The sequence below is a fragment of the Camellia sinensis genome, chromosome 1 (genome assembly GCF_055761805.1).
Source record: "Camellia sinensis isolate YWXY chromosome 1, ASM5576180v1, whole genome shotgun sequence".
NCBI classification, from domain to species: Eukaryota; Viridiplantae; Streptophyta; class Magnoliopsida; order Ericales; family Theaceae; genus Camellia; species Camellia sinensis.
The window spans coordinates 83,070,855-83,142,943 of NC_138961.1; the positions used below are offsets into that span (position 1 = coordinate 83,070,855).

Consider the following 72,089-nt stretch of genomic DNA (forward strand, 5'->3'; position numbering starts at 1 on the left):
GTCCAGCCATGACCTATCGGAAGTGGCTCATATGCATATATGGATCGGTTTTTCCATCGTAGAGCGTGAACTTTGGTTGGTGGAAGCCCGTCGGAAGTGGTGTTGTTTCTATCTCCAGGGAGAAAAGAGTGGCGCTCAGCCTCGCCAAGTTTGTGTCTAGAGGGAAAGGCGCAGCAAGACGAGGTGGAGGCATTCCGACCTCTTTACTGGCGTAAACCCCGTAGGATAACCGCTGGAACGCCGGCACCCTCTGTGCCTCCCTCCGGCGAACCCGTTCCTTCAAGACTACCCGCAAATCCTCTGAACGGGTGGAATAAGAGTACCTCGACGTCGTCGCCGGACGTAACGGTTGATAGGTGCTGTCTTGCGCGCTGGACTTTTCTACGTGCGCGTCGGAATTTCCAACCTTGTAACTTCTGGTGATTGAGATGGACAGAGTACGCCGCTGGCTCTGACTGCCTGAACGACGGGGTTGGGTGCGCTCACTGTGGTCTCCCACTCCAGCTACACCCTTCCCTTTAACATGTCGCTTAAGCTCCTCCATCTCCGCCGCCATTCTCCAAATGACGGCGTCTTGGTCCCTTAGCTTGTGTTCCAGTCGTCTGGCGTGCGATTCTCTCCGCCGCCGGTGTCCGTCTAGACTCTGAGAATGACCAAAGCTTCTTCTGAGCTTATCCCGCGCGTCTCTGGAATGTCCTCTTGAAGGAATATCTAAGTCCGCCATGTTTAAAACGGCGGGGAGTCCTTCTTTCCGTCTGGCAAACTCCGAGGTGGCACCATCGATGGCGGACAACGGAATCTCATCGTTGTTCGCCATGAACGGCGATCAGATGGACTTGGAAGACAAGGTTTTGTTCAAATGTTTTCCCACAGACAGCGCCAATTATACGGGGAGCAAATATTTAGGCAAGCCCGCACTCCTTTCTTCCAAGCTCCTGTCTGTCCGATTGACCTGCGAGCACAACGGTGATGATCTACTCGGCGGTGTGTGGCTGGAAAACCCCTCCGACAATCAAGTTAGAACACACACAAGGATAGAGAGAGAGGAGAGAGTTGAGTGTTTAGTGTATCTCACCAAATGTTCATCTGTCTCAGCATGCGGGGCGCAGACTCGCTTATATACCTTCTGCGCCCCAAATCTACTCCCATTAGTCTCTCGACACGTGATGCTGCTATCCCATCTGTCAGCACAAATCTTGCTGAACATCACCTAACCAAACTGCCAGCCCACTCTACTGGGAATTCGGCAGCCAGGCTACAACTTCTTGGCTATCAACGGCCGTGCTATGCAACTAGCCTGAGCGCCCACTCACCGTGCTCAATAACGACCGAGCTCGGTTGCATCCCGGCATAGTCGAACTCGAGCAGCTCGTGCTGGTTTGTCGTCGGCCTTTCTGCCGAGCTAACTCATGAACCGTGGAATAAACACGCCTTACCTAGCTCCGGACATCTCGGCTAAAATAGACCGGTCCATCCATGCCTCCCTAAACCGAGCAAAACCTGTCAGGACAGGCAATGCTTCCACAGCCCAATCTTGTTCGGCCCAAATCTGCCCAGACACTTCCACAGCCCAATTCGGATCATAAATCTCCCTCTCAATATATATATAAATGTATTAAATTTTTGTATTTTTTTGTATTTAGTGAATTTTTTAAATATTTTTCACAAATTTAATACCTTTTAAATGCATCTAAATTAAATGGAATATAAAAAATTTTAAAGATTCAACAACAAAAAGTACAAATTGAAAACTCAAAAATTATTTTTGAAATCTCCAAAATCAAACAGAGTAGAGTTGGAAAAAATGAAACAAATTACGAAGGATTGGTTCTTTGAACATTGTTCCATATTATTTATTACTTGATATTTGTTAAGTTGTCTTCTACAAATTTAATAAAAAGTATGGAATATGATTGTTTTGGTCAATAAATATATCTATCTATTTATTTATATTATTATTAAGTGAATGTTAGACTTGGAGTCTAAACCTTCACGTCATGCCACATGGCATTTTTTTAAAGCCTAAAATAAAAATTTATTGATAGAGAATAGAGAAGGTTTGAACCCAACATCTCAAATTTCATTAAGAACACTTTTTCTACCTAGGCAACATACATATAATAATACTACTTTTTTTTTATTATTTGTTTATATTCTTACTTGAATTGGACACGCATACATGGTGTCACCCGCTAGTACTATTATTAAGGAAAAGTTGGACTTGGTGTTTAAGTCATCACGTCATGCCACATGACAATTTTATCTAACTTTAAAAAAAATTTAAAAATTTAAAAAAACAAACGTGAGTAAGATTTGAATCAAAAATCTTGGATTTCATTAAAAACAGTCTTACCACTTAAACAACATGCATATTATGATATTAAATTTTTTATTATTTATTTTCATTTTTACTTATCTGAATTGCACACTCATTACATGCACCACCAACTAATATCAAGTTAAGATATCACATAAATATATTTTAAAACCACCAAATAATTTTCCACAAACTCTAATTAGAATATCCACAAATAATTTTACCTCATCTTTTTATCTTTTTTGGGTCACATCAATCAACATATCCTCTCTACTTTTTCTACACATAATACAAAAAAAGTCAAAAAGTGCACTTATTTAGTCTTCCCAAACTTGGCCTCAAGTTAAAAGGTACCCACATAATGGCTCTTATCTAATTAAGGCATCGTTTAGAAATAAGCTATTTTTTGATTTTTTTGTTAAAATATGAGGTAAAAAAATTAGTATATTTAGAATGAATTTTTGATTTTTTACAAAAAAAAAAAAATGTGCAAAAAGTAGAGAGAAAAGAGAATCTTTGACTTTTTTATATAAATTGTTGATTTTTTTAGTTTTTTTAGTGACTTTTTGACTTTTAAATTAAAACAGTGAATTGCCAAACAAGGCCTTATCCTCAAAATCTGCTACGCCAAACGAGTGTAATGTTTCTCGTTTGAGCACTTGACCATTTTAGTTGACTTTTTAAAAAAATGTAGCTTGGTTAAAGAGCGTTTTGTTTAGGATGAGAGTTGACTTTTTTGTAGTTAACTTGATGATAGTGAGATAAAAAAATAAAATGATTATAGTTTGAATGTGATATTTTGTCTAATTGACTATTTTAATCTATTTTTTTATTAACTATTTTAACTAAAAAATCCACAAACCTAACTTTTCAATAATTTTCAAATAAATTTAAAACGAAACAATTGTCTTCGTTTGGGATGTGGGTTGACTTTTTAATTTTTTCATTATTTTAGCCTGGAGCTAAAAAGCCTCATTTGGAATGATTTTTTTTTTTTTTTACTTTTGTGAGAGAAAAAAATAAAATGATTATGATTTGAATAGGATATTTTATCTTATTAACTTTTAACCTATTTTAGCTTTCTATGACTAAAATAACTCCAAAACAACATGCCAAACATAGCCATTATTTACAAGGAAAAAAAGATGTAAACAAGCCATAAAAAGGATAATTAAAGACTAAAACACAAGTCAAGGTCCCATTACAATAACTCACTCAAGAGTCAAGAAGACAATTATGGTGGCGGGGAGTATTTATTTATTTATTTATTTGAGCCAATGGTAGCCTAGGGATTCTATGAAGCGTGATCCAGACGCATTAGGAAGATGATAACCATTTCCTCTAATGTGTATTTCACTTCATGGGAAATTCTACGCTACAATCTATCATATGCATTCTTTATTTTTATGTTTATGCTTATGATTTATTATATTATTAATTATGACACATTATAATATTAGTTATAAAATTATTTTCTTTATGATTCAAGAGTTATTTGGTTACAGTTCATGTGATATTTGATTATAACTCAATTGTTTTTTTAATTAGTTATGACTCCTATAATATTGAGTTTTGCCATTTGTGATAATAAAATTGACAATCAAAAAAAATGTACCATAACATAACCCCTTCATATATATATATATCAAGAATTAAAAATATTAACTGCAAATTAAATAGTCAAAAAAATTAAAAAGCGAAAAAACTATCACATTCCAAACGATGCCATAGAATGTAAAGTTGTGGTACATGATCATGGTTTCATCCATGAGAAGGGCAACAATAGGAGTTTGGTTTTTAGGTAAATTAACAATCAAATTAGTCATTATTATATTCATTAAATTTATAAATCAAACTGACAAAATGTTATATTAAATTTATAATTACTTTATTTTTTCTTTTATAATTGTCATATCAATTTAAAAAAAAATCAATTTTCCAACCATAATTATTTTAGTTAGACTAAAATAATAAAAAAGTCGAATAGCTAACTAAAATAATCAACTTCCCAAACAAGGCCAAAATATCATATTTAAATTATAATCATTTTATTTTTTTTCTTACAACTATCAAATCAACTACAAAAAAAAGTTAAAAATTTATCTCATAAAAACTCTTTTAGTCCAGTTAAAATAGTAAAAAAGTCAGGCAAAAAAAGTTTATCCCAAATGAGGCATCAATACTATGTGAATTATAGCTAAAACAAAAAAATTGAGTAATAACTAAATATTACATGAGGTGTAACCAAATAATTTTTAAATTATTACTAAAATAATGTCATAAATAATATCACAGTATATCATAATTAACAAAACAATAAATCATAACTAAAGAAATAAAAATCATAACCAAAAGTGCATAGTACACTGTACCATAGAATTTCCCATGAAGTGAAATGCACATTAGAGCACCAACATCAATCTCTTTAAATTTTCGGTTAAATTATAACTTAAAAAGTTATTTTTCTATTGTAGCTAATCACCCCACTGCATCAAACTCTCTATTCTAATTCAATTCTATTAAAATATTTGTCTTTTTTTTTTAATTAAATTGATGAGCTGCCAGCCAAACAATTCTTATATTCCTTTGTAAATGTAAAATTGGAAGAAATGTTAATAAAATAATAAAATAATGTCGTTGACCGATAGGTTGACTGGCCGGACATCCAGTAACACACTAGTAGCAATGAACAATACCTCGCTTGTTGTAACGAGTTACTATGGCAATCATAAATTTTGACGAGCTACAAACGGATTTGATGGACTTAATTCTTTGAAGTTTGTTAGCTAAAAAACGATTAAAGCTAGTTTGATGAGGATGCTCTTAGAAGAAATGGCTATCTTCTTCTTAATGCGTCTAGATCACGCTTCGTGTACTCCCTCCCGTAATTGTCTTCTTGAAATACACATTAAAAAAAATGGCTATCTTCTTTCTAATGCGTCTAGATTGGATCACGTTTCGTGTACTCCCTCCCATCATAATTGTCTTCTTGACTTTTGACTGAGCAATTGTAGTGGGATCTTGACACATGTTTCAGTCTTAAGTGTTGTTTGGGATGAACTATATAAGTATATTTTTTAACTTTTTGGCTAAAAACGTAACGGAAAAAAATATATATGTTTGGGATAACTTTTAACTTTTTATAAAAAAATGTGTAATAAAAAATTACCGAATTGCCCCTACTAACACATGCAACAGACTGTCCATGCATTTCAATTTATGTTTTCTACGGGAATGTGTGGCTTACATTGAGCCATGTATTGCATGTGGAGGAATTGTACTGCAACATTGAACTGCACTATTATTTTATTTTATTTTATTTGAACCCACAAACGTCCTGCCAAACAGTATAAACTTTTTTGCTTTTTTAGTAATTTTTTAACTTTTTGTCTTTTGTGGGTGATGCCAAACGAGCCCTTAATTATCTTTGTTATGGCCCTTTTTACATCTTTTTTTTCTTATAAATAAAATTGAAATTATGCTTCACTTTGTTTGGAATTTATTTTTTTTTAAAAATGGTACATTATCTATGGCTTTGTTTGGGATGTAGATTGATTTTTTCACTTTTTAACTTTTTGCTTATTTTAGCTTGGGGCTAAAAATAGCCTCGTTTGGGATGAACTTTTGACTTTTTTAATTTTTGTAAGAGAAAAAAATGTAATAATTATGATTTGGATGTGACAACTTTTAGCTTAGAATTAAAAAATCTATTTTACCTTTTTGTGACTAAAATAGCCGCAATCTCACCCAAATCCACATGCCAAACGAGCACTATATAACATTGTTTATGTAGAAAAATCAAGCATTACAAATCACATCTCTGAATTAAAGGGCAAAATTAAAAATTGTCTAGAGATGCCGATCAAGGTATGTACCAAAAAAGTTGAAGTAATTTTTCTACATTACTAATTAAATAAAATTTCTCATATAAGCAGTTTTGAAAGAAGTATTTCATGAACAAAAAATATATATAAATACATTTGAAAAAAAATTTCTTTATTTTTTTTTAAATTTTGAAATTGAAATATAATTAGATATCAATATAAAATCAATTAGATTACCTTTAAGTTATTTTATCAATTGACATAATCTAATAAATTACATCATTAGCCCCTATATTTATATAAAATTTATGACTAAACAATTTCCTTAAAAGAGACTTTCTATTAATTTTCTTTATTTTTAAATGTATACTCACGAAAATTTTCTTTATTTTTATTCCCCTTGCATTGACACAGCCCAAGTCAAGTCAATTTGGATTGTTGCAAAAAAAGTCGCTTAAAATATCTCATAGGATCAGAAATGCAAAATGCATTTTCATCCATTGGGAATTGCCATTTTAAATATTTTTTTTAATTTTTTATAAAAATTGTGGGGGGAAAAAAGTAGAAATAATAAGTTGACCTTAATATTGATTTTTTGATTTTTTAAATTAAAATTCTAAATTCCCAGACATAGATTGTACAGTTGTGGTCATGATCATTGTTTCATCCATAAGTAAGGGCAACAATATGGGTGGTTAGATAAAATTAGTTTGATTTTGAGGTAAATTAACAATCAAATTAGTTGTTATTATCCTCTGAATTTATGGATTGAACTGAATTTTGAAACTTTAAAAATGAATCAAAATTGAAACCACCAAAAACTATTCAGTTTCTGTTAAACTTCACGACTCTAAATTTAGAACGTCATCACTATATTTAGAATATGTAATTTAATAAATATTAACTCCTATACAAGCATTCCAAAAATTTCATAAACATACTTAAAATTTTCGAATATTAGGTACTTGTCCTTAATAATTACTTAATTAATCCCTAGTATCTATTTATTTATTTATTTGAACCAATGGTAGCCTAGGAATTCTATGAAGCGTGATCCAGGCGCATTAGGAAGATGCTAACCATTTCCTTTAACGTGTATTTCAATTCATGGGAAATTTTACGCTACAGTCTATCATATGCATTCTTTATTTTTATGTTTATGCTTATGATTTATTGTATTATTATTTATGACACATTATAATATTAGTTATAAAATTATTTTATTTATGATTCAAAAGTTATTTGGTTATATTTCATGTGATATTTGATTATAACTCAATTGTTTTTTTAACTAGTTATGACTCCTATAATATTGAGTTTTGCCATTTGTGATAATCAAATTGACAATCAAAAAAAATGTACCATAACATAACTGTTAGAAATTGGGCGCCCATGTGGCATGACTCTTAGAACCTTTTGAATCTGAACATTTTGAACCTTATCTATGTAAGTTTGAATTTGAATTCAAAACTTATTTGGATAACCATTCAGGATATCTATATCTATCATATCAATAGATATAGATAGATGGATAGATAGATATTGGTTATATATCAGATTATATGGTTAATCTAAAGATATACGTATATCAGATATACGTTATGTGGTTTTTACCCATAACCCTTTTTTCCTAGACTCTCTCTCTGACTCTCTCCCAGAAAACAACGATCAAGCCATTTTGCACTGTGACTTGTGTGGGTGATACTTATTTTGTGGTATCACTCCACTGCTGGGTTCGTTGACTGATCAGATTTTGGAAGCACGTGATTTACGCACGAGGTTGTGTCATTAAGGTATGATACGAATTATTTTTATCCGCTGCGTTAATTTATAATGCTTTATGATTTACATTGGTATCAGAGCCTATATGGATTTTTTCGTGCTTCTTTTTTATGCATTAAAATATGTGTATTTTTTTTATAAAAATATATACACATTATATGCATGAAAATTAATGGAGGAGGAAGATGAAGTGTACGGTTTTTTTGTACTTCAACTCTCATTGATTGAGAATGTGATACACTTTATTTTTATGTTCATTAAATGTTATTTTTAATGCCATAAATGTTCTTATTGTGAAAAATGGAGTCCGGCAGTACAAAAATCGAACCAGAAAACACCCTGGAAGGCGGAGCGTGGGCCTCATGCGCCACCTGACGCCGTGGGAGGCTTCCACCTGCCTCCACGCGCTACCACACGCTTTCACGCGCCTTCGTGCGCTCTCACGCGCCTCCACGTGCACGCTGTTCCGCGCTCGCTGTTCCGCGCTTTCCACGCGCGCCCTCAGCGCCACACACGCGTGCTGCGTGCTGAGCCGCGCGCCGAGCCGTGCGCTGAGCCACAAGCCGAACCGCGTGCTGAGCCGCGCTGTTTTTCCTCCATCGGCTTGGCTACTGATGTAAGGGTCTGTTTGTTTTGTTTTTAAATTTAGAATTACGTTAAATGATCATAATTAATTCATTATAGCTTTGTTTTAAGTGTGATTAGTACCATTAGACTCAGAATTATATTTTCTATCTTTTGTAAAAATTTTAAAATTTTATGAAAATAAAAAGTATTTTTCCTATGATTATAATTCATTATTTATACTTTAAAATGCTTCTGGTATTGCATAAATTATTTTCTGGGGTTGAATTTTTTATTGTAGACTTCTGAAATGTTTTACTATTTACTGGAATAATTTTTTCAGTTTATCAGATTCTGAAATTTTTTATTTCTAATTTAATGTGTGTTTATTAGTTATTTAGAATTCTAGAAAATTTTAGAAAAATTTCAGAAAATTTCAGAAGTGATACAGTTTCTGTTATGGCATAATTTGAATATTAAATACAGCATATTATTTTTTTTAGGGTTTGTAATATGTTGTGATTAGAATAGCATGATTAATTATTTTTTATTTTAATTCCGTTATTAAATGTAACATAGCATGTATTGGTTGTGAATCTACATTATGATGCTATTGTATGAAATTAGAATTTTTTATCATGCTTTTAGACATGCCATAGTCAGTGGGAGGTTATTCGGTTGAGAGAAATCTTTGTAGATTAACTCCCGAAAACCAATATTTTGCGCATAAATTAAATTAAATTTTGGATAATTGTCACCTGTGGTGCAAGAGATGATTACGAGCATAGCGGATTTTCGATCTTGTGACTTGTGTAATATTGTCACTATTTAATTTAGATTTTTGTGACAAAATTATATTATGCTAATCAAATTAATCTCAATGTGAATTTCTCTCTAAATTGACTTGGCTTATGGAAATTAATTGGTTGACCTAGACTTAGTAAAGATGTTCAAATGTGAACAATGTAATCCCATTTTTTAGATGAGCAAAAGTCTTGGAGACTTTAGGTCAAGTCTTAATTGAGCCAAAGAAAGGAAACATGACTCAAAGTCGCCGTGATTTTGTTGCCTTGTTTGGCATAATAAAACTAATGTGTGCGCTATGGTTAGCGGCACGCTACGTAGTTTTGGTTGGCAAGTTTTAGAGTTATGAAATTAGTAAGCCCTCAGTAGATCTGTATATGATCTTGACTATTGAGCTGCGCGGATTGACTTTATAATTTGACTTGTAAATAATGTTACATCATTGGATGAAGTAACATTCAACGGTCACGTCATCCAAGAAATGCGAGCTTAAATAAATTAGTCATTAAGTGTAAGACGAGTAGCCAGTTTGAGCAGTGTTTTGCTCTCTACCCAATTATTGGGAGTGGATGGAGTAAAATTTCATGCACTATAATAGTGTACATTGAAATATCACGTGAAGTGAAAAGATTAGCGCTTAGTGGCTGCAAAATCTATTAACACTAAGTGAAAAGATTAGTGCTTAGAAGCTGCAAAATCTATTAACATTATGTGAAAAGATTAGCACTTAGAAGCTGTAAAATCTATTAACACTAAGTGAAAAGATTAGCGCTTAGTGGCTGCAAAATCTATTAGCATTGCCAACTTGTCTAAGTCTAGACACTTACTGTTTCCACACTTGAGTGTGCGACATGAGGAGGGGCTTCTTTGTATGATTTCTTAGCTAGCTAACGTTTTTGAATGACGTTTACCACTAAGCGCAAATGTTGCAGCATAATAATGAAAAGGTTAAGGTTGACAAGGTTGTTATGACTCTAAGAATTTGATGCATGGCTCGTGAGAGTATTGTGTTGAATTAGACTCTTTAGCCTAATTCACACTTAAGTTACTTCAGGAGCTGTCATAGTTGATAGCTTATTCTCTCCTTCTTGTGGATAGTAGAATTAATTGCAAGTAACTATGAAGCGAGAAATAGATATGGCAAGAGGAGTATCGTCATCTTTCAACTAGATGTAGTAAAGTGTATAGAGAATAAAATTGACTTGAAGGTGCAGGGGATTAGCACTTACTGGTTAAATTTGCGACTTAGGCGCACTTGATATCTCCATGACATCCTTTTATGATCTAGTGAATATGAATTAGTCGTGAGTCATTACCTAGTTGGACCTAAACCTTTAAAATTTGTCTTCGAGAACTCACACATTAAGATGATTGGAATTAGTTTATGACATTGATCATGAACCAGTGGCTTATTATACTTAATCACATTAATGAGATGATGACACGATGGTTTGAGTAGGCCTTCTCGGGCCCACTCGCTTATGACATCCTGCTCTCATGTGAATGTGTAACTTTGTTCGCAATGGGTGCGCACAAGTAAGTAGGAAAGCCGTAGAAGGTCATTTGTTTTGGCGCATTTAGTCCACTATGATATTTGTGACTAGATATGTGTAAGGGTATGATAGCTAAGCCTCAATCTCGACACATTTATAGATTACGATACGCATCTGAGTCAAGACTATTTGATCTCCCATAAGTCAAAAGTTTTGCGATGATTTTTGACATAGCACATATGAGGTTGAGATCAATGAAATAATAGCTTTCGTGCCTTTAGTTTTGACCAAGGTGGCGAGTATCTATTTGAGTTATTTTAGAAAACTCTGTGAAGAGAGATAGATGCTTAAAAAATTGATTATTCCTAGTACTCAACAACACAATGGTGTAGTAAAGATAAGGAATTAAATATTGTTAATGTTAGGTGGATAATGGCGCAAAATGTTTCCCAATTGGGAATTGCACTAGTTTGTTGCCTATATCCCTAAGTGCCCTCCATATCAGATTTTACACTCCATTTGAGTAATAGGTTAGCGGAGAGCCATCTATGGGCGATCTGTAACCGTTAAGCAGCTTATCTTTATTTTACTTCTCATAAGATTGCGAAGTTAAGACCTAGGGTTCTATAACGCATTATTGTATGCTGTCTTGTAAACACAAAGGGTCGTGTGGCGCATTATTGTATGCGATCATGTAAACCCTCCGGGTCATGTGCATATAGGTAAGCAGCTTTGTAGTAGTGTAACTAAGTCACATAAAGTTTTATTAGTAAAGGTGACGTGAATAGAGTTTTTGGAACTCTATAAGATAGAGAATTCTAAGCATAGCGCTCTATGTAGCCTAGTTGAGAATGGAAAGAAATTTTCAATATCCTAGGGACAGTGGGAGCGATGTGCCTACTAATGGATTACTCCATTAGAGAAGAATACTCTACATTCTTAGTTGCATGGTAGCGAATGTGAAAATTTTCCACGTCATCACTGGGTGATTGAGAGGGAAACATTCATGATTGCTTCGTAAGATGATAAAGAGCCTAGGATAATGCCTAAGGCTCTAGTCCCCTATTTTTAGAAAGTGGATCAATGTTGTGCAGTTTAAGACAAAGTCTTTGAGGATTAACCATTTTTATAATTTGGCTGACTTTCCATTATGACGCAAAACTGTTGTAAAGTTATGCATAATTTGGATAGTCATCGTTGAGGCATAAGGCTCGCTAGATACCGAAAAGTCGCACCATTGAGGAAAGTGTAAACCATGAGAAGACTTCCTCCTGGGGAGTGAGGTTATTTTGACTTAGGGTATGATTGACATAAGTTCGGAACATTGATTTGTGGACATTGTGACCCAACTTTCTCGTTAGAGAATTGGATAAGTAGATCCGTAGGGATTTACCTTCTGCTTTTATGGTGAAAAGTTAGGAGCGCAAAAAGGTTGCTAGTTCCAATAAATCTTTTACAGCCTAAAACAGTTATCCAAATAGTGGTTCATAGATTTCGTCAAGCCATGATAGGCCAACGATGATCAATGAAGACCACTGAGGCATGATCAATGGTCCAAAAGAAGTTTTTCCTTACTTAGTCATTATGAGCCAGGAATTTATAAGGTTGTCGCCACCTAGGGTGGGCAGTCCTCTATTTTAGATATGATGGACATGGGTGATGTAATTTATATGCTCGGATGTACGATCCTTAAGGATTGCTTTGAAAAAATTCATGTTTTGTCTTCGATGACTTACATAAGGAATATCCTAGAACGATTCTAGATGCAAAATTGCGAACCCATTGACTTACCTATCGATAAAAGCCAGAGCCTTAGTTATTGAGTGAATTCTCAGATTGTCTTTCGGAGAAACACATGACCTATATTCCTTGATCTTTTCTTTGTTATGGGAGCCTAAAGTACGCTATGTGGGCGTATTCGGCATGATAAGTGTTGTCTTTGGTAAATGGTCAACTGAGTTGTTTAGACATTGACCTTGCTCATTAGACTGTGGATAAAATGCTTTACTACTAGTATATTAATTTGCTCCTTGTAAGATTCAATGCGCTAGTTGGGTGCATATGCGCTAGTTGGGCGCATCAAGAATGAACGCAAATTGGTCACCAAAATATCTTTAGAAAGGTTATTGCGCAAGAGGTAGTGATCTTAAATCACTTCATGTGAGGCGCACATGGTGGATTCCGTTGTATATACTTATCGCAAGAGGTGCTGATAAGGTCTATGTTTGGAATCTAGAATTGTGATCTTGAATCACTTCATGTGAGGCGCACATAGAGGATTCCGTTGTATATACTTATCGCAAGAGGTGCTGATAAGGCTTATATTTGGAATCTAGAATTGCGCAAGTTGTGGTCAAATTTTTTTTTAATCGATCACTTATTTTGAGATGATGGGATGTTGACACTATTATGGTTTGTGTCATAATGATTAGCAGATGATGATTTCAGCAGGCAAGATTGGCTCACTCACACGAGCAATCGCCCTTGGCGCTTGGGAGCAAGCAAGGATGAAACTAGTGGTTTATTTTTATTTGGAGCCAAGAGAGGCTTAAATAATCTACTATATATGTCGCCTTGGTTACAACCAAGATGAGGTCGTGTTAAGGATCAAACATGGATATTAGTACCCACTTTCCATGTTGTGCCTGTTATGATTAGCCAGATGCGAGATCTCATTTGGCACCTAAAAGGCGAGCAAATAGAGAATTCAGGTTAGGCGCTAGAAAACGACTAGACTTATATCTGTACGATGTATCGAGGATGACGTCACTCTTTTGGAAGAGTTACTCCACCGTAACATGTATTCATACTATATGTGCTTGGCGACTGAGTAATGAAGTGAGAGAATGGATCCCTGTTTCCTCACCGTGTAAGTCTTACGTGTCATTATTGATATGACTTTCATTTATGTACCCTTTTGTGACTTTTGACTATGTCATAAGGTAAGGGGTTGATGTTCTGCTACTTTGGTATGTTGCTTGCGGTCATGTATGATTCGGCCTTAAGGGACATCACTGGGAAAGCGGTCAATCCTAAACTAAATGGCATGAGGGCAAAAGGAAGATCGTCTAGTATTACACCACTGTTGTATATTCACTACCAGCAACTCACATCGCTCTGTATGAAAAGCGAATTGAGTGTGAATATATTGCAAGAATTGAGAGGGTCAAACATGCTCTTTTGAGGGATTAGAGATGTTTTTTGGACCGGTGTAATTAGATGGGTCTGGGGTATATGAGACACTATTTCTGTTCTTTTTGGGTTGATGTCTCTATGCTGGTGTAGACACCCCATTTTTGACTGTCCTCAAGACTTGGACGTCACTGTTTGAACACTCGGTGATTATCCATGTTTGTGTTCGTTTGGAGTTCCCGGAGGTCTCGGCTCGCGCGCCTTGCCTCAGGATCTCCGAACTCGACTGTTTAGTGTCTGGTTTTGCACCAAACACTTGTGTTTTGCCTTGGAGGGGCAGGGAATGCCTTGTGAGGCATCCCCACACACCACCGGCAGTGGCTAGAGGTCACCAGCTGGTTTTCGCTACCATCGGCACTATTTGTTGCCGGTCGGCACTGTTTGTTGCCGGTCTGCACTCAATTTTGTCAAAATGACATTTTTGGCCGGCCGACTACTGTGCATCTGCTTTTGCAGATATTTTAAGACAGCTGTCTTGCTTTTGGCTCCCCTCCATACACGTGTATGGAGGGATCTCTCTCTTGGAAGCTTGTCTTGTAAGCTTTACAAGACAAGAGCCTCTATAAAGAGAAGCCTTGTCTCTTGGCTTTAGGGTTGGAGAGACTTTAGACATTTTTAGAGATAAAAAGACAGAGGAGAGCTCTGGTTTTAGGGTTAGGGTTTGATACATATCCTATCTCTCTTTCCCTCTCTTTAGTGCTCTAGGTGTTTTAGTTCATACTATTGCACACAAACACCTAGTGTTTCACCTTCCTTTGGTTACTAAGGTTCTAAGGGACTGGTTTTAGTGTTTTGGTGTTGGATTCAAGCCAAGGAGGGCCATTGGAGCACCATTGTTGAAGAGGTCTTCAAGGGTAAGAATCTTACCCCTTTTTATCCCATTTTTGCATCTTGTTTTTACCTATCTTTGAACTGTTTTTGTGCTTAGTGTATAATATAAAAAAGTTCTGTTTTTTAGCCCTCTTGATTGTTTATTAAGAGTGTTTTGTGGTTTGAGGGTGTTTGACCCCTCTTAGGCCTTGAAAGGCCTCATTTTGTGCTATTTTGTGCTAGTTTCGAGACTTTGGTGTTTGGGCCTCTTCACCACTGAAATCTTGAGGGATTTCAGTGGTGCAGATGGTACCTTGAAGTCTCCAAAAGGAGAGGGCCATCCCCTCTCCTTGTTGTCCTTGAAATGGACCATTTTTGGCCTCTTGAGGGAGCACCTAGCTAAGCTTCATGTTGACCATGCCTTGGCTGTTTTTTGTGCCTATTATGTCATATTATACCTCTGTTTTTTGTTGGTTTTGGTACACCATGCATGCTTAGCATACCTACCATGTAATGCCATGTTATTGCCTCAATGTGCCTTAGGTTGTTAGCCCTTGTTAGAGCATGTTTTAGGTTTAGTCTTGTGAAGATTTTGTGCATATTTTGCCATGTTTTAGGTCTGTCCTAGGTTGTTTGGGTCGGATTTGGCATGCTTAGTATAGCCCCTTTGCATTCCGGCTTGTTGGCCTTAAGTATGCGAATGTATAGCATGACATTTTTGCATTGATTTGGTGATTCGGAACCATCCACCATGTCATTTCAGTCCCATTTGCATGCCTATATGTTCACCTTGGACGCATCTTTAATGCTTTGGAAGCTTGTGTAGTATGCTCCATGTTTTGGCCATTGCATATGCTTTTGATTTTGAGTCACTTAGATGCCATCTAGGGGGTCCCCTTTACATGGTCTAGGTCTGCCTTGAACCTATTCTAAGCCCCCTTAGCCTTGTGAGGCTTGGTTGGCTTGGTCATGGTTCAAGCCCCTTTGACTTGCTTCAAGTACTTGGACCATTTGCATGCTAATGTTTAGCCTATCTTGTTTCTTGGTTTGACACCATCCTAACATGATTTACAATGCTTACTTTGCATGCCATTAGTCCACATTATGCCTCTTTCAATTGTGTTTGAGAGTTGCCCCATTTGTGCTTAAGTGTTGGCTCTCAATTATGTGCATGTGTGTATGTATTTGGTCCCTCATATTATAGCACCTTGGCCCTTGTTTTAGGCCTAATTAGAGCTGCCTAAATCATGTATAAGTCCATCTTTGCATCGGTTTGTATTGCCACATGTATGCTTGTATGCTTGCATAAGTACCTTGCCATGCCATGTTGCATCCTTAGCTTGCATGCTTAGGTTGCCTTGCATCTTGCATGCATGCCTTGTTCCTTGACTTGGTGATAGGAATTGGGCCTTGGTTTGTTTGTATGGTTTGCATTTCATTTGACATGAAAGTTGCATACTTGATTCTTTGGGCCATCATGCATGGAAATGCGTGATTGGTGGTCCGAGAATCGAGACACATGCCCTTTTGAGTCACAAATATGATAAGGGACATGATTGGTGCATATATGCCTTGAATTGTATTGCCATGCTCTGCCTTGCCCTCTGTTGCTGTCAATTGCAGATTCTGCAGGAACATTCTGCCGACCGGCAGTGTCAAGTGCCGACCGGCAATCCTTTCTCTGCCGATAGCTTCACCAATGGCCGGTGGCCACATCCCACTGCCGGTGGCAATTCCATTCAGCCGGTGGTGTTCCCCGATGTCCAAGGAAGCAGTCCTGAGGTTTTGACAGCCTCCAGAGGAGTGAATGAAGGAAAACGGAGGCAGCCTATGCATGGCGGTGCACTTCCGAGCAAGACCCGAGCACGCGCTGCATCTGGCCCTCCTCCCGAGGCGGTTTATTGCCTTTCCTAATTTAATTAGTTTATTAATTAATTAGGCAATTTGTAATATTTAATTAGCTTGCGTAGTTAATTAATTTGTATTATTTATTTGGTCCCTCTGAGTGAGGGCAAATTTGTAATAAGTGTGGGTGAGTGTGTGAATGTCTTCCAACCCCCACTTCTTTCTTCCCTTTTATTTACCTGCTTATGATGGTAGATTAGGGCATGTTTAAATTAGCATACCTTATGCTATGCATGCGTGCATCCATACATTTGTCTCGCATGCACCGGGCTCGGTACATCACGCTAACTGCATCTGTATTTCAAATTCCAAACTGAATACATGTTAGTTGTGCATTTTCATATGTCATTCATAGATTAGCCGAGCCTACTCTAGTGACATTTTGTATGCGATGCATTAGGCATTTAACATGGACTTGGATCATGCATCGATTGATAACATGTTCCTGTTTTTAGCTCGGAGTACTATGTAAGTATTTATGCTTTAGAATCTCGCATGCGTGTGAATGTTGTCATGACAGTATGTTTGCCATGCGGCTAAATGCTTACGTGATATTACTGTTTGAATGCCCATGGGTGAAGGTTGGATTGTTTGAGTTGGAAAAACTCGTTGAAATCCGTGTTTTAGCCTACTTGCGTGTAGCAAATTTCCAAAGCGCTTTTCAAAACAAACGGATATGCAATGCTTGTTTCCAAATTAGGCAATCTAGTCTATACTTGTTTGCTGCGCGCATAACATAGTAATTCTAGGCTAATAAATGGAATAAGAACACATAACGTTTTCAAAATCGGATATCATGGTTAGTAGAGGCCGGTCTTCGGACCGAGCGAAAGGGGGTGCTCATAGCTGACCTTCCCCGATCGTACCCAAGCTCCCGAGCCGAGACAACTCCGGTGATGACGGACATGTGGCCTTCGGCACCAAGTCAGAGTTTCCTAAATTCCCCCATTAAAAAATATTTAGGTGGCGACTCTATATCTGGCAAAGCAGTCCATGTTTGGCACTTCTTTTCAAAAAATCTGTTTCTCAAAACGATTTGCCAGATTTGGACTCTTTGGTTTAAGATTAAGAACCGTGACACAAAATCGAGTCCGAACTGTAGCGAAGGCCCCTCGCGGGGCACGTCTACAGTTTCTGGCGACTCTGCTGGGGATTTTAGAGAGCTTGACTCGAACTCGTGATATCCTGTTTTGATTACACTTATGTGTCTCTTTGCATTGCATGTGCATTGGTGCGCCTAGGACACAGTGTTTGCCATCTGCCATTCCTGAACGATTTGCCGGAGGCTTGTCTTGTCAAGGCATGACCATAAGGCTGACCGGTTATGGGCTCTGACAGCATGGGAACACAAACCCTGGTTTTACCGGGGCACCCTTTTGACCATTCGACCTAGTGCATATTCGGAATCCATAGTGACCATTCCAAACTAGGACAGGTTGCTTACCCGATGCTAAGTTGTTTGAAACCGCCATGTGCGTAGTGAAACCCTAGCTCCTGACAAAATAGGACAGGGAAACCCTACCCCAACATAGGGGTGTTTTGGCTCTCTTTACTTGCTATGTGCTTTTAGAACGTATCTCTACAGGGCAAGTACATATCAGTTTGCAAGTTTAAGTATCTGATCTGAGGACACCAGTATCAGTGTCAGTTATAAGAATCAGTTATCTGCGGGTATCAGGTTCAGTTTTTGGGGACAGTGATTTCTAGGAACAGTGATCAGTGGTAGAGTACAGTTGTTCAGCTACACCCGTGTTTGATCTGTTTGGGCTGAAATGCTGTTTGTTTCTCCTTTCAGTTCAGAGTATCTAGAGCCGGTACAGAATAGTCAGTGTCCCCCTTGCCGCGGCAGGGCTTATGATGACGCAGAATTCAGAAGAGATCGTGGTTATGACAACTGCATTAGAGCAGGGGATCACCCTGCAAGGTGAGGCCAGCATTGATATGTCACATCCACCCAGGTCGCCTGTTGTGCACCCAGGTTGGGCTCCCCAGTTATACCAGGCTCGCAAGCCTACTACATTTGACCTGATGGGGATGATAGGTGATCTCCAAAGGTCTGTGGCGGATCTCGCCTACGGAATGTCAGCTTCACCTCCAGCCGCACCGTATGCCGGGAGTTTTGTACCCCAGGAGCCCCCGCTGTTGGGGCGAATTGTGATTGAACTTAGCCAATCGGAAATGGCCTCCAACTATGGCAATGACGTATCAACATCAACTCAAATCCCCGATCAGGCTGAGGCCAGAGGAAAAGACAAAATGAAGGCAGATGCCGATCCTATTGAACAACTGCTGTGGGCAGTCGAGGCTTTGAAAGCCGGGGGGATGAACAAGCAACAGATATCCGCAGTTGTGGCAAAAACTGTGGAGGATGCTTTCCCCACTCCACCTGAGGGTAGTTGGAGTCAGTCAGAAAATCGGGATAGGCCCCGTTATGCCAAGACAGTTCCTCCTATTCCCGCCTCTGCACCCGGGAAAGATCAGAAAGCTAAAGTGGCGCCTGCCGACCCTTTCGCTTGTGCAGCTAGTAAGAGCGCTCAGACCCCAAAGTACCTGCCCTAGGGGCGCAGGACCTTTCATGCTCTCTATATGCCTTTGTCCAAGGCACTTCAGATCCTTGCCGAGAGGGGACACCTTAAACCCTTGGAGCCTCGGCCTCTCCCGAAGAATCTCCCTGCCACGCATGATGCTGCTCAGTACTGCGCGTACCACCAGCAGACGGGCCATGCGACCGACAATTGCTTCCGCCTCCGTCATGAGGTCCAAGATTTGATTGACAACGAGGTTATCCTCCCGCCCACCTCAGCCAAGTCCGTTACCACCCAGCTATTGGACTTTGAGGACACAGATACTGCAAGTATGTAATCAGAAGGTGAACCACCTGCGGGCGGCATCTGGATGTATTTTGAATGAAGCGTCTGGCACGTATTTTTGAGTAGCTATGAACGCTAGCTTTGTAAATCCTGGCTTGGGTATCGAGTCAGTCTTTTGTTTTGAGTCTGTCTCTTTGTCTTGAGTCAGTCCCCTTTGTATAGAATACTAGGTGATTCTGGGGTTGTTGTCCTGAACACCGTTTTGTCTTGTAATTACCTATTTTGTTTTTGAGTCTGTTTCTGCCAAGGGGCCAGTTACACCAACAAATCCGAATAAAACAGCTGTTGCTATCTCACTTTCATGCTTGCTTTCAGTTTAAGTGCCAGAGAATTTGATTGGGCTGACAGTACATCTCGCCTGCTCTCCTGCGCGCCAAACTCGTTGCATTAACCTAAGTTTTTCAAAAACCTCTTTTGAGCACTGCGGTGATAAAAACAAAGAGGAAGGAATTCCTCGGGACTTGCAAAATTTTGATCATTTTGAGAGAAAGAGAGGCGTGCTAAGCCTTTTAATGAATAAAACCATGCTTGTCGGCATGAGTACTGAGAAGGATCCTGGCTTGATCCAGATTGGTTCCACACTATCTTCAGCGCGAGCGATTTGTCGCTTTCTTAAAAACTTTCAAAAACAAATGTTTTACGCGGCCCTGTGAAGACTTGTGTGGAATCGCTCTTGAGATTGCACAGCCTAGGATCGCTCTCAGCCTCAAGATTCAACCCGTTCAAACTTTGAACCCGTTCAGAACGTTCAGAAAGTTCAACGGTCAAACGTCATGCAAGGTCTGTATGGCCAGATCAGGGGCAGTCCACAAGCAAGAGGCACCAAAGCCGAATCTGCATCAAATGAGTAGATCTCACTAGAAGGAGCTCGTGGAGCAGCCATGATAGATTCTCCTACAAATCATTGCAACAGCCGTTCTCCTAGACACAGAGAGGCTTCAACTTCAAAAACCATTTGGCATGGACTTGTTACACTTTTACCCTTTGAGAGACTCGCTGGGCCGAAAACCCGGAAGGGCGACCCAGGCAAAAGTTAGAGTAAGAGAAAAATACAAAAAAGCAAAAAATGCAAAAGAAAAGAAAGAAAAAATGTGAAAAAGAAAAGAAAAAAGAGATGAACAAAAAAAAATCGAAAAGAAGCTTGCAAGGTCGAAAACCCGCATCGGGCGCCTTGGCAAAAGTTAGAGCCTGAAAAGTGAAGGTTAAAATACCCGAGTGTACCTTAACCGGAACTACGTGAGGCTTGATTCCCATGTTTGGGATACGTAGGCAACTTCATCATGAAGTCCAGCCCCCAACGCTTTCATAGCGTCTCAGTCCATGCAATGGTTTCAATTTCATCCCAAAGTCTAATCGCCAACACTCCCAAGGCGACTGTGTCCATATATTTGTTGTGACCGTCTTCGTCATCGCTGTGTCCAAGAGCTCGACCACCGCCAATGAAGACTGTTTGCGGATTGCTGCGGCATCATCCAAACAAGGGGCAACTTTCCGTTGCCACGAGCCGTCGTGAGCCGCCATTCAAACCAGGGAAAACTTTCCGTTGCTATCCACCCCCTTCAAACCAGGGGCAATTTTCCATTGCCTCCGATCCGAGGTTGCGCATCTCAAAGAGTAAGTTCCGTGCCCGTTGAGCATTGACTGTTTGAAAAATAGTTTTTGAAAATTTTTACCGAGGTTGACTATTTTCTCGAAAACTATTTCATTTTCCAAAACTGCACCATTGTCTTGGACCCAAAAAGAAAAATTTTCAGTGCTTACAGCCTGACTTGCATGCTTTTCAAATCAAAAATCGAACAAGCACGTTAATCCGACTCTCATTTTGATCAAACTTATTTTAGTAGAAAACCAAAACGAAAAGAATGGTTAAAATGATGAACTAGGGGCACAGTTGAGTCAGGCGTTCTGTCTTTCCCCCGTCATCGACGTATTTGCCAGAAGAGCACTCTACCCGCCAGAAGAAATAGCCGTGAGCTAACGGCATTGGGCATGAACCCACACCTTTCTATTTATCCATCAATCACCCCGGGGAGGGACGAAAAATGAGAGAATCAAGAATAGAGAGGTGTGAGTTGAGAGAAAAGCGAGGAAAAGGGTTTTGAGAGAAAATCCGAGCTTGAGTGCCAGAGTGATGTGAGAATCACAAAGGAGAAGGGGGTGGGAAGCAATACCCAGATCGAACTGGCTCCTCGTGATCCGAGGTCCCCCGTCTTCGCTAACGCGTCTGTATGTCGTGTCTTTTGTTTTGTTTATCTCAACCTTTGTTTTAGGTCTTTTTCGAGCGTGTCTCGTTGTGTTTAGGTCGTGTACCTTTTTGTTCGAGTCCTCCCCGCTGTGTTCAGTTGTAGGCTCGATACCCCAGTTTGAAAAACCCTCATTCGATTTCAAAAATCATTTACACTCAGAATGCTGTGCCATTCTCTATATTTGAGCGTGTTTCAACTCCAACCGGTTCCATCTTTGAGCTCCGTCTTGTCAGATTGGCCCGTTCACTCAAGTTTGCTGTGTGCAGAATGAACCGAATGCTGTGCTATGGACTGTATGCAGATTAATCCCCAGTAGAGCAAGGGTTGTGTATCCAGAATCAGGCAGTGGGTTGCTTGGGTTATTTTTCTGTTGGCTGTTTAGTTATCTGATTATTACAGTGCAATGTTCAATTTTCAGACAACCAATCAATTTCATTTACATTGAGGTGTAACATGATGGATTGCGATGCAATACATGAGATATGTAAATGTAACACTTTTTAAGTAAAAATCTGTTCATTTCATAATCTTTTTCAAGTACAAAGTTTTGAGGAAAACAAAATCTGCCTGCGGCAGTACAAAGTATCCTGACTATCAAAAACGAAAAGTACAAGAAAGAAAGACAAACAACAAAAACCAATGACAAGCGACTCCAAGGGCCATCAGTCTGTCCTGGTCCTCTTCCTGGACGAAGGTCCAGGAGCATCATCAGCGTCGTCGTTAGAGCCCGAGCTAGAACCGCCTCCGGTCTCCTCCTCCGATGACTCGGACTCCGCCTCTGACTCCTCGTCATCATCATCATCCGGGACTGGAGCTCGCGAGCTACTCCCGACGTAAGTGCGCCCCGCCTTGGTGCGGGGGAATACTCTGCCCCCCTCGTCTCTCCCTCAGACAGGGACGGAAGGTCCAGCTGGAGCACCTCCTGCCATAGGAATCTGAAAAGGAGGCTGAAAAAGTACACAAAAGGCAAATGCATCAGTATGCCGTGAACAGTTTATCAGTGCAGAATGCAGTGTATGAGAACAGTGTGTGAATGCCGTAAGCAGTTTATCAGTGCAGAATGCAGTGTATGAGAACAGTGTGTGAATGTTGTGAGCAGTTTATCAGTGCAAAATGCAGTGTATGAGTACAGTGTGTAAATGTCGTGACTATAAATGCCGTGAGCAGTTTATCAGTGCAGAGTACAGTGCAGAATGCAGTGTATGCAGTGGGTCAGATGCTGTGAGATCAGTGTATCAGGTGTTGTGCCATGCATCAGATTATGTGAAGCAGTGTATGAATGGTTTGAGGCCAGTGTCAGAAGAACATACCGGAATGCTGTAGAGGGCCAGGAGATCAAAGGTCCGCTGGAGCATCCCCATCATGGAGGCATTCATCTCCAATGATTGTCGGGTGTACGCAGAAGGAGCCTACAAAAATATCAGATGCATCAATATTCTGTGGAATATCAAATAAACTGAAATGAAATGACTGTACAAAAAACAAAACGCAGTAATACATACCGGAGGCAAGTCGGGGACACCGACAAACTCGTGATCAGCTGGCGGAGGGGCGAAGGGGATCTGATAGGTCGCCCCACCCTGCCCCTGGAAAGTTAGTACAGCAGGCAGGGCGGGCCAGCCAGCCCCCCGTCCTCCCTGAGCTCTGCCCCTGCCACGGACTCGGGCCCTCCTCGAAGCTCCCGCTCCAGCTCCTGCTCCTGCCCCAGCCGCTGGCGCCGCGGGCCTAGCTCCCTCCGCTCGACGGCCGCCGCTCAGAGGTCGCATAAGGTACGTCTGCATGTACTCTCGATAGTCGCCGGTGCCTCTGAAGCGGGCCTCCTCCCAGCCGATGGTGTAATCGTCCATCTGCTCGGTGGTGAGCCTCTCGGTCTCCCTCATGTCCGCAGGAGGGTGAACCGGGACTATCTGCTCAGGTAACCCTAGGGTCTGGCGTAGGAAACGCTCACCTAGGTACCAAGCCCGACAGACCGGGCCCTCCAACAAGATCCGAAAACGTGAGGTCTCATCGGCACCGGCAAACCGATCCCGCGTCACGGCTGGCAAAGGAGCCCAAGGCTGCCAGGTGATCTGAAAATGCAATACAGTTTGTTATCTACTGTCTTTGAAATATGCAGTGGAAAGGCAAAGTTTAAATAAACTGTAAGTAAAACATACCTCGGCAGGAGTAATGGTGTCGAAGTATCAGCGGAAAAAGCCGAATGTCTCTCGTGGCCGCCGGGTGCATCTCCCGTCAAAGCGTCATGAGAAGGGGACGACCAGAGGAGTCTCTGTGACTGGTACGGGAGCGAGCCTAGGAAAGTAGGCGTAAACCCACAACTGCAAGGTAAATACCAGTGCATTTATCAGATAAAGCAGAATACAGAATAAAACAGAAATGGCGGAGCCATGTGTTGTGCAGTGTATTGTGTACAGTGTGCAGTGTGAACAGTGTACAGTCAGTGTAAAGCAGAATGTATGTGTGTGCCGTGTGTACAGTGTACAGAGTACAGAAAAGATAGAAAAGCAGAAATGAAAAGCGGAGAAGAAATGTACCTCCCAAGCCCGCCAGTAGCCTCCGAGCAACTGTCCGCTGCCGCGGGAAGCCGAGCTCATGTACCCATAGAGGGTGGCCAGAGCGGCGCCACCCCAATCATAATGCAGGATGTCTCGGACGTCCACCAGTGCGCTGAGAAGGCAGAGAGGCACGGTGTTCGCCCGGTCGGCGAAGATGGTCGCCCCGAATAAGAACATGAGGAAGCCGCGAGCGTACCTCTCCACGGCCTCCGGGGTCATCGGATCTGCATCAACGAGAGTGGGCTGGACCCTAAACTGCACCTCAAACCAGGAATACCGGACAAAGCCTGGACGAGCAAGAGGTGGCGCCTCACCCAGCAGATGGACCTGTGCGGCAGTCCACTCATCCATGTCGATATCAAAGGGGATCGGATCACCCCCTACCTAGATGCCTGTGAGCATCGAGAAATCGTAAGGGGTCATCGTCATGTCCCCTGTTGTGGAGAAGTGAAATGAATCGGTGGTGTCCCACCACCTCTCTGCTAAAGCGGCGAGGAGAGGCTTGCATGTGGTAAGCCTGGAGAGCCCTCGGCAGAAGGCGCCGAAGCCCGCCCGGTCCACTATACGACGGACCGCGTCAAGGAGCTCGTCGTACCACTCCCGAGCGCCAGTGTTCCCATACCCGCGGATGGTATGGGAATCCTCCTGTAAACAGAAAATAACAATGGCAAAACAACACTCAAAATGCAGTTTTAAGAAGCATACAGATGTAGCATGCGTGCAAGTTTAACAAATTTAAATAGATACCGGGTGTCGGTGTGCTTACAGTAAACTACGGCGTGTGATGTGTCAGCGTGTTTTGGTGATTCAATACAGATGTAGCATGCGTGCAAGTTTAACAGATCTAAAAAAAATACCGGGTGCCGGTGTGCTTACAGTGAAATACGTGTGATGCGTCAGCGTGTTTTGGGTGGTTCAGTACATTATAGCATGTGTGCATAGTTTGACAGATTCAAGCAAATGCTGGGTACCAGTATGTATACAGTGAAATACAGTGCGTTTGGGTGATTCAGGGCCAGTGCAGTGTGTGTGCATGTGTCAGTTTCAAGCAAATATCAGTTGTGTGTATGTTTACAGTCAACTACGGTATACGGCATATCAGCTAAAGCAGTTAAAGAGCATAAATAAGCTACGACAGTTTTTGTGCCTTACATTGCAGAAAGTAAAGTAGAGGAAAGAGAGTTACCTCGGAGACGCCGAAGGACAGGTGGGAGGTAGGCTCGCGCAGCAATAGCTCGGGTGGCACGTGCCTCTCGAAGCTCCGAAACTGGCGGAGTCTGTCGGGGGGTAGAACATGAATCGCCGGCCGGTAGGTCACCGGGTCGAACGGGCGCTCGCTCAAAGGTAGGAGCTCGACCCCAGGATCCATCTCGTGATCCGGGGGAGTCCCGCCGCGTGGAATGTCATCCGCCATATCAAGAAGGATGAGAAAATAGCCGGAGGAAGGAAAACCGGACTAGGATACGAAGAGTCAACCAAAAGGTCAACTCCCAAGAAGGTCGAAAATGGCCGGAAAGGCCGGGATGTGAAAGGGCACGGAAATCAAGAGAAAAGCAAGGGGAACAAACTCCAAAAAGGCGGGAACGCCAAACGAGACACCGAAACAAAGATGTGTTCGGTTGAAAATGTCCGAAACGCGAAGAAAATCGCGAATCCGACGACGAAACGGGCGTAGAACGCGATGAAACGGGCGAAAGAGGAGAGGAAAACGCTCTAGAGAGAGAGAGTAAGAGTTTTCGGCGCAAGGGAAAGTGAGAAAATAGGGTTTGAAACCCTATTTTAAAACACCCGAAATGAAATGTCGAATCTGCCCCGACTCAACAACTTTTTGCCGGTCGGCAATGCTTTGTGCCGGCCGGCAGTATATTGTGCCGATGGAGTTATTTTTCAGCCGGTGGACAGCCGGTGGCCTCCCCTCCCGGCCGGTGGTGTTCCCACAACCTTGTTTAGGCCATATGAGAAGTTTCTGGTCTTCATAGCTCAAGAAAGTGCAAGAAAGTGCATCTCCGACACTCAACCGGCCTCCGTTGTGACCTCGGGTCGTGTCTTCTGCGCGTGGCGCTCGAATTCGTGCAAGGTGTATCCTTTTAAATTCAAAAGTTGCCCCATGTGCGTTACACGTGTTCATCGCACTATTTCGGTGCATTACATCGCGCTGTCATGCGCCTCACAGTTGCATTGTTATGCACATACTACATGCATCGTAACACGCACCCCTTGCATTATCATGCACATCTCTCATGCATTGTCATTGCATTTTTATTTCATGCATTGTCATGCATTCCGAAACATGTGCGTTGTTACGCATTTAAGTCCATTTACATTCCGTGTGGCACGCGTGTCACACTTGGCATCATTTTACATTTCGTGTGGCATGCGTGTCACACTTAGCATCGTTTTACATTCCGTGTGGCATACGTGTCGCACTGAGCATCATTTTGCATCTTGTGAGGCATGCGTGTCTCATTTATATCATTTGGCATCCTATGGGGCATGCGTGTTTCATTTTGTGTCATTTTCATCGGCCTGTGCGCCTCGTTTGCATAGAACATGCATTCACTCGCACTATCTTGTGCATTTACACTTTGTATCTCAATCGCACTGTTTTGTGCATTCCAAAAATCACTCGCGCTGTTTAGCGCATCGCACTGTTTTGTGCATTTCAAAATCAATCGCACTGTCTTGTGCACTCGCGTTGTCTAACGTATCGCGCTATTTTATGCACCTCAGTCGCACTGTTTTGTGCATTTTTAAATCACTCGCGCTGTTTAGCGCATCGCACTGTTTTGTGCATTTCAAAATCAATCGCGCTGTTTAGCGCATCGCACTGTTTTGTGCATTTCAAAATCACTCGCGCTTTCTTGCGCATCGCACTGTTTTGTGCATTGCAAATCAATCGCACTGTTTTGTGCATTTTAAAATCACTCGCGCTATTTTGCGCACCGCATCGCACTGTTTTGTGCACCTTACTTGCATCTTGCATGTATCTTATCGCGCTATCTTGCGCACCTTACTTGTACTTGTTAGTACATTACATTGTTTTGAATATAAACCGGCTTCGCGTAGCGTATAAGTCCAATTTTCAAAATTTTGCATTCCGTGTGGCATACGTGTCACACTTGTATCATTTTGCATCTTATGAGGCACGCGTGTCTCATTTGTTTCATTTTGCATTCTGTGTGGCATACGTGTCACACTTGTATCATTTTGCATCTTATGAGGCACGCGTGTCTCATTTGTTTCATTTTGCATTCCGTGTGGCATACGTGTCACACTTGTATCATTTTGCATCTTATGAGGCACGCGTGTCTCATTTGTATCATCTTGCACCATGCTTCATTTTCATTGGCATGCGTGTCACATTTTCCCTGGTATGTGTGTCGTCATTAGCATTAGCATGCGTGCCTCATTCTTGCATTGTTATGCATGTTTACGCGGTCTAGCGAGACCTTAAACACGCGCGCTGGTCTAGCGAGACCTTAAACACGCACGGTCTAGGAGACCTTAAATCCTTGGGAGGTGCAAAACCTTCGGCACATTGATGTGTGCAGTTCATTTGCATTGTCATGCATATTGCTAACAACATTGTACCTGTTAAGTTTGTTCTCTTTTCAGGCGCGATATTGTATGTACGGTTCATTTGAGGCTGGAGCGACCAGACGAACCGCGCAGGTATCCACGGCCTAGGAGACCCTAAATCCTCTGAAGGTGCAATTCCTTTGGTGTTTGTCGTGCCCGAACGACTTTCGGTGGTCTGGTAAAGCCACCTGCCTATGTTTGCGGTGAGTTCCTAGAGGACCAACGGGGACGGTGGAAACTAGAGTTCGAACGGCTTATGCCTAGAATGCAAAGGTTCGGGAGTTCCGAGGCTAAAGTCTGGTTTAAATACCCAGGGGTGTATCCTCGGCTTGAAATCTGTATGGAAGCCCCATAGATTGAGGCAGCATGTCGGCGCCTCAGTTCTGGATACTGAACCAACCTAGTATATCGCCCTGTTGGTAAGATAGGGAAAGTTGCAATCATAGCCGTTGCATCATAGTGCATTGTCATGCATTTCCATTGTAGCTTGCATGCATCCATTACATTTTCCCCCGTAGATCGCATCATACTGCATTGTCATGCATTTTGTAAATATCCATTCCATTGCATATTTGTAAATATTGCATGGTAGTTTGCATGCATTCATTGCATCACCTCCACCTATGGCTCGCGCCTTTCCATGATTGAGCTTGGTTTGGTATGTGCCCATACTTCTCGTGTCAAAGCATAGTTCAGTGGACCGTTCTATGTTAGCCGCGGCTTGTTTGTGTACATGCCTTTCCTAGGCAAAATTTGGTTTGGCCAGCGTGCCATATCCATTGTATCGTAGTTTGCATACATGCATTGCATCACCTTCCATCTATGGCTCGCGCCTTTCCATGTTGAGCTTGGTCTAGTATGTGCCCTTACTTTTCACGTAAAACACAGTTCTGCATGTGTACGCGCCTATTCCACGCTGGTATGTTGGTTTGAGGGTTGCGGCACCTTTTCTGTGTTAGACATGGCTCGTATGCGTACGTGCCTTTCCTAGGCAAGATTTGGTTTGGCCCGCGTGCCATATCCATTACATCCATTTCCATTGCATCGTAGATCGCATGCATTCATTACATCACCTTTCATCTATGGCTTGCGCCTTTCCATGTTGAGCTTGGTCTGGTATGTGCCCATACTTCTCGTGTCGAAGCATAGTTCAGTTGACCGTTCTATGTTAGTCGTGGCTTGTATGCGTACATGCTTTACCTAGGCAAGATTTGGTTTGGCCCGCGTGCCATATCCATTTCATCTCCCCAGCATATCCATATATATATATTACATTGTAGTGTAATTTTTGCATCCGGCATTAGGATCATTGTCCTTTCTCCAGCGGGTTGTTTCCCCACTTATGTCAATCCCCCCCAATACTTGTTCTTGTGTCTGTCTACAATGCTCATAGTTCAGTTGACCGTTCTATGGTAGATAGACTTGTTACCTCCATCAATCTATTTGACATAGGTGTGGTCCCGAACCACTCGTGATTGGATCGTGATTCAATTGCTTTGCATATAGTTTGCATTGTTTCAATTGCATTGCATCTTCATTTGCATTATTTATACATTGTTTTGTATATATTGCATATCATTTTGCATCCGTTTCTGCATTGTTATGCATGTTGCTAACAATATTGTACCTGTTAAGTTTGTTTTCTTTTCAGGCACGATATTGTATGTACGGTTCATTTAAGGCTGGTGCAACCAGACGAGCCGCACAGGTATTGTATCCTCCGAGTGAGACGTATTGAGAATTGCATAATTCTCTTACATCCTTTCTGCATTGTAGTGTAGTTCGGTATACGCTAGCTTAAAACTGTCGCATGTGTGCTTCATTACAGCTTTCTTTGCATGATCATAAGTTGTGCTCGGCTCTGTGCATTGTCTTGCATTTTGCCCCTGCCTGCGGGCGCATACCTTATTTGTCTTGCATGTTTGTCTGAGTCTTCGGCCTTGTCAAAAATGGGTCGTCTCTGGGCTTTGACATTCACTCCCGTCATTGTTATGACTTTCGAGTTCTGTCAAAGAGGGGCAACTGTAGACACCCCATTTTTGACTGTCCTCAAGACTTGGACATCACTGTTTGAACACTCGGTGATTATCCATGTTTGTGTTCGTTTGGAGTTCCCGGAGGTCTCGGCTCGCGCGCCTTGTGTGACACCCCTGTTCTGTATTATGCTAATTGGTCCTTAATGTGTATACGATTATGTGTTTGTTATGGTTTTGTATGCCATTATGTGAAAATATGTGGTTTTGAATTTCTATCTGTTCACCGTAGGAATATCTGTTTGATTTTACCGCTTCGGAAATTAAATTGGAGGCCTTATCGGCCACAGAACCTGAAATTGATTACGCCATTGTGATTGGCATAATTTTTAGAGCCTACGGTGAAATTTAATTGAAAATTGATTCGGGTTAGATTAAACCGATTAAATTGATGAATTAGAGCCCAACTACTTTATTATTATAATCTTGGCCTTAGTGGATTTTGTTGTCAAGCTTTAAACACTCAATCTCTCCCTCTCTAGCCTCATTTTGACTGATATTAAACTCAAAGAAGAGAAGAGAGGGCCGGTTGTAGAGAGAGAAAGGGAGAGACTTGTGTAATTTGGGCTCAAGACTTGGGAATTTGAAGATCTAGCTCAAGATTTGGCTAGAGCTTGAGTGTTGAAGCTCTTAGGTAAGTGAATTCATGGACTCTTGTTTGTAATTTGTAAGTTCAAAGTTGAAAGGATGTTAAAGAACATGGAAGGAGTTGGTTTTGATGAATTTGAAGACTATATATGCATGCATGTATGTATTGTTTTGAATTTGCATATTTGAGCTTGAATTACATGACTCATGTTGCAATTTTGGTTGAAATCCATGTATTTGACCATCTCTTCATCATATGAGATGAGGATGAAGGTTATATGTCACATGCATGTACAATCCATGGAAGTAGAAGCTTTGAATGCATGAAATGGTTACATTGGTAATGAGTTGGTGGAAAATGAGCCATGCATGTAAATAAATTATGAAATTGAGCTTCAATATGTTGTAATTCCGCTCGAGCGTATTTTTCATGCAACCAGTACTTTTGCAGGCCTTGAGGGTCCGCTCGAGCGGGTAAATTGACGCTCGAGCGGGGACCCTAATTTCTAGAATTTTGTTCATGCGTTCTGTGTTTCGTTTTCCGTTCTCTTTCACTTGTAATCACTCTTAGGCGTGTGTTAAACATTATAAATGAGTTAATGAGATAAGAATAAAGCCTAAAGAGGAATATGTGTATTAAGGAACGGATTGAATTGCTAATGACCATTTTGTGTGCATGGAATGTGTAGGGTCAAGCTCCAGGGCGAATCCACAAGCTGACCACTGTGAGTAATATCAATATTTGAAAACTTGTCAATGACCAATTGTTTATTCCCTATAAACCTTATGAGTTGTTAATTGGGGTTGTGGACAAAAGTCTGCCATGAGCGAATGAATGGACCAAAGGTCGTTTTGATATAAATGAATGGACCAAAGGTCGTTTTGATATAAGTGAATGGACCAAAGGTCGTTTTGATGCGAATGAATGGACCAAAGGTCGTTTTGATATAAGTGAATGGACCGAAGGTCATTTTGATGTAAATGAATGGACCAAAGGTCGTTTTGACATGAATGAGTAGGCCGAAGGCCGTTTTGACATGAACGAGTGGGCCAAAGGCCGTTTTGACATAAATGGACGGGCCGAAGGCCGTTTTGACATAAATAAATGGGCCGAAGGCCGTTTTGACAAGAAGGGAAACCTAAATGGGCCAAAGGCCAGTATGTTGGAATTACAGTTACTTGATCTAAATTGTGTATAAGTATATATATATATGTTAAGTAGAAATGTGAGTTGGGCCAAAGGCCGTTTGGAACATGTTGTTTTACATTGTTATGTAATTTCTGCATTTGATATTATTCACTGGGCTATCGCTCATGCTCATTCATGTGTTTGTAGGTGAGCCAAAGGAAGTCCAAACCTAGCCCCAGTGAAGTCTGCTAGGAAAAATCCAAGTTTTGAGGAAGTCAGCCTTGCGTCTCACTCTTGAGACCTACCTTTGCCTTTTGCTATGTAATTATATTTTGTTTTGCCGGCAAGGACTTTATGTATATCTGTAAATAGTCTGTCATAGGTTGACTCGTTTTGGTTGATCCTGTCTGTAATGAATTTCGTGGAACTGTACTTTTGATGTGGGTTATTAACGTATCTGAGTATGGTTTGTTTGATGTGCATATAAGCACGGCTCTATGGACAAAATTTTTATTGATTGCTTCCGTTTGGCCCCTTTACTCTGACGAGTTATGTCTGTTTTGGTCTGAGGCCGTAGGTAATCTCAAGATTGCTGGCCGGTTATGTCCTTAACCCATAGGGGCGGGTTCGGGTCATGACAGAGTGGTATCAGAGCACGAGTTAATAACTCACACACTTGTCCAAATAGAGCAATAAGCGTCTAGATAAGATCTAGGATGCATTCATGTGATAGATACGAGTTTGGACTATGCTTAAATGTTTTGTTAGAAATAATTATATGTGTAAGTTGTGAACTACTTGCATTGCAAATCATCTGGAAATATGTGCTTCTTAGTGTATGCATACTTGTGTACCTTTTGTATGAAATATAATGCAAGTTTAATCAGATGGTGAGAACCAGAGGTGATGAGTTAGAGGAATCCTCTACTGCCAGACTGGACAGAGTGGACAGACTGATCCAAGAAATGGCAGAAGCTTTGAGACAGCAACAGGAGTGGCAACAACAGTGGCAGCAACCACATCCGCCACCTCCACCTCCGGCACCACCTGTGCCGAATAATCAAAATGATGACCGGATAATAGCTCTCACCAAGGAATTCAAGAAAATGAAACCACCACAGTTCCATGGTGGACTGGATCCTTTGAAAGCTGAGGCTTGGGTTCTTGGGATCGAGAAACTGTTTGAGGTGTTTCCGTGCTCGGATACACAGAAAGTGCTTCTAGCCACCTTTATGCTAGAAGACGAAGCGAGGAGATGGTGGATGTTGATGAGGGAAAACCACAGAGATGTTGATTGGGCGAAATTTTTGGAAATCTTCTATGACAAGTACTTCCCGCAGTGTGTTCGGGATAGAAAAGTGGCAGAGTTCATGGAACTCAAGCAAGACAGCATGACTGTCGCTGAGTATGAGGCCAAATTTACTGAGTTGGCCAGGTTCGCACCACACGTAATTGACACTGATTATAAGAAGGCAAGGCATTTTGAAGGTGGGCTCCGAAGTGACATCCTAGAGAGAGTGAATGTCCTGAAGTTGGAGACCTACATCGGGGTGCTTGACCGGGCCATCATATCAGAGGCTAACATAGCTAGACAAGCTAAGCCAACAACCGAATGGAAAGGCAACAAAAGACAAGGCTTCTTTTCGAAAAAGAAATTTCTGAAAAAGCAAAACACGGGCTCCTCAACTACTTCAAGTTCTTCCCGAGACACAGCTCCCATGTGCAACACTTGTAGCAAAAGGCACCGTGGAGTCTGTTACCGTGCATCGGGAGCCTGTTTTAAGTGTGGGAAACAAGGGCATATAGCCCGAGATTGTAATCAGAATAGTGGGAAGATAGCTGCTAGCTCCACTGCATCGATCCCAAAGCCGGGAAACACTTTGAGATCTGCTACTACTGGGGATACGGTGAGACAAGGGAGAGTTTTTGCACTCGTTCCGGGCGATACACGGAATGCCAATGCCGTTGTCTCAGGTACTATTTCAATATGTAACCAGGATGCCTTTGTATTAATTGATTCTTGATCAACACACTCATTTGTGACATGTACATTTGCATCTAGACTAAATAGACCCCTAGAATTACTGCTGTAGACACCCCATTTTTGACCGACACTAAGACTCAGACGTCACTGATTGAGCGCTTGGTGATGGTGCATAATGTGCTCGTTCAGAAGTTTCAGAGTCACGGCCGTGAGCACTGCCTCTGGACTTCCGAACCCTCTTTTGTACCTTGCCTCGGTTTGCGAACCAGGCTCGGTTTTCTTTGTTTCTTTTCTTGAGGGAAAGGAGAGGTCCCGTAGACCATCTCTCAATGTCCGTAGGCTACATTTGGTGGCCGTAGGCCATTTTTCTCATTTCGGAGTCCGGTTTCCGATTTTTCGGGACCGTTGGCCGTGTGCCTCGGTTCGGGACCGCCTAACCATCTCCGTTTGTTCTAATTTTTGGCATACTTCCTTTATACTCCCTATTGAGGGACACTGGGGGCTAAGAAACCCACTTCGTGGCCGAACACCACTTTCGGTGCTTAACAGCCCATTTTCGGGACCCCGAACTGCGCGTTTTGGCCCCCGAACATTCATTTTGCAACGGTTTTCGTTCATTTTTGGCAGGTACCTCTGTTTTATCACCGGGGAGGTCACTGAAGGGTGGGAAGCCAGCAATTGTTGCAGCAACCAGTTATACATCTTCCGACGCCCTCCGGCGCCCGTTTTTCACACTTCCGGGCTAATGAACACCTTGGGCCCATTTTCTCGAACTTTGAACCACATATTTGTGATGTACACACATGGGAGGATCCTAAAAAGTGGTGGCCAGCCATTAATGTTACTTGACCCTTTTGACCCCCTCCTTCCGGGCTAATGTTGAACACCTTGGGCCCATTTTCTCGAACTTTGAACCACATATTTGTGATGTACACACATGAGAGGACCCTAAAAAATGGTGGCCGGCCACTAATCTTGCTTGACCCTTTTGAACCCCTCTTTCCGGGCTAATGTTGAACCCCTTGGACCCACTTTCTTGGACTTTTAACCACAGGGTTGTGTTGTACACAGATAGGAGGACACCATCAGTTGGTGGCCGGCCACTAAATCAGATTGACCCTTTTGACCCCTAGCCGGCCGGCTAGGGGGTGTGGCCGGCCGGCCACCTGGAGCAAAAGTAACTGGCCGGCCGAGTTCCTTGCACTGTGCACTTTACAGCTGTGGAGCTTTATCCCCCAGAAAATATCTTTATCCGGGGGATATTTTGTGGGGGAAAGTTTGTCTCCTTTTCCCCCACCTTTACACCCCCTTTTTGGCCCTTATAACCAGCTGGTGGCTTCACTTGTAGGGGTTAGAAAAATTGTTCTTCAAGCTTCCATACACAAATCCCTCTCTATACCTCTCATTTCCTTGAAAATTTCTAAGTCCCTAAGCACCATTTCTTCTACACCACCAAGCTCTACCATCACCACTTCATTTCCAGCAATAAGGAAGGCTCCTCAAAGGCTAAAGGAGCTGCAAATTGATCCAAGAAGCAACAAAAGCTTTAGTCTTCAAGGGTGAGTAACATTTCTCCTCTTTGACCCTTTTTCTTGATCTATTTGTAAGCCTCACATGCTTTTTGTTTCAAGCTCCGGCCCTAACTGAAAGTGGCCCTCTTTTGAGCTCATCTTCACTTTTCACTAAGGGCTCAAATAGGGTTGAGCCCTCCATGATACACTTGCTTCATTGATCCTCTTATATGTCATAATCTTGCATGCTATTTTTGGCCCATGAGTAATCTGTTTTTGAGCATGTTGTAAACTGATATTAGGCTTATTTTGAGCCCCTCTTCAATATTGAAGAAGGGCTCAACACCATTTGGGACTTCCATGTTGTACTTACCTTTATACTCCCCTTTTGGTCCCATTTTTGCATGCAATGGCAGCCTACCATGCTTTTGTTTTTGGCCATTTTACAGTTCTGAAAAAGTGCTTATTTTGGTCCATTCTTCATGTTTCATTTGGGTCCTTTCATGGTTTGGGACGTCCATATGTCACTTCATGTTATATCTCTCTTTTATTCCCCATTCTTGCATGTTTAGTTAGCCTATCATGCTTTTGTTTTTGGCCATTTTACAGTTCTGGAAATAGTCCTATTTTGGCCCATTCTACATGTTTTATTAAGGGTCTTTGGCTGTTTGGTGAATATTTTGCATACTTCATGTTATAGCCATTTTTGAGCCTCATTTTGCATTGCATTTTTATCATGTTTGTATATTGATTCGAAGCTTGCCATATACTGTAAATATTCGTATTTTTAGTCCCTCTTCAATGTTGTAGAAGGAAATTTTTCAGTTTGGGTTTTGCTTATATCACTTGCTTCATTACCCCTCTTTTGGCCCCTATTCTTGCATGCCATTTTTGCCATACCTATGCTTGCTGTTTGGCCATGTTTATAACTGTGAAAGTGCCTTTTTTGGGACTGCCTAGCTTCTGTCTTTGCATTGCATGTCCATATTGTGCATGTTTGGCATAGCTATAGGCCATTTCGGGTGCCTAAATTCGCATTTCGGGACAATTCCATGCATTTGGTGTCATTTCGCCTCATTTCAGGACTGTTTTCCCCCATATTTTAGTGCTGAAATCCCATTAGAATGATTGCTATCCATTTCATGTCATTACATCGCATTCTGCCATCGCCTCGGTTTGTGTGCCCGCGTGCACGCATTTCGAGGCACTTCATTTTTATCCGCCGGCATCCTATGTGAGTGTGGCTGAGGCTCACTCATGTTGGTATAAGCCCATATCATGTTTTCATGTCATTACATCGCATTCTGCCATCGCCTCGGTTTGCGTGCCCGTGTGCACACATTTCGAGGCACTTCATTTTTATCCGCCGGCATCCTATGTGAGTGTGGCTGAGGCTCACTCATGTTGGTATAAGCCCATATCATGTTTTCATGTCATTACATCGCATTCTGCCATCGCCTCGGTTTGCGTGCCCGTGTGCACGCATTTCGAGACACTTCATTTTTATCCGCCGACATCCTATGTGAGTGTGGCTGAGGCTCACTCATGTTGGTATAAGCCCATATCATGTTTTCATGTGATTACATCGCATTTTGCCATCGCCTTGGTTTGCGTGCCCGCGTGCACGCATTTCGAGGCACTTCATTTTTATCCGCCGGCATCCTATGTGAGTGTGGCTGAGGCTCACTCATGTTGGTATAAGCCCATATCATGTTTTCATGTCATTCGCATTGTGTATGCCATTGCCTCGGTTTGCGTGCCCGTGTGCACGCACTTCGAGGCACTTCATTTTCATCTGCTGGCCTCTTATGTGAGTGTGGCTGAGGCTCTCTCATGTTAGTATAAGTCCATGTTGCATTCTATATGCCATTTTTGCCATATTGCATTGCATATGCCATTGCCTCGGTTTGCGTGCCTGTGTGCACGCACTTCGAGGCACTTCATTTTCATCTACCGGTTTCTTATGTGAGTGTGGCTGAGGCTCTCTCATGTTAGTGTAAGTCCATGTTACATTTTCCATGCCATTTTAGTCACTTGCATTGCATATACCATCGCCTCGGTTTGCGTGCCTGTGTGCACGCATTTCGAGACATCTCATTTTTGCAGCATTGTGCATACTAGGTTGTATCTTAGATTGCATTCTGTCATTTTCTCGGTTTGCGTGCCTGTGAGCACGCACTTCGAGGCATCTTACTTTCATAGCATGGTGTATGTTAGGATTGTATCTTAGTCGCATTTCATGCATGTCATGCATATTGCATCGTATTCGGGATAGGAGTTAGCCCGGGCACGGGAAACGAGGTGCATTTCGTACTCCGAGTGACGGAATGTGTCTCAATTCCCCAGTCACCGACACTCCGGATTACCATGATGGAGTTAGGTTTTAGCTGTAGTTTCGTGTGCATTCATCCTATATTGAGTTGTGCATTTCGACTCCTCGGCCATCATGCCTCGGTATGCGTGATTGGTGGCACGAGGATCGAGACATGCATATATCTGTGCAAATACATTGCTATGCCCCTTTCCTGCTCTCTATTGCAGCAAAACGAAGAATCAGCAACTTTTTGGGGCTTGGCACGCATTTCAAGAACAGGTGTAAACAGAGGCTAATTGGGGCATTCCGGTGGATTTCCGCGCAAGACAGCCCGGACATGCATCATCCATCAGAAGCAAGGCAGTCCCTGGCTTGCACGCCAGTTTTATTTGCTTTCTTAGTTAATTCATTAATTAATTAGGAATTTGTATATTTTTTTCGGACTGTACTATTCTTTCATATTTGGACTGTATTATTTATTCGGACCCTCTGCACGAGGGCACAACTGTAATAAGTGTGCGTGTGTGTGTTGTATGTCTTCCAACCCCACATCTTTCTCCCTTTTATTTATCCGCTTTTGATGGTTAGATTAGGGCATATTTCAATTAGCATACAGTATGACAGCATGTTTGCATTCATTCATCTGTATTGCATGCACCGGGCTCAACGCATCATACTAACTGCATTGTACTTTCAATTCCGAATTGAATACATGTTAGTTGTAGCATTCCATACGCCATGTTTAGAATAGCCGAGCCTGCTATAGTTGCATCTTTGCATGTGTTGCATTAGGCATTTCTGTATAATTAGGATCATGCATGATTTCTAATGAAGTTTCTATTTTGGCTTGGAGTACCCGGTAAGTTTTATGCTTTAGCATCCTTGCATGCGTGTGAGTGACTGCCATGAATAGCATGCTTACCATGAGGCTATGTGCTTATATGATATAACTGCCTGAATGCCTGTGGGTGAAGGTTGGGTTATCTGAATTGGAATAAATCATCAAGTGTTTCAAGCCTACCTGCGGGTAGCAAACCATTTTCAAAAACAAGCATGAAATGTTTTGTTCCAATTCGGGCGACCCAGTCTATACTTATATGCTGCGTGCATCACATAGTAACCTAGGCTAATAACCGGAATAACAACTCACAATGTCTTCAAAAATAGATATCACGGTTAGTAGAGGCCGATCTTTGATCGGGCGAGCGGGGGTGTTCACGAAGTGACCTTCCCCAATCGTACCCAAGTTCCCGAGCCGAGGCAACTTTGGTGATGACGAACACGTGGCCTTTTGGCACCGAGTCAGGGTTTCCTAAATTTCCCAAAAATAAAATATTTAGGTGGCGACTCTGTATCTGGAAAAGCAGTCCATGTTTGGCACTTCTTTCAAAAAATCAGTTTTCTCAAAACGATTTGTCGGATTTGGACTCTTTGGTTCAGACTTAGAACTGTGACTACGAAAGTCGAGTCCGAGCTATGGCGAGGTCCCCCGCGGGCTTGCTACAGTTTCTGGCGACTCTGCTGGGGATTTAGAGAACTTGACTCGAACTCATGATATCTGTTTTTTACTACACTTGTGTGATTCTTTGCATTGCATTTGCATTGGTGCGCCTAGGACACCGTGTTTGCCATCTGCTATTCCTGAACGGTTTGCCGGAGGCTTGTCTTGTCAAGGCATGACCATAAGGCTGACCGGTTGTGGGCTCTGCCAGTATGGGAACACAAACCCCGATTTTACCAAGGCACCCTATTTGACCATTCGACCTAGTGCATATTCGGATCCATAGTGACCATTCCAAATTAGGACAGGTTGCTCACCCGTTTATAGGTTGTTTGAAACCGCTGCGTGCGTAGTGAAACCCTAGCTCCTGACAAAATAGGACAGGGAAACCCTACCCCAACATAGGGGTGTTTTGGCTCTCACTTATCTGTTATGTGCTTTAGAGTGCGTCTCTACAGGAATGCATGTATCAGTATATGAGTTTGGGTATCAAGCCTGCGGGCATCAGTTCAGTATTGTCAGTACCAAGCCTGCGGGCATCAGTTCAGTATATGAGTTTGGGTATCAAGCCTGCGGGCATCAGTTCAGTATTGTCAGTATCAGGCCTGCGGGCATCAGCCAGTGTTTGAGGATTAGTTATCTGCGGATATCAGATCCTGTTTTAGGAGACAGTGATACAGGGATAATAATCAGTGTTTGAGGACAGTGTGTATTCAACTTATTGACTGTGTGTTGTTATGCCCGATTGTGTGTCATGCATTTTATTTTAAGCTGTTATGCTGCCCGTTTATCTGTTTATTTATTTCCTTTTCGCTTTATTTATCTTTTGCTAGGTCAGTTTTTAGCAGAATTGCTTCCAACCCAGCAGGCATTCCCCAAGCACTTTGGACACGAGGACGTTGACTCCATCGATCTGAGGATCTAATCGACGGACAGCCAGTGTTCCATTCTCTACCCCCTGTTACTAGAAGAAAGCAGAAAAAGCGCAGTGTATCTGAACAGAGATCACCAGAACAGTGGTTTCCCCCATCAGTGGACAGTTGGATTGAGATCCCCATTCAGACAGATCTGCCAGTAGTTCAGACAAATCGAAACAGTATGACGGCACCAACAGGAGTTGAGGAGATGATGCGCCAAATGCAAGAAACCATGCGGGCCATGCAGCAGGATGCCGTTCGCCGAGATGAACTCGCTAAGCAACAAACTGAGATTATGACCCAGCAGGCTGAGCTGATTACCAGACTGCAACAACAGAATACAGCATCTGCTTCACAACAAATTCCTCCTCCGGCGAGGGCTCCATTACCTGAGCAGACACCTGCTGTTCAGAACGCTCCACCAAACACCCAGAATACTGTACCGACTATCCAGAACCCGCAAGAGGACACGAATCTTCCAACGGGGCCAGCTCCACCCCCGCTTCCGCCACAATTGTCCAAGGTCCATACATCCAATCACCCGGACTCTCCCTTCGAGGTCGAGGTTGATCATACAGCTCTGAAATTGAGCAAACTAGAGAAGCTCTTCAAGAAATCCCAAGGGGTCAAGGCTATGCCGGATATCGAAGACGGATATACTGAGGAGGCCGTAACACTCCCCGATAGGTTCAAAATGCCACAAATCGACCGCTTTGACGGGACCGGCGACCCCATGGTCCATCTCCGACTGTTCGCAGACATCTTGCGGCCAATGGGCCTAACACGACCACAGAAGCTTTCACTATTCGGCCGAACCCTGTCGGGTGTGGCCGCCCACTGGTACGCAAAGTTACAAGATGAAGTGAAGAAGAATTGGGATGAGATGGCTGAGGCCTTTGTCACGCAATATTCATACAACACTCAGATCGAGATCACAACTCGTGATCTCGAAACGACAAGGCAAGAGCCCAAGGAAACTTTCTCGGACTTTGTGATCCGATGGAGGGCAAAGGCGTCAATGATGACCTTAAGGCCCACTGACAAAGATCAAATCTGGATGATTGTGCGCAATCTCCACCCAAAGTTGATGCAGAGAATGATCGTAGTCCCCTTTCCTACTTTCGCAGATTTACATGAGATGGGGGTGCAAATCGAAGACGCAATGAAACAAGGTCTGTTTGACCACGACAAGGAACAACCGAGGAGGACCTTCAACCGTAACAACAATGCGGGCCCGAGTGGCGCTGCAAATACGAGAGCCTCGGAAGTTAGTATGGTCACCACCACTCCCCCTCCCCCTCCAAGGCCCATGACTGCCACACCCTTCTCCGGCGCGTCCGGAAGCAACACACAAACCAACAGATTCCAACCGCGAGGCCAAAGAACCTTTACCCCACTATATATGCCCCTGACCAAAGTTCTGGGAATATTGATCAGAAAAAATCATTTAAAACCCCTGGAGCCAAAGCCATTACCGAATCCACTCCCCCCCTCTTATGACCCAGCAAAGTACTGCGCATATCACCAACAACACGGTCATGACACCGACCGTTGTTACAGATTGCGTCATGAGATCCAAGATCTTATTGACAAACAGGTGATCGCGCCTCCTAATAAACCCAATGTCACAACCAACCCTCTCCCACCACATAACCAACCTCCCCCTCCCAAAAGAATTAATTTTATCCAGACTGGGGTCGCATCTTACGATCCTAGCATCTATATTACGCCCACCCACCTACCCAAGCCGGAGGTGCTCCTCCCCGATTGCACTGACTTCTTGTGCATGGTGGACATCTCCAAAACCCAACCAGAACCGATGGTGGTGACCGTCGAAGACAGGGCAGGGCAGATTTTGGGAGAGAATGAGATTGTTGAATCTGGGACTGGACAGAGTTTTGCTGGGGGAGCCTATGATCCAAGCAAGTAGATCCTATCAACGAGCCGAATTGGGCTAAGTATAGAATTGCCAGAGACAGGAGAGCTATGCATGATCCGGGGGGATGGATCTGGGCTATGGGCAGATGATCTGACAGCCTTAGAGGAGGACTTTGCCAACCTGCAATTTCTCGATGACCAGGAACTGGGGGATGCGTCAATCAATTGGTACGATTATGAGGGATCAGCGGAGGCCACTGGATGGCTCGAGGATCAACCAGATGCAGTGGGGGAAGCCCAACCAGAACAGAGCCCGGCAGGGGCAGAAGTATCAATTGTGGCCGGAATGGCCGAAAATCAAGTTGTATCGCCGGAGAGCGCCGGTGCTAAGAATTCCGCTCGAGACATGGGCATTATGGATACAAGAAATGTTGAACAAACAGCTGTACTGATGCAGCTGGAACGAGAAAAGTTCGAGGAGGCTGAGAGAATTAGGAAAGCTAAAGCCCCTGAGGGGACTAAAAGTGCTGTGTGCACGAGGATAGAGAATGCTGCGAGCATGTGGACAGGGAATACTGCGAGTACAACTAAACCGGAGCCAGACAGGTGTCTGTTGGCTGCCGATGGAATGTGGTGGGAAGACGATGACTTATGTCTTGCCCACACGGATGAAGACTAGGGGAATAATCAACCGGATGACACTTGGTACCTCGATGAGGTTGACCACATGACGAGAAGTGGGCGGTACTTCAAACCCCCACACCTGGACCAACCCGAGGCATTCGGGAAGGATAGAGAAGCGGAGAAACAGAAGGAGAAGCAGATTGAAGATGAAGCTCTGCTGAAATAGTTAAAAAAGATACAAGCAGACATCTCCATCTGGGGACTACTAATGGCATCACGAGTACACAGAGAAGCTGTCCTATCTGCTATGGACAAGTCCAAACTCTCCATAGACACCACGCCTGAACAGCTGGTTGGGCTGGTTTTTCCGGGAGGAGGTTCCCCGGCATTAACCTTTTCGGACAAGGAGCTACCGCCTGAGGGCACAAGTCATAACAAACCTCTCTATATTTCTGTGGAATGTAGAGATAAGTGGATACCGGTGGTACTTGTTGATACCGGGTCTGCGATTAATGTCTGCCCAACCAGAACGGCATATGCAATCGGGTTGAAACCCGTGGACTTCGTCCCAACCACCCAAGTGATCAGAGCATACGACAATACCAGCAGAGAAGTGATGGGGACTGTTAAAATTCAAACCAAGGTTGGTCCAGGACAACACAACATCGAATTTCATATCTTGGACGTTCCCGCAACCTTTAACCTACTTTTGGGGCGACCGTGGTTGCACCAGGTCAAAGCAGTCTCTTCCACTCTACATCAGATGCTAAAGTACCCCCATGGGAAAGGGGTAGCGATCGTTTTCGGGAATTCATCAATCCACCCGCCGCCGGAAGTGTCCACACCTGTCTTGGAGATCGAGCACGGCACGGAGGATGTGTTTTTGTCGAGGTTCACTTTGGCCGAGGCTCAAGTGGTGCAGAATGTCATGGCTGTGAATGAGGGTATGTACGTTAGTGCTCAATCTATCTACCTCATGAACAAGCTAAAACATACTCCCGGGATGGGATTAGGGAGAAGCGGCCGGAAGGGCGTCTCAGTGTTGGCCGAAGTGCCGCACAACCCTCACGCCTTTGGACTGGGTTATCTGCCCACCAAAGAAGACTGGGTGAGAAAAGGAAAAGAAATGGCCGGAAGGGCCAGAGCAAAGAAGGCCGGGAAGCCATTTGAGTTAATGCACAGGCCCATCTGGGGTACCCTAAACGGACGTTTCGTCCGGGAGGAGGAAGATTTTCCATTCTGCGGCTTCCCGGAGCCATGGCTAAACGCGGAGGGGAAGCGCGTGCCTGGTTTTGAAATCTTCTTCGACATACAATTATCTGGGGATGACGTTGCCGAAGTGCAGACAGACCCACCAACTGAGGCTGAGCAGTGTGAAGCAGTGGATCCTGAGAGCACAGAGCTTGAAATGGGGGTAGCACTGGCGAGTCTACTTTTAGATCCTCCGATCGACCAAGAGTGCTTGGGGGATAACTCTTCGGTTTCTATGATTGGAGATGAAATAGCTGCGGGCTTTCCAGCGCCGATCTTGGATGCATCTATCGCACCTTCTCTCATCTGGCAATATGAAGAAGGCTTTTTATCTAGCAACTCCAGGTCAGGTAGTGAGCTGGAATCTGATTCCACCGAATCTTGTGTGTCGGAATCAGATTCCAGCTCGACTGAGTCTGAGTCCGGTATTCCTGGGGGTGATAACCCGGATGCCACAGTCCTGTCTAGGTCGTTATTTTCATTTTCTTTTGAGTCTGTTGTAACAGAGGGATCTGACGGCTTGGAAATATTTAATGAGAATGATGTGGATGTGGTTTCCGAGTATTTTTCTGTGCCTTTGATTTATTGCTTAAATCAGGATTTTCAAAATTTTGATGAAAACAACGAGGGAGAAATTCCCCCAGTTTTGCAACGGTTAATTGATCAAGAGCAGGAAAGATTTGTTAAACCTTTAATGGATGAAATCACTACTGTGAATGTTGGTACTGAGAAGGACCCGCGGCTGGTCCAGATCGGGTCCACGTTGTCTTCGGAGGAGCGCGAGCGCTTAGTCGCTTTATTAAAAGATTTCAAAGATGTTTTCGCGTGGTCCTACGAAGACATGCCTGGAATCAATCCTGAGATTGTACAGCACCGGATCCCTCTTGATCCCGAGGCCCGCCCTGTCAAACAGAAACTCAGAAGGATCCGCCCGGACTGGGCTCTCAAAATTAAGGAAGAGGTCACCAAGCAAATTGACGCAGGGTTCCTGCTGGTATCTGAATACCCAACTTGGTTGGCCAACATTGTTCCGGTGCCGAAGAAGGATGGCAGAATTCGGGTCTGTGTAGACTTCAGAGATTTGAATAGGGCCAGTCCGAAGGACGACTTTCCTTTGCCACACATTGATGAATTGGTGGATTTCACGGCAGGACACGCCTTGCTTTCGTTTATGGATGGTTTCTCAGGCTATAATCAGATAGTAATGGCACCCGAAGACCGGGAGAAGACTGCGTTCACTACCCCGTGGGGTACATATTGTTATAGAGTGATGCCATTCGGGTTGAAAAATGCTGGAGCTACGTATCAACGGGCAGCAACTACAATATTACATGATATGATCCATAAAGAGGTCGAGGTGTATGTGGACGACATGATTGTCAAGTCCAAAGAAAGAGAGGGCCACTACACCGCCTTACAAAAATTCTTTCAAAGGATCAAAGAGTTTCGGCTGCGACTGAATCCCCAGAAATGCACGTTTGGTGTTATAGCAGGGAAGATGCTAGGGTTTCTGATTACACAAAGGGGCATCGAGGTCGACCCTTCCAAAATCAAGGCCATCTTAGAAATGCCACCACCAAGGACTGAAAAGGAGGTGCGAGGCTTTCTGGGTAAAGTGCAATTCATAAGACGGTTTATTTCTAAATTAACCTTGACTTGTGAACCACTTTTTGGTCTCCTGAAGAAAGGAAAGAAATTCCAATGGGACGGCCGATGTCAAGCAGCTTTTGAGCAGATCAAAGAGTAGCTACAGAACCCACCCGTGTTGTCACCACCAGAGCCGGGGAGACCGTTGATATTGTACCTTTCGGTAACTGAGACTACCATGGGCTGCATGCTCGCGCAGGAGTCAGAAGACAAAGTGGAAAGAGCCATCTATTATCCGAGCAAAAAGATGCTGGATTACGAGACCCGCTATACACCGCTGGAGAAGGCTTGTTTGGCCTTGGTATGGGCAACCAGGAAGCTGCGGCACTACCTGTTAGCTCACTCTGTAATGTTGGTTTCGCGTTTGGATCCTGTCAAATATCTCTTCGAGAAACCAGCACTTACGGGTAGGCTAGCTCGTTGGCTGCTGTTGCTCTCCGAATTTGATTTGAAGTATGTAACGCGCAAGTCAGTAAAAGGGAGAGCGGTAGCGGAGTTCCTTGCCGACCACCCGGTTGAGGGGGATGAAGCGGTTGAGTATCTATTCCCAGATGAAGCCATTCTGCACGTCGAAGATGAAACTTGGACGATGTACTTTGACGGAGCGTCAAACCAGTATGGGTATGGGATAGGGGTGTTGCTGATAGCGCCTGACGATTCCCGTATCCCTTTAGCATTCAAGCTTCAGTTCAAAGTCTCCATCAATGAAGCAGAGTATGAGGCACGTATTGCTGGCCTGGAAGCAGCCCTAGAACTAGGGGTAAGACGGTTGGACGTCATTGGGGACTCGAACCTTGTTGTGTCTCAAGCAAAAGGAGATTGGAAAGTCAAGGAGGAAAGGATGATAATTTACCACCAAACCTTGGATTTGTTAATTCCTCGGTTTGAGAAGCTAAATTTCACCCACCTCGTAAGAGAGAACAACAGGTTCGCAGATTCATTAGCAACTCTATCTTCTATGATAGACATCCCGTCCGGAGTCCGGATGCGTCCAGTCATTATTGATCAGAAGTTTGCGCCAGCATACGAGTCGATTTCCGCCATAGATGAGGTTCAAGACGGCAACCCCTGGTATTACGACATCTGGAACTTCTTGGAAAAGGAGACCTATCCACTAGGGGCAAATGCCAAGGATAAGAGGGCCATCAGAAGAATGGCTGCTCAGTTTATCATCTGCGAGGGAAAGCTGTACAAAAGGGGTCATCTGGGAATGCATAAGCTCTGTGTAGAAGCTGAAGAGTCGAAACGCCTGATGGAAGCCATCCATGAGGGGGAGTGCGGTGCACACATGAATGGAGTAATGCTGGCCAGAAAGATCCTCAGACAGGGCTACTACTGGTCAACCATGGAGGAGGATTGTATTAGTTTTGTTCGGCGATGCCACAAGTGTCAAATTCATGCAAACCGCATGAACATCCTGCCGTCAAAACTGTACAACATGACTTCGCCATGGCCTTTTTCAGTCTGGGGAATTGATGTGATCGGAGCTGTTACCCCGAAGGGGTCAAACGGGCATGAGTTTATCCTAGTAGCGATAGATTATTTTACAAAGTGGGTCGAGGCCCAATCATACGCGGTGTTGAAGGCGTCGCACGTCGCAAAGTTCATCAGAAACAACATCATCTGTCGCTACGGGGTGCCAAACGAAATAATTTCAGATAATGGTTCCCACTTCAAGAAAGAAGTGATAGACTTGTTGGAGAAATACAATGTGGCTTTCCATAAGTCATCTACATACCGGCCGCAGACCAACGGAGCGGTTGAGGCCGCTAACAAGAATATCAAGCATATACTGCAGAAGATGGTGGGAACCTATCGGGATTGGTCAGACAAGCTGCCATTTGCTCTGTGGGGCTACAGGACTTCAATCAGAACTTCTACTGGAGCAACTCCATATTCATTGGTCTATGGAATGGAGGCTGTTCTACCCATTGAGATTGAGGTCCCATCGTTACGAGTATTGACTGAATGCCAGATAGCCGAAGCAGATTGGCAGCAAAACAGATTCGAGGAACTCATGCTCTTTGATGAAAGAAGACTGAAAGCACTGTACCACATCCAAGGCTATCAACGCAGAATTGCCCGGGCTTTCAACAAGAAGGTTAAGTCCAGGAATCTGAAAGAGGGAGATTTGGTGCTCAAAGACAACCGAGCTCCCATCCACGACCCAAGGGGCAAGTTCAAACCCAATTGGACTGGTCCTTACATCATCAAAGCTATCTGGTCAGGTGGGGCTGTGGTTCTGATGGATCTAGATGGCTTGGAGTTCTCACAACCGATCAATATGGACAAGTTGAAGAAATACTATCCTTGAGAGGCTCGCTAGGCCGAAAACCCGAAAGGGCGACCTAGGCAAAAGTCAGAGCACAAAAAATTAGAAAATATAAAAACTGAGCTCGCAAGGTTGAAAACCCGCAAAGGGCGGCCTTGGAAAAAGTTAGAGCGCAAAAGGAGAGTGAAAATACTCAAGTGAACCTCAGCCTGAACTACGTAAGGCTTGATTCCCATCTTTGGGATACATAGGCAACTTCACCTTGAAGTTCAGCCATAAACTTTTCCCCGATCAACTCTGTCCATTTTGATCATCTCAGTCATCTTTATCCATCAGCATTTATCGTGATCTCCGGTACAGTGCTGTTCAGACTAGGGGCAACTTTCCGTTGCCGCGACGGTGCAAAGTTACTTAGACAAGGGGCAACTTTCCGTTGCCGTGCAATGCCGCATTGTTCTTCAGACTAGGGGCAACTTTCCAGTTGCAGGGATCTGGGGTTGTGCATCTCAGTGACAGATTTTCGGCGTGTCCAATTCTGATCCACATCGAAAATAGTTTTGAAAAGTTTTAATAAAAGTTGACTTTGTTCAAATCAATCTTTTTACGACTAAGACCATTTTTGGACCAAAAGCGGAAAATTTTCAGTACCACAACTTTCAATTTCATTGATTTCAAAACTGAGTTCTCCTGCTCTTGCATTACAATTGAGGTGGCTTTTTTGGTACATTCATAAAGAAAACTTGAAAACGCTAAATAAGCAATAAATTTGGGGCATAGTTGAATCAAGTATCTCTGCGTCCCCTCCCAGAGCTGGACGAAGCATCTGATGCCAAGCTAGGCCCAACCTGTGCCTCCTCATTAAGCCAATCCAAGCACTCATCGGACAAAGTGCAACTGAAAGTGGAAGCAGGGGCCAGGAGCTCTCTAGTCCTCCATGCTGTGGCATATCGGGCAAGCTGTGCACCCCGGACCGGGAAAGCGGCTGGGTACTCAATCCCCTCCGGTGGGCAGGTCTGATCATGACCAAACTGACGCAGGAACCGGAACGGAAAATAGAATACGCAGTGGGTTAGACCAATCAATTGGATCCCAATCAGCCGAGACATACTATAGCTCATTGCCGGGAGGTTGAGCCAAGGGCAACGCCAAGCAATGCCGTCTGCGGACAAATTGCACATCCAATCGAACCACCACCTTTCGTCAAGAGCATTGACTAGGCGCTGCCGAAAGAAGTAGCCTCGAGCTGAATAGGCCGGGCAAGAGTCCACAACCTGCAACTTGTCCATTAACCATACCTAGGGGAGGGATGGAAAATGAGAGAATAAAGAACAGAGAGATGTACAATGAGAGAAAAGTAAGACAAGGGTTTTGTGAGAAAAACCGAGCCTGAGGGTCGAGTGATGTGAGCAAATATATATGTAAGGTCGGGTGGGAAACATTACCTGCAGCAGCAGTGGACTCCTAGCAAACCTAGTCGCCTCCCGGCGATAGACAGAATCTAAGCCCATCAGTGTCTCGGCCAAGGTCATGGCAATGCAGCTCTTTCCTTCTCTCAAGCCCTGAGCGACTTCAATCAGGCGAATGCTAGCCCCGCCGAAGCCCGAGGAAAGCAGAAAGTGAGACAACAAACATAAGCAGAGGGCGTGTTGCCGGAAACCCTGCCAATAATGGTTGTTGCGGTCACCGGCGTCGGAAAAACGATGGATCAAGCCGAGGATGTCCAGTTCCCCACTGCAGATCAGAGATCGAGCGTCATGCGCCGTAAGCCCACACATCCGCCCTAAAGCCTGAGCATGGCCAAAACGGAGCTGGGGTAAGATCACTTCAGAGCATTCAGACTCCATCAAAACCTGAAAATCTTCGAAAGTGGGACACATCTCTTGGCCGCCAAAGCTAAAAACATGCGTCACTGGATTCCAGAACCTTGCCGCGGCATGGAGAAAAGGAAGCTGTAGCGGAGTACGGCTCAGCGTAAATAGTGCATTCAAGCCGAAACCCCGGAAATTCAACTTTTCCGAGCCATCTAGAGAAGAGATCCAAGATGTGAGATTTTCCGCGAGAAACGCCTCCATCTTTGTCTAAAACTAAGATGAAATGAATGTTCCCGAAGTTGAGGCTTTTATAGAAGGAAAAACACTATTCACGGGGACACATGTCAAAAACCAGGTGGCTGCAGGACTAAGTGGCCGGCCGGCCACCTTTTCTGGCTGGCCAACCATTTACTTTTTACAAAAATGGCCGGCCAGCTGTCTCTCTCCACAAAATTGGCCGGCCGGCCCCCAAAGGTGGCCGGCAATGCTGCAGTGTATCTCCTTGGCCCTGTTTTACTCTTCAAGGGGAAGTTTCAAGCATTTCCATGCAACGGGAGAGTCAAAGGCCTTCATCTCCCTCCGTTTCAGATGCGTTCCGGTGCCCAGATCGTCCGAAGTACACTCTGTTATTGCTGAGTTTTGATTATCGAGTTGTAGTTTTGTTTATCGAGTTGTTGTTTTGCTTATCGAGTTGTTTGTCGAGCAAACGTGTTTCGTGTTTTCGAGTCATTGCGCTCTGTTTAAGCAATCTTTGTTTAAGTCTTGTTTATTTGCGTTGTCAATGTTATTGCATTTTGTTTATCGAGTTGTAAACTTGCTAAAGGTTCTGTTATATCTTAGTAAGTTGAGTTGCTTAGTTTGTTACGTCGGTTCACTACCTGACTTGGTGATTACACAATGCACATTCCCATTCAATTTCATTTTTGTGCGAAATAAATTGATGCGATACGATGCTAAAAGTTTAAAATACAAACACCTTTTCAAAAGCTATTTCATTCCATCATGCTTTACAACAAACAAAGGTACAAGTTTTACAAAAATAAAACTGCCTAACAATGTGCAAAGTGCTACAAACTACTAGCAAAAAGAAAAATAAAGCAGGAAACAGTGGCATCAATGTCCTCGGGAACGGGAATGAGAAGCACTCCTCATCCTCTTCTGCGGGACAACCTCTGCGCCATCATCATCATCTGGGTCGGAGCTGTCATCCTCAGGATCCCCCTCAGCCTCACCTCTGTTCCCCGAACCAAAACCGGAGCCCCCCTCCTCAGCAGATGTCTCTGACTGACGGTCGGTAGCCTCCTCCTCCTCCTCATCAGGCTCCACCTCTACAACGTGAGCCCTGCGTCTGCGGACAGGCCCTCCTCGAGCTCCTCAAAAAGGCCTAGATGGCCCGGCTCCTCGGGAAGGCCAGGATGGCCCCGCCCCTGAAAAGGCCCGGGTGACCCAACTCCTTGAAAAGGCCCAGATGGCCCAGCTCCCCAAGGAGGCCCAGGTGGCCTGGACTGCGGCTGACCGGACCATGAAGGCATCTGAAAACAAAGAGTTCAATTCAAATACATCAGTCCAAATATATACATCAGATACAGATACAAGCAAAGGCTACGTGAAGTGGGTGCATGTAAATACAGTGTACAAGTGAGGTGTGTGTCAGATGTGCTCTACACAAGTAGTCTATCGATGCAGTAGAAATCAGCATGTCATCAGAAGTATGATAAATGCCAGAAAACTGAAGGGTACCTGAATGCCCGCGACAGACAACTGTGCCTCCCTACGCAGGACCATGCCCTCGAGTGTGGCCACCAGTCCAACCACCTCCTCCATGTACCCTCGCGGTGGCTGCAAATATGAGCTCATAATCATCAGTGAACAAAAATGTCTAAACATCTGAATGATGAATGAAAAACAGTGGAGCATACCAGCGGTGAGTCAGGATCAATGGCGTATCGATCACTGGGCATCGGAGGCTCTAGCGGGATCGGGGTCGGAGAGATAGCCCCATACTGCCACGCCATCAACTCAGTCGGCATATCTGGCCATCCAGGATGAGGATAAGTCGACGGAATCGGAGGAACTGGTCTACTCCCACCTCTAGATGTACCAGCCCTGCTAGTAGAAGGGGCGTCTGCAGCCCGAGCCTGAGCCTGGCCCGAGGATGACATACCGGCAGGCCTCATCATCGGGATACGAGCTCCCGTCAATGGAGGCATCAAATATATGTGACGGTAAGTGGCGTAGTCCCCCTCCTCAATATATAGTAAAGCATCACTACCCAGCATGGCGCCGACTACCTCCGAGTAAGAGAGCCTGTCAGCAGTCCGCATACTGACTGGGGGTACTGCGGGAGGATCCTGAGAAAGATACCCCTATACCTGGCGCAGAAAGCGTTCCCCCAGAAACCATGCCCTGCCAACCGGCCCTTCGAGCAGGACCCTATACTGGGAGATATCCGACCCTCCGGTATACTGAAGTCGGAGACCATCACCCAGGGACACCCAGGGCTGCCATGTGATCTGCGGATGATAAATGCATAAACCAATCAGAAATCGAGAATATACAGAGCAAATCAAAGATGAAAATGAAAGGAACTGAAAGCTCTGAGGTACCTCTGAATGTCGCACAGTGTCAAAGTACTATCGCAGGTAAAGGAGGGTCTCTCGAGGTCTCGGCCGGTGCGGGCCCTCGAACACCAGTGAATATGGGGTCATGGGAACCCCTGCCACCTCCAACTCTGGGGCTAATGATGGGAAGTATACATAGACCCATAGCTGAGAAAAGCAGTGCAGAATGTAAGTACGAAATGCTGAGAGCAAAATACAGACTGTAAAAGTGCGCTGTGTGTGCAATGTACAAGTAATGAAAAGCAGAAATGTAAATCAAGGGGACAGAAAAGTACCTCCCAGGCTCTCCAGTAGTCGCCAAGTAAATCGCCCCGCCCGCGGGAGGTCGCGCTCATATAAAAGTAAAGGGTAGCCAGGCCGGCACCCCCCCAGTCAAATCTACTGACCTGTGATAGGTCGACTAGAGCGCTCAGCAGATATAACCCAACTGTGTTCCCTCTATCGGCGAACAGGGTAGTCCCGAAGAGGAACATAAGGAAACCACGGGCGTACTGCTCCGTCTCCTCGGGAGTCTCAGGCACCATCTCCGCCCGCCGGAAATGGGAAGAGAACCAAGTGTATCGGACTCTCCCAGAAACCCTGTCAACAGGCGGGCGAGCCCCCAATAGATACATCCAAGCGGCCTCCCACTCGCCCATATCCTCATCATAGGGGATGGGCCAACCTCCTATGTCTAAGCCAGTCAACACAGCGAAGTCTAGGGGCGTCATGGTCATGTCTCCAGTGGCAGAGAAATGAAAGGAGTTGGTGGTGTCCCACCATCTCTCTACCAAGGCTGCCATCAGTGTCCTCCTGGCAGGACAACGTGACAACCCGACGCAGAAGGGCTCGAACCCTGCCAAGTCTACTAAGTCTCGGACACCCTCCGGGAGCTCAGCGTACCAGTCCCGTGCGATGGTGGAACCATACCCCCGCACACTGCGGGAACCAACCTACATTCAGAATGAATACATGTGTCAATAATGAAATGAATGGGCTGTGTGCCAATAAAATGAATGGGCTGTGTGCCAATGAAATGAATGGGCTGTGTGCCAATGAAATGAACTGGGCTGTGTGCCAATGAGATGAAATGGGCTGTGTGCCGATGAGATGAACTGGGCTGCGTGCCAATGGAATGAAATGGGCTGTATGCCGATGAAGTGAAATAAGCTACATGCAAATTTTAATCTGGGCTGCGTGTTCAGAAAATTTAAAGTTTGGGCTGCGTGTTCAACTTTCTATCAGTGTGGGCTGCGTGTTCACTATTTAATCTGGGCTGCGTGTTCAGAAAATTTGAAGTTTGGGCTGCGTGTTCAACTTTCTATCAGTGTGGGCTGCGTGTTCACTATTTAATCTGGGCTGCGTGTTCAGAAAATTTGAAGTTTGGGCTGCGTGTTCAACTTTCTATCAGTGTGGGCTGCGTGTTCACTATTTAATCTGGGCTGCGTGTTCAGAAAATTTGAAGTTTGGGCTGCGTGTTCAACTTTCTATCAGTGTGGGCTGCGTGTTCACTATTTAATCTGGGCTGCGTGTTCATAAAATTTAAAGTTTGGGCTGCGTGTTCAACTTTCTATCAGTGTGGGCTGCGTGTTCACTATTTAATCTGGGCTGCGTGTTCAGAAAATTTGAAGTTTGGGCTGCGTGTTCAACTTTCTATCAGTGTGGGCTGCGTGTTCACTATTTAATCTAGGCTGCGTGTTCAGAAAATTTAAAGTTTGGGCTGCGTGTTCAAATTTCAACTAGCGTGGGCTGCGTGTTCACTATCTAATCTGGGCTGCGTGTTCAGAGAATTTAAAGTTTGGGCTGCGTGTTCAAATTTCAACTAGCGTGGGCTGCGTGTTCACTACTCTAATCTGGGCTGCGTGTTCAGAAAATTTAAAGTTTGGGCTGCGTGTTCAAATTTCAACTAGTGTGGGCTGCGTGTTCACTATCTAATCTGGGCTGTGTGTTCAGAAAATGTAAAGTGTGGGCTGTGTGTTCACTTTCGAATTCGGGCTGTGTGTTCGACAAATCAGTGTTTGAGCCGTGTGTTCGCCTCTTAACTAATGTGTACTGTGCGTTCGCAATTAATTAATGAGCCGAGTGTTCAGAAATTCGAGTGTTGAAACTACATGTTCAGGATGCAAGCAAAGTACTATGTCATAAGCTAAACTGCGTGTTCAAGCATGGCAAAGGTGCGAAATGTACGAAAAATACAGAAAATGAAGTAAATACCTCTCGGGCCTCATGAGAGAGGTGATGCTCCGGCTCTCGGAGAAGCAGATCCCCGGGTGCTCTCTCGTCAAAGCTAGTGAAGTGACGGAAAACGGCGCGCGGAAGAACATGTGCTGGAGGATTGTACCTCCCAGGAATAAAAGGTCGGGTCCTCGGGGGTAGGGTCATGGGATCAAAATCATCTCCGGCACCTAGAAAACCTCTGCCGTGGGGAGAATTACCCGCCATTTTCAGAAGATCTGCAAAGGGAGCAAAAATGAGCGAAAATGAGCCGAAATTGGAAAAAGTCAACAAAAGTCAACTCTCGGGAAATGAAAAAGTCAACAAAAGTCAACTCCCGAGAAAATCTTCCAAATATTGAGACAAACTTACCTCAAGTGACGAAAATGCGAAAAGAAGCTCCGAAACCGAAATTTAATCGCTTCAAAGTGCTTGAAACTGAATGTTTTTGCGAAAACAATTTGCACGGGGCGTTGGAAAACGCGTATGAAACTCAGATCTGGAGAAGAAAGTGTTGTAGGAGGCAAGAAAGGGGAAGGTCTCGGCTGCCTTATATAGGCCCCAAGTCTTGGATTGAAGGAGCATCAAAAAGGAGGTGAAAATACCAAAGTGCCCCCGGATTTGGGCATATGGCCAGCCGGCCCTCTTTTCTAGCCGGCCAGCTATCTGCTTTTTGGAAAACTGGCCGGCCAGCTATTTGCTTTATGGAAAACCAGTTGGCCACCTCCCCTTGGGAAGATAAACGGCCGGCCATATCCCCCACATGCCCACCTAGCTCTCTGCAAATTTTGAGGAAGATCGGAGTTCCCGGGACCTAAAAAAGTTCAAGAAAAGTACACTTCCGGTCGCGAAATTGCTCCGTCGGGACTTCGGCTTCGAGATCTGACATATGTCTCATCATCATTCATCGAAATCAAAGTGTATCCTTTTTGAATGAGTTGTAGCCCTTCCAGGAAGTGGGTCGGAGGCCGTAATTGAGTTACCTTCGCCGAAACACGCGTTTCCGTACTCGTTGTTTCATGACAAACGGACACCCTGATTCATGCTCGTGTCACATTATCTTGCATTCTCATGAGCATACCTGCATTAACGTGCACATTTCTTGATATTGGCATACCTCTATACTTGGGCATACGTTGTCACGCATGTTCCACTCTTGCATTGCGATGCATTCACTTGCTGGCACTGCGTGTGTCAAACTTCCAGAATCACATTGGATATATAGCATATTGTACTTGTTGCAATTTCTCTCTTTTTGCAGACACGATATTGTATGTACGGTTCAATTGAGGCTGGTGCGACTAGACGAATCGCGCAGGTATCGTATCTTCTCCGTGTGAGACGTGGCGGGGATTGAATAATCCTCCGCATTCTTAACTGCATGAAATGTAGTTGTTGCTTTGCATTCTTGCTTAAAACTGTTGTATCTATTTGCGAATACTTGCTTCATTACAGCTTGCTGCATTCGCATGATCATTGAGTTATGTTCGACTTCTTGCATATCATTTGCATTTTGCCCCCTGCCTGCGGGCATGCCTGCGGGCACATCTCTGTTTATCTTGTACGTTTGTCTAAGTCTTCGGCCTTGTCAAAAATGGGTCGTCTCTGGGCTTTGACATTCACTCCCGTCACTTATGACTTTCGAGTTCTGTCAAAGAGGGGCAACTGTAGACACCCCATTTTTGACCGACCCTAAGACTCAGACGTCACTGATTGAGCGCTTGGTGATGTTGCATAATGTGCTCGTTCAGAAGTTTCAGAGTCACGGCCGTGAGCCCTGCCTCCGGACTTCCGAACCCTCTTTTGTACCTTGCCTCGGTTTGCGAACCAGGCTCAATTTTCTTTGTTTCTTTTCCTGAGGGAAGGGAGAGGTCCCGTAGACCATCTCTCAATGTCCGTAGGCTACATTTGGTGGTCGTAGGCCATTTTTCCCATTTCGGAGTCCGGTTTCCGGTTTTTCGGGACCGTTGGCCATGTGCCTCGGTTCGGGACCGCCTAACCATCTCCGTTTGTTCTAATTTTTGGCATACTTCCTTTATACTCCCTGTTGAGGGACACTGGGGGCTGAGAAACCCACTTCGTGGCCGAACACCACTTTCGGTGCTTAACAGCCCATTTTCGGGACCCCGAACTGCGCGTTTTGGCCCCCGAACATTCGTTTTGCAACGGTTTTCGTTCATTTTTGGCAGGTACCTCTGTTTTATCATCGGGGAGGTCACTGAAGGGTGGGAGGCCAGCAATTGTTGCAGCAACCAGTTATACATCCTCCGACGCCCTCCGGCGCCCGTTTTTCACACTTCCGGGCTAATGTTGAACACCTTGGGCCCATTTTCTCGAACTTTGAACCACATATTTGTGATGTACACACATGGGAGGATCCTAAAAAGTGGTGACCGGCCATTAATGTTACTTGACCCTTTTGACCCCCTCCTTCCGGGCTAATGTTGAACACCTTGGGCCCATTTTCTCGAACTTTGAACCACATATTTGTGATGTACACACATGAGAAGACCCTAAAAAATGGTGGCCGGCCACTAATCTTGCTTGACCCTTTTGAACCCCTCTTTCCGGGCTAATGTTGAACCCCTTGGACCCACTTTCTTGGACTTTTAACCACAGGGTTGTGTTGTACACAGATAGGAGGACACCATCAGTTGGTGGCCGGCCACTAAATCAGATTGACCCTTTTGACCCCTAGCCGGCCGGCTAGGGGTGTGGCCGGCCGGCCACCTGGAGCAAAAGTAACTGGCCGGCCGAGTTCCTTGCACTGTGCACTTTACAGCTGTGGAGCTTTATCCCCCAGAAAATATCTTTATCCGGGGGATATTTTGTGGGGGAAAGTTTGTCTCCTTTTCCCCCACCTTTACACCCCCTTTTTGGCCCTTATAACCAGCTGGTGGCTTCACTTGTAGGGGTTAGAAAAATTGTTCTTCAAGCTTCCATACACAAATCCCTCTCTATACCTCTCATTTCCTTGAAAATTTCTAAGTCCCTAAGCACCATTTCTTCTACACCACCAAGCTCTACCATCACCACTTCATTTCCAGCAACAAGGAAGGCTCCTCAAAGGCTAAAGGAGCTGCAAATTGATCCAAGAAGCAACAAAAGCTTTAGTCTTCAAGGGTGAGTAACATTTCTCCTCTTTGACCCTTTTTCTTGATCTATTTGTAAGCCCCACATGCTTTTTGTTTCAAGCTCCGGCCCTAACTGAAAGTGGCCCTCTTTTGAGCTCATCTTCACTTTTCACTAAGGGCTCAACCCTGTTTGAGCCCTCCATGATACACTTGCTTCATTGATCCTCTTATATGTCATAATCTTGCATGCTATTTTTGGCCCATGAGTAATCTGTTTTTGAGCATGTTGTAAACTGATATTAGGCTTATTTTGAGCCCCTCTTCAACATTGAAGAAGGGCTCAACACCATTTGGGACTTCCATGTTGTACTTACCTTTATACTCCCCTTTTGGTCCCATTTTTGCATGCAATGGCAGCCTACCATGCTTTTGTTTTTGGCCATTTTACAGTTCTGAAAAAGTGCTTATTTTGGTCCATTATTCATGTTTCATATGGGTCCTTTCATGGTTTGGGATCTCCATATGTCACTTCATGTTGTATCTCTCTTTTATTCCCCATTCTTGCATGTTTAGTTAGCCTATCATGCTTTTGTTTTTGGCCATTTTATAGTTCTGGAAATAGTCCTATTTTGGCCCATTCTACATGTTTTATTAAGGGTCTTTGGCTGTTTGGTGAATATTTTGCATACTTCATGTTATAGCCATTTTTGAGCCTCATTTTGCATTGCATTTTTAGCATGTTTGTATATTGATTCGAAGCTTTCCATATACTGTAAATATTCATATTTTTGGTCCTTCTTCAATGTTGTAGAATGAAATTTTTCAGTTTGGGTTTTGCTTATATCACTTGCTTCATTACCCCTCTTTTGGCCCCTATTCTTGCATGCCATTTTTGCCATACCTATGCTTGCTGTTTGGCCATGTTTATAACTGTGAAAGTGCCTTTTTTGGGACTGCCTAGCTTCTTTCTTTGCATTGCATGTCCATATTGTGCATGTTTGGCATAGCTATAGGCCATTTCGGGTGCCTAAATTCGCATTTCGGGACAATTCCATGCATTTGGTGTCATTTCGCCTCATTTCGGGACTGTTTTCCCCCATATTTTAGTGCTGAAATCCCATTAGAATGATTGCTATCCATTTCATGTCATTACATCGCATTCTGCCATCGCCTCGGTTTGTGTGCCCGCGTGCACGCATTTCGAGGCACTTTATTTTTATCCGCCGGCATCCTATGTGAGTGTGGCTGAGGCTCACTCATGTTGGTATAAGCCATATCATGTTTTCATGTCATTACATCGCATTCTGCCATCGCCTCGGTTTGCGTGCCCGTGTGCACGCATTTCGAGGCACTTCATTTTTATCCGCCGACATCCTATGTGAGTGTGGCTGAGGCTCACTCATGTTGGTATAAGCCCATATCATGTTTTCATGTCATTACATCGCATTCTGCCATCGCCTCGGTTTGCGTGCCCGCGTGCACGCATTTCGAGGCACTTCATTTTTATCCGCCGGCATCCTATGTGAGTGTGGCTGAGGCTCACTCATGTTGGTATAAGCCCATATCATGTTTTCATGTCATTCGCATTGTGTATGCCATTGCCTCGGTTTGCGTGCCCGTGTGCATGCACTTCGAGGCACTTCTTTTTCATCTGCTGGCCTCCTATGTGAGTGTGGCTGAGGCTCTCTCATGTTAGTATAAGTCTATGTTGCATTCTATATGCCATTTTTGCCATATTGCATTGCATATGCCATTGCCTCGGTTTGCGTGCCCGTGTGCACGCACTTCGAGGCCCTTCATTTTCATCTACTGGCTTCTTATGTGAGTGTGACTGAGGCTCTCTCATGTTAGTGTAAGTCCATGTTACATTTTCCATGCCATTTTAGTCACTTGCATTGCATATACCATCGCCTCGGTTTGCGTGCCTGTGTGCACGCATTTCGAAGCATCTCATTTTTACAGCATTGTGCATACTAGGTTGTATCTTAGATTGCATTCTGTCATTTTCTCGGTTTGCGTGCCCGTGAGCACACACTTCGAGGCATCTCACTTTCATAGCATGGTGTATGTTAGGATTGTATCTTAGTCGCATTTCATGCATGTCATGCATATTGCATCGTATTCGGGATAGGAGTTAGCCCGGGCACAGGAAACGAGGTGCATTTCGTACTCCGAGTGACGGAATGTGTCTCAATTCCCCAGTCACCGACACTCCGGATTATCCATGATGGAGTTAGGTTTTAGCTGTAGTTTCGTGTGCATTCATCCTATATTGAGTTGTGCATTTCGACTCCTCGGCCATCATGCCTCGGTATGCGTGATTGGTGGCACGAGGATCGAGACATGCATATATCTGTGCAAATACATTGCTATGCCCCTTTCCTGCTCTCTGTTGCAGCAAAACGAAGAATCAGCAACTTTTTGGGGCTTGGCACGCATTTCAAGAACAGGTGTAAACAGAGGCTAATTGGGGCATTCCGGTGGATTTCCGCGCAAGACAGCCCGGACATGCATCATCCATCAGAAGCAAGGCAGTCCCTGGCTTGCACGCCAGTTTTATTTGCTTTCTTAGTTAATTCATTAATTAATTAGGAATTTGTATATTTTTTTCGGACTGTACTATTCTTTCATATTTGGACTGTATTATTTATTCGGACCCTCTGCGCGAGTGCACAACTGTAATAAGTGTGCGTGTGTGTGTTGTATGTCTTCCAACCCCACGTCTTTCTCCCTTTTATTTATCCGCTTTTGATGGTTAGATTAGGGCATATTTCAATTAGCATACAGTATGACAGCATGTTTGCATTCATTCATCTGTATTGCATGCACCGTGCTCAACGCATCATACTAACTGCATTGTACTTTCAATTTCGAATTGAATACATGTTAGTTGTAGCATTCCATACGCCATGTTTAGAATAGCCGAGCCTGCTATAGTTGCATCTTTGCATGTGTTGCATTAGGCATTTCTGTATAATTAGGATCATGCATGATTTCTAATGAAGTTTCTATTTTGGCTTGGAGTACCCGGTAAGTTTTATGCTTTAGCATCCTTGCATGCGTGTGAGTGACTGCCATGAATAGCATGCTTACCATGAGGCTATGTGCTTATATGATATAACTGCCTGAATGCCTGTGGGTGAAGGTTGGGTTATCTGAATTGGAATAAATCATCAAGTGTTTCAAGCCTACCTGCGGGTAGCAAACCATTTTCAAAAACAAGCATGAAATGTTTTGTTCCAATTCGGGCGACCCAGTCTATACTTATATGCTGCGTGCATCACATAGTAACCTAGGCTAATAACCGGAATAAGAACTCACAATGTCTTCAAAAATAGATATCACGGTTAGTAGAGGCCGATCTTTGATCGGGCGAGCGGGGGTGTTCACGAAGTGACCTTCCCCAATCGTACCCAAGTTCCCGAGCCGAGGCAACTTTGGTGATGACGAACACGTGGCCTTTTGGCACCGAGTCAGGGTTTCCTAAATTTCCCAAAAATAAAATATTTAGGTGGCGACTCTGTATCTGGAAAAGCAGTCCATGTTTGGCACTTCTTTCAAAAAATCAGTTTTCTCAAAACGATTTGTCGGATTTGGACTCTTTGGTTCAGACTTAGAACCGTGACTACGAAAGTCGAGTCCGAGCTATGGCGAGGTCTCCCGCGGGCTTGCTACAATTGCCATATTTGTTATGTGTGTCTGCTCCATCGGGGGAATCTGTGTTATGTGAATATATATATATCGGTTTTGTGACATGCATATTGAGGATGCTACCCTATATGTAGATTTGTTGCCCTTAAACTTTAGACATTTCGATGTAATTTTGGGCATGGATTGGTTGATCAAGTATTGTGCCACCATTGACTGTGTGACAAAAAGGGTTGTATTTAAACCACCAGAACAGAAAGAGATTGTGTTTGTGGGTAATGGGGTAGTGCCTCCACCTTATTTGATATCTGCAATGAAAGCATGTAAACTGATCAGGAAAGGGTGCCAGGGTTACTTGTGCTATGTGTTGTCTGAACAATCTGAGAGTGTTGAATTGAATAATATTCCTATCATTAGAGAATTTCCGGATGTGTTTCCGAATGAATTACCAGGGGAATTAGTAGACAGGGAGATAGAGTTTACTATTGAGACTGTGCCAGGCACCCAACCTATTTCTAAAACTCCCTACAGAATGGCTACTGCCGAAATGAAAGAATTAAAGGAACAGTTGCAGGACCTCCTTGATAAAGGGTTTATCTGGCCTAGCACTTCCCCTTGGGGTGCACCAGTGTTGTTTGTAAAGAAGAAAGATGGTACTCTGCGCCTGTGCATCGATTATCGGGAATTGAACAAGGTAACGATAAAGAACAAATATCCCCTACCCCGTATTGATGACTTATTTCACCAGTTGCAGGGATCACAGGTGTTTTCTAAGGTTGATTTGAGATCCGGGTATCATCAGCTGAAGGTTAAAGCAGAAGATGTTGAGAAAACCGCATTCAGAACGAGGTATGGTCATTTTGAGTTTCTTGTTATGCCATTTGGAGTGACTAATGCTCCGACAGCATTTATGGACTTAATGAATAGAATTTTTAAAACCTACCTTGATGAGTTTGTTGTAGTCTTCATCGATGATATTTTGATTTACTCTAAAGATAGACTTGAACATGAACATCATTTGAGGACTATTTTACAAATACTTCGGGAAAGAAAACTATTTGCTAATTTAAAAAAATGTGAGTTTTGGTTGGATGAGGTTATTTTCTTAGGGCACGTGATCAACAAGGAAGGAATTTCAGTGGACCCGCAGAAAATAGAAGCAATCGTGAATTGGCCTACACCAACTAATGTGACAGAAGTTCGCAGTTTCATGGGCTTGGCTGGGTACTACAGGAGGTTTGTAAAGGACTTTTCGAAATTAGCTGTGCCTATTACCCAATTGACACGTAAAGGACAACCATTTGAGTGGAATGGTGAAAGAGAATCAGCCTTTCACGAATTGAAGATGAAATTGACTACTGCGCCAATTTTGACACTATCTTCAGGTACGGAAAATTTTGTGATTTTCAGTGATGCATCTTATAAGGATTTGGGTTGTGTGTTAATGCAGAACGGAAAGGTTATTGCTTACGCCTCCCGACAGTTAAGGCCACATGAGGAGAATTATCCAACACATGACTTAGAATTGGCCGCAGTTGTTTTTGCCTTGAAAATTTGGCGGCATTATCTGTATGGAGCAAAATGTGAAGTCTACACGGATCATAAGAGCCTAAAATACTTCTTCACGCAGAAAGAGTTGAATATGCGTCAGAGAAGATGGCTGGAATTGATAAAAGATTACGACCTAGAAATTCAGTATCACCCCGGGAAAGCTAATACAGTGGCTGATGTCTTAAGCAGAAAATCAACAGGGAATATGGCTTGTTTGCTCACTGAACAAAGGGAGATTTTGCAAGACTTTGAAAAGTCTAAAATTGAAGTGGTAGTACGTGAACAGGGCGGATTGATAGCCGCTATTACAGCCGAGCCGACAATTGTTGATGAAATCAAGCAGAAACAGAAAGAGGACGAGTTCCTCAAAAAGGTAATTGACGAATTTGAGACAAGTCCAAAAGCAGAGTTTAGCATTGAGAATGAAGTGTTGAAATTCCGGAAGAGAATATACGTTCCTGATATTCCGGAGCTAAGGAAGAGGGTTTTAGATGAAGCCCACAGATCCGTATTTGCTATGCATCCGGGTAACAATAAGATGTATCGGGATTTGAAACAAACCTATTGGTGGCCTAGAATGAAGAAAGAGATTGCAGAATATGTGTCCAAGTGCCTTCAGTGTCAGCAAGTTAAGGCTGAACATCAGAAACCAGGCGGTCTACTTCAACCTCTCCCTATTCCTGAGTGGAAGTGGGAACATGTGACTATGGATTTCATTGTTGGCCTACCTCGGACTCCTCGATGTATGGATTCTGTTTGGGTTATAGTTGATAGACTGACTAAATCTGCACATTTTCTGCCTATCAAAACTACATTTACTGCTTATAGATTGGCTACTATTTATGTTGATGAAATTGTCCGGTTACACGGAGTTCCGGTGTCCATTGTGTCGGATAGAGATCCGAAATTTGTATCTAGACTGTGGAAGAGTTTGCAGGAAGCCATGGGAACAGAACTAAGGTTCAGCACAGCATTCCACCCACAGACAGATGGACAGTCAGAACGAACGATACAGACTTTGGAAGATATGCTTCGCATGTGTGCTTTGGATTTTCAGGGGAGTTGGGAAGATTATTTGCCGCTTGCAGAGTTTGCTTATAATAACAGCTTCCACTCCAGCATCGGTATGGCACCATACGAGGCTTTGTATGGTAGGAGGTGTAGATCACCTATTTGTTGGACAGAGGTCGGAGACAGAGCTTTGCTTGGGCCTGAAATTGTACAAGACACCTCTGAAAAGATGAAAACTATTCGGCAAAGGCTCAAAACAGCTCAAGACCGACAGAAGAATTATGCAGACGTTCGGAGAAGACCTCTTGAATATGAGGTCGGCGACCATGTGTTCATCCGAGTTTCTCCGATGAAAGACCAAGTCAGGTTTGGGAAAAAGAGCAAGTTGTCGCCCCGTTACATTGGACCGTTTCAAATTTTGGAGAGGCTTGGTCCAGTTGCTTATAGAGTTGCTTTGCCACCAGGATTTGAGCAAATCCACAATGTGTTTCATGTGTCAATGTTGAGGGGTTACCTCCGAGACCCGTTGCATGTGATTGATTATCACCGGGTTGCTATTGATGAAAATATGGAATATGCTGAATGGCCGGAAAGAATTGTTGACCGACAAGTGAAAGAATTGAGAAACAAGTCCATCCCAATGGTGAGAGTGGAATGGAAGGAATACTATGGGACAGATGCTACCTGGGAAAAAGAGGAGGAAATGCATCTACGCTATCCACATTTGTTTCCCAACGAAGGTAACTTAAGTTTGGAGGACCAAACTTCCTAAAGGGGGGAAGACTGTGACACCCCTGTTCTGTATTATGCTAATTGATCCTTAATGTGTATACGATTATGTGTTTGTTATGGTTTTGTATGCCATTATGTGAAAATATGTGGTTTTGAATTTCTATCTGTTCACCGTAGGAATATCTGTTTGATTTTACCACTTCAGAAATTAAATTGGAGGCCTTATCGGCCACAGAACCTGAAATTGATTACGCCATTGTGATTGGCATAATTTTTAGAGCCTACGGTGAAATTTAATTGAAAATTGATTCGGGTTAGATTAAACCGATTAAATTGATGAATTAGAGCCCAACTACTTTATTATTATAATCTTGGCCTTAGTGGATTTTGTTGTCAAGCTTTAAACACTCAATCTCTCCCTCTCTAGCCTCATTTTGACTGATATTAAACTCAAAGAAGAGAAGAGAGGGCCGGTTGTAGAGAGAGAAAGGGAGAGACTTGTGTAATTTGGGCTCAAGACTTGGGAATTTGAAGATCTAGCTCAAGATTTGGCTAGAGCTTGAGTGTTGAAGCTCTTAGGTAAGTGAATTCATGGACTCTTGTTTGTAATTTGTAAGTTCAAAGTTGAAAGGATGTTAAAGAACATGGAAGGAGTTGGTTTTGATGAATTTGAAGACTATATATGCATGCATGTATGTATTGTTTTGAATTTGCATATTTGAGCTTGAATTACATGACTCATGTTGCAATTTTGGTTGAAATCCATGTATTTGACCATCTCTTCATCATATGAGATGAGGATGAAGGTTATATGTCACATGCATGTACAATCCATGGAAGTAGAAGCTTTGAATGCATGAAATGGTTACATTGGTAATGAGTTGGTGGAAAATGAGCCATGCATGTAAATAAATTATGAAATTGAGCTTCAATATGTTGTAATTCTATGTTTGTACCATGTTAATACATGATTATGTGAAGTTTGGACCGAAATCATGCTTATAGAGCCTTTGAATGTCGAGATGAAGCTCAAGAACTCAATCTGGAAAACCCAGATTTTCGATGTCCGCTCGAGCGGGTGAAGCGACGCTCGAGCGAAGAAATCGAGCTCCCAGCATTTTCTGCAGACATAGTTCCCGCTCGAGCGGGGAAGTTGACGCTCGAGCGTGGGAGCTATTTTGACAGGCCTTCCGCTCGAGCGCCCTATTTAACGCTCGAGCGTATTTTTCATGCAACCAGTACTTTTGCAGGCCTTGAGGGTCCGCTCGAGCGGGTAAATTGACGCTCGAGCGGGGACCCTAATTTCTAGAATTTTGTTCATGCGTTCTGTGTTTCGTTTTCCGTTCTCTTTCACTTGTAATCACTCTTAGGCGTGTGTTAAACATTATAAATGAGTTAATGAGATAAGAATAAAGCCTAAAGAGGAATATGTGAATTAAGGAACGGATTGAATTGTTAATGACCATTTTGTGTGCATGGAATGTGTAGGGTCAAGCTCCAGGGCGAATCCACAAGCTGACCACTGTGAGTAATATCAATATTTGAAAACTTGTCAATGACCAATTGTTTATTCCCTATAAACCTTATGAGTTGTTAATTGGAGTTGTGGACAAAAGTCTGCCATGAGCGAATGAATGGACCAAAGGTCGTTTTGATATAAATGAATGGACCAAAGGTCGTTTTGATATAAGTGAATGGACCAAAGGTCGTTTTGATATAAGTGAATGGACCAAAGGTCGTTTTGATGCGAATGAATGGACCAAAGGTCGTTTTGATATAAGTGAATGGACCGAAGGTCATTTTGATGTAAATGAATGGACCAAAGGTCGTTTTGACATGAATGAGTAGGCCGAAGGCCGTTTTGACATGAACGAGTGGGCCAAAGGCCGTTTTGACATAAATGGACGGGCCGAAGGCCGTTTTGACATAAATAAATGGGCCGAAGGCCGTTTTGACAAGAAGGGAAACCTGAATGGGCCAAAGGCCAGTATGTTGGAATTACAGTTACTTGATCTAAATTGTGTATAAGTATATATATATATGTTAAGTAAAAATGTGAGTTGGGCCAAAGGCCGTTTGGAACATGTTGTTTTACATTGTTATGTAATTTCTGCATTTGATATTATTCACTGGGCTATCGCTCACGCTCATTCATGTGTTTGTAGGTGAGCCAAAGGAAGTCCAAACCTAGCCCCAGTGAAGTCTGCTAGGAAAAATCCAAGTTTTGAGGAAGTCAGCCTTGCGTCTCACTCTTGAGACCTACCCTTGCCTTTTGCTATGTAATTATATTTTGTTTTGCCGGCAAGGACTTTATGTATATCTGTAAATAGTCTGTCATAGGTTGACTCGTTTTGGTTGATCCTGTCTGTAATGAATTTCGTGGAACTGTACTTTTGATGTGGGTTATTAACGTATCTGAGTATGGTTTGTTTGATGTGCATATAAGCACAGCTCTATGGACAAAATTTTTATTGATTGCTTCCGTTTGGCCCCTTTACTCTGACGAGTTATGTCTGTTTTGGTCTGAGGCCGTAGGTAATCTCAAGATTGCTGGCCGGTTATGTCCTTAACCCATAGGGGCGGGTTCGGGTCATGACACATTGCCTCAAGATCTCCGAACTCGACTGTTTAGTGTCTGGTTTTGCACCAAACACTTGTGTTTTGCCTTGGAGGGGCAGGGAATGCCTTGTGAGGCATCCCCACACACCACCGGCAGTGGCTAGAGGTCACCGGCTGGTTTTCGCTGCCATCTGCACTATTTGTTGCCGGTCGGCACTGTTTGTTGTCGGTCGGCACTCAATTTTGTCAAAATGACATTTTTGGCCGGCCGACTACTGTGCATCTGCTTTTGCAGATATTTTAAGACAGCTGTCTTGCTTTTGGCTCCCCTCCATACACGTGTATGAAGGGATCTCTCTCTTGGAAGCTTGTCTTGTAAGCTTTACAAGACAAGAGCCTCTATAAAGAGAAGCCTTGTCTCTTGGCTTTACGGTTGGAGAGACTTTAGACATTTTTAGAGATAAAAAGACAGAGGAGAGCTCTGGTTTTAGGGTTAGGGTTTGATACATATCCTATCTCTCTTTCCCTCTCTTTAGTGCTCTAGGTGTTTTAGTTCATACTATTGCACACAAACACCTAGTGTTTCACCTTCCTTTGGTTACTGAGGTTCTAAGGGACTAGTTTTAGTGTTTTGGTGTTGGATTCAAGCCAAGGAGGGCCATTGGAGCACCATTGTTGAAGAGGTCTTCAAGGGTAAGAATCTTACTCCTTTTTACCCCATTTTTGCATCTTGTTTTTACCTATCTTTGAACTGTTTTTGTGCTTAGTGTATAACATAAAAAAGTTCTGTTTTTTAGCCCTCTTGATTGTTTATTAAGAGTGTTTTGTGGTTTGAGGGTGTTTGACCCCTCTTAGGCCTTGAAAGGCCTCATTTTGTGCTATTTTGTGCTAGTTTCGAGACTTTGGTGTTTGGGCCTCTTCACCACTGAAATCTTGAGGGATTTCAGTGGTGGAGATGGTACCTTGAAGTCTCCAAAAGGAGAGGGCCATCCCCTCTCCTTGTTGTCCTTGAAATGGACCATTTTTGGCCTCTTGAGGGAGCACCTAGCTAAGCTTCATGTTGACCATGCCTTGGCTGTTTTTTGTGCCTATTATGTCATATTATACCTCTGTTTTTTGTTGGTTTTGGTACACCATGCATGCTTAGCATACCTACCATGTAATGCCATGTTATTGCCTCAATGTGCCTTAGGTTGTTAGCCCTTGTTAGAGCATGTTTTAGGTTTAGTCTTGTGAAGATTTTGTGCATATTTTGCTATGTTTTAGGTCTGTCCTAGGTTGTTTGGGTCGGATTTGGCATGCTTAGTATAGCCCCTTTGCATTCCGGCTTGTTGGCCTTAAGTATGCGAATGTATAGCATGACATTTTTGCATTGATTTGGTGATTCGGAACCATCCACCATGTCATTTCAGTCCCATTTGCATGCCTATATGTTCACCTTGGACGCATCTTTAATGCTTTGGAAGCTTGTGTAGTATGCTCCATGTTTTGGCCATTGCATATGCTTTTGATTTTGAGTCACTTAGATGCCATCTAGGGGGTCCCCTTTGCATGGTCTAGGTCTGCCTTGAACCTATTCTAAGCCCCCTTAGCCTTGTGAGGCTTGGTTGGCTTGGTCATGGTTCAAGCCCCTTTGACTTGCTTCAAGTACTTGGACCATTTGCATGCTAATGTTTAGCCTATCTTGTTGCTTGGTTTGACATCATCCTAACATGATTTACAATGCTTACTTTGCATGCCATTAGTCCACATTATGCCTCTTTCAATTGTGTTTGAGAGTTGCCCCATTTGTGCTTAAGTGTTGGCTCTCAATTATGTGCATGTGTGTATGTATTTGGTCCCTCGTATTATAGCACCTTGGCCCTTGTTTTAGGCCTAATTAGAGCTGCCTAAATCATGTATAAGTCCATCTTTGCATCGGTTTGTATTGCCACATGTATGCTTGTATGCTTGCATAAGTACCTTGCCATGCCATGTTGCATCCTTAGCTTACATGCTTAGGTTGCCTTGCATCTTGCATGCATGCCTTGTTCCTTGACTTGGTAATAGGAATTGGGCCTTGGTTTGTTTGTATGGTTTGCATTTCATTTGACATGAAAGTTGCATACTTGATTCTTTGGGCCATCATGCATGGAAATGCGTGATTGGTGGTCCGAGAATCGAGACACATGCCCTTTTGAGTCACAAACATGATAAGGGACATGATTGGTGCATATATGCCTTGAATTGTATTGCCATGCTCTGCCTTGCCCTCTGTTGCTGTCAATTGCAGATTCTGCAGGAACATTCTGCCGACCGACAGTGTCAAGTGCCGACCGGCAATCCTTTCTCTGCCGATAGCTTCACCAATGGCCGGTGGCCACATCCCACTGCCGGTGGCAATTCCATTCAGCCGGTGGTGTTCCCCGATGTCCAAGGAAGCAGTCCTGAGGTTTTGACAGCCTCCAGAGGAGTGAATGAAGGAAAACAGAGGCAGCCTATGCATGGCGGTGCACTTCCGAGCAAGACCCGAGCACGCGCTGCATCTGGCCCTCCTCCCGAGGCGGTTTATTGCCTTTCCTAATTTAATTAGTTTATTAATTGATTAGGCAATTTGTAATATTTAATTAGCTTGCGTAGTTAATTAATTTGTATTATTTATTTGGTCCCTCTGAGTGAGGGCAAATTTGTAATAAGTGTGGGTGAGTGTGTGAATGTCTTCCAACCCCCACTTCTTTCTTCCCTTTTATTTACCTGCTTATGATGGTAGATTAGGGCATGTTTAAATTAGCATACCTTATGCTATGCATGCGTGCATCCATACATTTGTCTCGCATGCACCGGGCTCAGTACATCACGCTAACTGCATCTGTATTTCAAATTCCAAACTGAATACATGTTAGTTGTGCATTTTCATATGTCATTCATAGATTAGCCGAGCCTACTCTAGTGACATTTTGTATGCGATGCATTAGGCATTTAACATGGACTTAGATCATGCATCGATTGATAACATGTTCCTGTTTTTAGCTCGAAGTACTATGTAAGTATTTATGCTTTAGCATCTCGCATGCGTGTGAATGTTGCCATGACAGTATGTTTGCCATGCGGCTAAATGCTTACGTGATATTACTGTTTGAATGCCCGTGGGTGAAGGTTGGATTGTTTGAGTTGGAAAAACTCGTTGAAATCCGTGTTTTAGCCTACTTGCGAGTAGCAAATTTCCAAAGCGCTTTTCAAAACAAACGGATATGCAATGCTTGTTTCCAAATTAGGCAATCTAGTCTATACTTGTTTGTTGCGCGCATAACATAGTAATTCTAGGCTAATAAATGGAATAACAACACATAACGTTTTCAAAATCGGATATCATGGTTAGTAGAGGCCGGTCTTCGGACCGAGCGAAAGGGGGTGCTCATAGCTGACCTTCCCCGATCGTACCCAAGCTCCCGAGCCGAGACAACTCCGGTGATGACGGACATGTGGCCTTCGGCACCGAGTCAGGGTTTCCTAAATTCCCCCATCAAAAAATATTTAGGTGGCGACTCTGTATCTGGCAAAGCAGTCCATATTTGGCACTTCTTTTCAAAAAATCTGTTTCTCAAAACGATTTGCCAGATTTGGACTCTTTGGTTCAAGATTAAGAACCGTGACACAAAATCGAGTCCGAACTATAGCGAAGGCCCCTCGCGGGGCGCGTCTACAGCTGGCTCATTTTGAGTTTCTAGTATAGAGCTCCCACATGCAGGTGTTCTCAGCAGTCGCACGGTGCAGTGGGTAGTATGAGATTGTTTATTTTGGGGGGAGATTGAGATAGAGATGTGGCAATGTCATGCCAACTCATGTCCGAGTGTGAGATGTTAGAAATTGGGCGCCCATGTGGCGTGACCCTTAGAACCTTTTGAACCTGAACCTTTTGAACTTTATCCATGTAAGTTTGAATTTGAATTCAAAACTTATTTGGATAACCATTCAGGATATCTATATCTATCATATCAATAGATATGGATAGATGGATAGATAGATATTGGTTATATATCAGATTATATGGTTAATCTAAAGATATACGTATATCAGATATACGTTATGTGATTTTTACCCACAACCTTTTTTTCCTACACTCTCTCTCTGACTCTCTCCCAGAAAACAACGATCAAGCCATTTTGCACTGTGACTTGTGTGGGTGATACTCATTTTGTAGCCATTGCTGGGTTCGCTGACTGATCAGATTTTGGAAGCACGTGATTCACCCACGAGGTTGTGTCATTAAGGTATGATATGAATTATTTTTATTCGCTGCGTTAATTTATAATGCTTTATGATTTACAATAACCCCTTCATATATATGTATATATCAAGAATTAAAAATATTAACAGCAAATTAAAATGGTCAAAAAAATGAAAAAGCGAAAAAACTATCACATTCCAAACGATGCCATAGAATGTAAAGTTGTGGTACATGATCATGGTTTCATCCATGAGAAGGGCAACAATAGGAGTTTGGTTTTTAGGTAAATTAACAATCAAATTAGTCATTATTATATTCATTAAATTTATAAATCAAACTGACAAAATGTTATATTAAATTTATAATTACTTTATTTTTTTCTTTTATAATTGTCATATCAATTTAAAAAAAAAAATTCCAACCATAATTATTTTAGTTAGGCTAAAATAATAAAAAAGTCGAATAGCTAACTAAAATAATCAACTTCCCAAACAAGGTCAAAATGTCGCATTTAAATTAATCATTTTATTTTTTTCTTACAACTATCAAATCAACTACAAAAAAAAGTTAAAAATTTATCTCATAAAAACTCTTTTAGTCAAGTTAAAATAGTAAAAAAGTCGGGCAAAAAAAGTTCATCCCAAATGAGGCATCAATACTATGTGAATTATAGCTAAAATAAAAAAATTGAGTAATAACTAAATATTACATGAGGTGTAACCAAATAATTTTTAAATTATTACTAAAATAATGTCATAAATAATATCACAGTATATCATAATTAACAAAATAATAAATCATAACTAAAGAAATAAAAATCATAACCAAAAGTGCATAGTACGCTGTACCATAGAATTTCCCATGAAGTGAAATAAACGTTAGAGCATCAACATCAATCTCTTTAAATTTTCGGTTAAATTATAACTTAAAAAGTTATTTTTCTATTTTAGCTAATCACTCCACTGCATCAAACTCTCTATTCTAATTCAATTCTATTAAAATATTTGTTATTTTTTTTAATTAAATTGATGAGCTGCCAGCCAAACAACTCTTATATTCCTTTGTAAAGGTAAAATTGGAAGAAATGTTAAT

At 43.2% G+C, this 72,089-nt stretch overlaps 1 protein-coding gene across 1 annotated transcript; it reads right to left on the bottom strand.

The window, feature by feature from the left end:
• Nucleotides 1–7,041: 7,041 nt before the first annotated feature.
• Nucleotides 7,042–51,910, bottom strand: LOC145804819 (uncharacterized). Its single transcript, XM_082900015.1, has 4 exons — nt 51,321–51,910; nt 51,142–51,240; nt 50,758–50,933; nt 7,042–7,048 (listed from the first exon to the last, which is right to left on the bottom strand). Exons 1-4 carry the CDS (start codon nt 51,723–51,725, stop codon nt 7,042–7,044), a joined length of 687 nt encoding a protein of 228 aa, XP_082756141.1. The 5' UTR covers nt 51,726–51,910.
• Nucleotides 51,911–72,089: the final 20,179 nt, after the last annotated feature.

Excerpts from the sequence above, each read along its gene's own strand:
- LOC145804819 (XM_082900015.1), bottom strand. The coding sequence starts at position 51,725 with ATGCGGACTGCTGACAGGCTCTCTTACTCGGAGGTAGTCGGCGCCATG. Across the intron at positions 51,241-51,320 it reads TTGATCCTGACTCACCGCTG|CCACCGCGAGGGTACATGGA; the intron begins GTATGCTCCACT and ends TCATATTTGCAG. Across the intron at positions 50,934-51,141 it reads TGTCTGTCGCGGGCATTCAG|ATGCCTTCATGGTCCGGTCA; the intron begins GTACCCTTCAGT and ends CTTTGTTTTCAG.